The following is a 70,184-nucleotide window of genomic DNA, read 5'->3' as shown; positions in this document are numbered from 1 at the left end:
AAAGGTAGCCACGGGCTCTGCGCGGACATAACCGAGGGGGTGCGCTCGCCACTCACTCGATGCGAAGTGACATGCAGTTTGGGTGTTTGAACGTCGAGCCAGTAGGGCCCAGCGCTAGAACAATCTGCAATATTACACCCAGCCCAGGCCTGGATAGGAACATTAGATTTTGTCTTTGCTGTCCTTCCCCACCCCTTCCTGGCTACTCTGCTCCTTATCTAAAGAGGACCATCGCTAGCTAAACTCTCTCAGGTTAGTGGGACCTTGATTTCCCGAAAATCACATCTTTCCCGTGCCCCGAAAATGACGAATAAAGAAGTAAAATAAAAAAGAAAAAGGAGAGAGACAGAGACAGAGACAGAGACAGAGACAGAAAGAGAGAGAGACACAGAGAGAGAGACAGAGAGAACCCAAGGCATGTAGGTAGTGGACGATGCCACTTGCAGGCGAGGCCATCCCATCATCCCTTCCAAAGTGGCTGACTGGGCCAGAGGTGCTCTCCCAGGCTGTCCTGGGGACACTGTGGGGCCAGGAAGCCTCTCCCAGCATCGAAATGGCATGGAAGAGAGCCGAGTTCCAAGTTCCTCTTAAGAGGTTAAGCCTTAATCATTGTATCATTTCCCTGGGGAGGAGGGTAGTTCTCTCCCAGTGGCGATGATTATGCGCCTTGTATTCTATTGCGAGGCATCTAATAGGAAAACATATGGTGTCAATTTGGCGGCTCCGCGCCTAGCACACACCCAGGAGCGAGGCGCACAAAGCCCGGTCGGCCCGCCCGCGACCCCGCGGCCAAGTCGGGGCTGCTCCCGGTCGCGCCCAGGAGGCCCCAGCGGCGCTGGGAGAGCTGACACTGGGGCCGTGCGAAGGCATCTGCTATTAACATAAACTCCCCGCGCCACATCAAGGCCAAGAGCAGCCAGGAACAGAGGGAAGGAGGGAGGGAACGAGGGGTAAAGGCGCGAGTAGAGAAAGGGAGAAAGGCCTCGCTGGGCTGAAGCACAGGTGCTTCCCTGTCTCGGGTCCATGTTCTGCCTACGCCCCAGCCCGTCGCAACGGAACCTCAGGCACCAGGTCCTCTGCATGCCCTGGGCCTTCACTGAGGACTCGGGACCCTCCTCGCCCCTTAGCTACAACTCTCCCCTGGGGGCCTGGGCAAGCTTGAAACACTACCAAGGGAAACTCAGAGCTCAGAGGGAAGAAAGAAGAGGGTGGAACGGAGGGTCCTTGGAACAGAACTCAGACTAGAGCTGGAGGAACACTTGGTGGAGTAGTCCACGGGCCTGTTCGAGACAGGGGAGAACAGATCAAGGTGGGGCCAAAGGCAGCATAGGGAAACTTGGAGTCTTCAAACCGTTTCTCAGACTTTCCTCCAGTCCAATAGCTCCTCTGTCTTGAACCTAGAGCTTTGGGTCCCATCCTATTCTGAGTCCATTCTGAGAATGGCTTCTGTGCAGTTTGGCCTGACGGTTTAGGAACTCTCAGTTCCTCACAAGCCTACCTCTTCCGCGCCAGACACACGCTGGGCGTTTACAATGGGAAACCGAGTCCCCCCAAACTTTCCTCCCATTGCAGCAAAAGGACCAGAAAGGGAAGGGAGAGAATGGAGGGGGGGGGTGTGGAGAACCCTCCCTGAGTTTAGTATACTTTGGGAGCCAGTCCAGGTGGTACTCGGATCCCAAAACTCCTAGCCTGGCTCATTTGTCCGTCCCGCGATACAGAAAACTGCCCCTTTTCTCAGCCGAGCAAACCTTCCTCACCTGATCTCTTAGGAGAGGTAGTTTCTATCCCTAGCATTCAATTTTTCCTCCTGGTCCACCCAGGCCAGGGGAGTCAACTATCCTCCGGTGAAGAAGGTGATCCCCTTCGTTGATCTCCTTCAGCCTCCTGTGAGGTCTGAGGTGCCCTCCTTCCCTTCTCTTGGAAATCTGGGATTGCCCGAAGATGACCCAAGCACAGAAGGTTGGGGAAAGTCTGAGTGGGGCGTCCCAGAGATTCCTCCTCTCTTCCTGCAGCCCGACCGGCCCAGCCCAACTTAATCTGGCACTTACGACTGGATTGAAGCAATTTTCAAGTGGGCTTCGGGGCTACTTCGATGGCAGATAAGAGTATCAGGGAACCCTAGACGGCACTTTCTGACGACCCCAGCCTGTTCTCCCAGCCCAAACGAAACCAAACCCCACAAACGAACAACCCAACCACCATCATCGCCACCAGAACTAAATGCTAGTCTCCAGCCAGGAGCACCGAGGCGGCAGCGGGGGCTCCGCAATCCCCAGGCCGATCTGATCCGGCTCCTTCAGGCCTTCAACTTCCTTTACCACCTCCCGGGTCCTACGCTTCCTCCAATCCGGATCCCCTAAACTCCTGAGGCGGCTCCGCAAAGAAAGACCAGAAACACTTACTGTTCTGCATGGTGGCTTGAGGCAGCGGGATCCCACGTGGCTCGGATATAGGACTCTATTAGCAATAAAAACAAGCATCAATCAGGAGTTGCAGGGCTCTGGGCAGGCCAAACTTAGCGCTAATGGAACTACATCTTGCAGAGAGCAGAGCTCCAGCCTCTCCTCCACTTTCAGAGCTATGGCCACATGGCGACAAATGAAGATCCTCAATGTAAACTCATGCAAATTTCGTCCCCCCCCCTTTTTTTTCCTGTGCTTAAAAATAAAATTCTCCTAATGTCTCACAATTCCTCCGAGCATTTAAGCCTTTGGTCAGTTGGCATCCAGCATCTGGTTTGGGGTTTTTTTTTTTTCTCGCTTTAAGCCAATGGACCTTTCTGCTTGGGCATTTGCTCTCCCCCACCCCAAACACTTGTTACAGTGTGTTTAAAACCTCAAGACGAGGACCCCTTCCCTCCCCAAACTTGCCTGAGATCTGGGATGACTGTCCTCTCTTACAATGGGAGGACTTACACATCTGCACGTCCCTAGTTAAAGTCTTCCCCCTAGAGCAAAGAGGAAAGAAAAAACAAGTATATTTCAAAGTGTCATTGAGACAGGTTCTCAGAGGTCTACCTCACAAAGAGACCAACGAAAGCCCAAGGTTCCCGGCAAGCATGGGCAGAACGACCAGACAGCAATAAGACCCCAAACCCAAGTTTTCTCCTGTTCTTCCCCACCCCCACCCCGCCAAGGCGTGGGATTGAAGAAGAGACTCCTCCTGCCTGACTCTAAAAAGGAGTTGGAAACTCACAGATTACTTTTAAAATACCACAAGAGAAGAAAGATAAAGAGGAAAAGAGAGAGGAGGAAGAAATGGAGGAGAAATTAAATAAGGGCCAAGAAAAGAGAGGAGAGGGGGAAAAAAAGAAGACCCAGAGCAAGGAGAGGAAGGGGGGAAGAGGAGGCAAGGTGTAATGGGGGGGGGGGACTGAAGAAAAGAGATGAAGAAAAAAGAGGAGAAGGAAAAAAGAAGAGCGGGGGAATTGGGAGAGAGGAGGAATAAAAGGAGGATGAGACGGAGGAGAAAAGGGAGGGAACGAGGGAGGGGAAAGGGAGATAATACCTGTTTGCTTTTTGAAGGGGGTGTCTGGGCGAGGTTGCTAACCGGCTAGGCCAGGGCCTAGGCCTTGGGAACTGCCTAACTTCCCATCAGTCGGGAGCCACCAGCCCGAAGGAAACTCAGCTTGGCTTCAGGGTTTCTCTCTCTCCTTCCTTCCCAGCCTCTTGGGCCCCAACCTCCCTACCGGCAAACGGAACCCAACACTGCTGCTGCTGCCCCCTCTCCCACCCCCTCCTCTCCCCCCTCCCGTCTTCCCCCCCTTCTCTCTCACACACCACTCTCACTCTCCCACCCCCACCTCCCCACTCCTTCTGGGACTTTTAAAGTGGAGCTCCCAACTTTTTTTCCCCAAACTCCACTTATTGTGATTAACTTCTTTTTTGGTCTTTAGATCTTCCCCCTCCTCACTGTACTGTGACACACGCTGTCTACCTCGCCTCAGTGCTCTAAAAAGTAAGAACGGGAGGGGGTGAGAACCGGTCAACAAAGCCGACAGACGGGGAACAATGACTCCTATTCTCCTCCTCTCCCCAAACCCAAAGAGCCAAACCGAGCCTCCCTCACCGGCAACACAGCTTCCATCTGAACGGACCAACAACCCACAACTCACAAAGGGAACAGAAAGGACCTTCTCTCTTCATTAGCGGTGCCGCGACCCAACGCCAGTGCCCCCTCCACCCCCAGAGCTCCCCCTCCAGCTCTCCCACCCCCCACCTCTGGCTTTGCTTTAAAAAAAAAAAAAGGAGCCTTGCGAGAAAATAGAAAAGTAATTTCTCGTTATAAATATCTGGCGGTAATTGTGTTACTGGTGTGAGTTGTTAGGGGCTGTAAAAAGATACAACAGCTCGGTGGGGAGCTTAATTGGAAAGAGACAATTGTAATAAAGAACTCATTCAAGAGGATTGCTTAAAAGGAGAGAGAGGGGGAGAGGGAGAGAGAAGAGAAGAGAAGAGAAGAGAAGAGAAGAGAAGAGAAGAGAAGAGAAGAGAAGAGAAGAGAAGAGAAGAGAAGAGAAGAGAAGAGAAGAGAAGAGAAGAGAGGAGAGGAGAAAAAGGGAGAAGAGAATGAAATATTCCCTGCTTTCAGTTCTTCCCTCTTCCCTGTTTTTAAAACCTAAAAATACTAGTTCTGTATCTCTTATGTCCCTGATGAATATTAATTTTTGCCTATCTGCCTATGATAGGGAATTTTAAAAGACATGCTAGTGTATTCAGGGCCATCCAGGGAATTATTTATTAACTAGCTTCCAGCCTGTTAAAATCCATAAAACAACAACAATAATACACCTCAAACAAGGACTTTCTCCGCAGCGTGCGAGACTTGGACTGGTAAATATTTACTGCTCCGGAGGGGTACCTGATCACCAACAGAGGCAGGCTTCAATGGAGAGAACCCTTGCTGCATACTGTATATCTCTCTGGGCTTCCCTGCTTAGCTGTAGCACTGTCCCGGCCTTTAGCACACCGAACACGTCTGCATATGCACACACGGGACAGAGACCCCTATCTCGGTCTGCCCCACAGAATGGCTTTGAGTTTTTGACATAGGGTTCAGAAACTCAAGAGGGCTTTGCAGAGAGGAGGGAAGGTGTAAAGAAGGGGAGCGGAAAGGAGACATTGACACAGAGAATATAAATTCTCCCGGCTGAGGCTAAACTTCTGCTAACTCTCTCGAAGGCTACCCTGCAAGCACTACAAACAGAAATCTTTCTCCCTCCCCCACTTGCACCCAGTTGTTGCTTATTTAAAACAAAAATATGTGGAAGACCCTGCGGAGACAGTTAAGTAATTAAAAAACAAAACCAAACCAAAAACCTGAGTATTTGAAAGACAGGAAACCTCCAGATTTAAGCCCCCAATCTCTTTTTTCTTTTTCTTTACCCACCCCTCCTTTTTTTTTGGGGGGGGGGGCTATCTACTTAAGTAATCGCCAACATTGAGTAAAAAAACACACACACAAAAACGAGACTCATGTTATCCTGGCAGCCAGAAAAACTAAGATTCCCATCGGGGACCCGATCCAGAGAGATGCCTGGACAACACCGGCTGGTCCCGGAGCCTGCTCGCTTCTGCTTCCCTGTTACCCGGCTTTGTATGGAGGGCCCTAGAAAAATGCCGGGAAAGGGAGGAAGTGGCTGCTGGAGCCACCTTCAAGAATCTCGACCCTCTAACTGCTCAGCAACAAATGTACTCCCCTCACTCACAGGCCTAGCCTTGCAGTATGTACCCCCAACCCCCACTCTCTCTCCAAATCCCGGTAGAAACTCATCACCTTAGGGCAGTTCAGGGCACACACACACACCCCTCCCAAACCCAAAGGTAATTAGCTATTAAGTTTTACTCTCTGGGGCCAAATAAGAGAAAAATGAATCAATTTGCTTTCAGATATTTACAAAGGTCACTGGCTATAAAACGGAAACGAAACGAAACCAAAAACAACTACAATGTCAAAAACAACTGTTATTTTACTTTCGGGGGAAAGATGGCCAGGATCGGGACTGTGAAGCTATATTTTATTCTTGCCCCCCCCCCCCCAATCCACCGAACACATACACAAAACAAGTAAGAAAGCCAAAACACACACCCAAGTTCGAGTTAAACATCGCACATGGATTTGAGGAAGGAAGGGGGAAGAAATGGGGCTCACTTTTTTGGTAAACTTTTTAGAAATAATTCCAAACTTCTGGGGAGTTTATTTTTCTAGATCTCCAAACAGAAAGCCTTTATCACTTGAAATTCAAATCCATTTCCCAACAGTTACACTCGCTTTAAAAAAAAAAAAAAATCAGGGCCATGATGGCGCTTAGGATTGAGAAATTCTGCTCAGTGAAGGAGTCAAGAACTTTGAGAACTTTGCAAAGACACTTTTCCCGAGGGGAGCCGCAGATCCAAAAAACTCTGGAAATCTCTGGGAGCAATTAAGCAGGTGAGGATTTAACTAAACTAGGGGAATGGGGTGGGGGGGAGGGTGGGGAGAAAAGTAAGAGAGTTCAGGTTAATTAAACAGGCCCATGAAGGGAAGAAAAAAACAAGGATATAGTAAAGATTTTTTTTTTTCCTGTTTAAAATCTCAAGACACCTCTTCTCCCAGAAACTTGTTGAATTGAAAATATCGATTGCAGGTTGGTCAAAACCAGGCGCTAAAGCTAATTCCACACCCTTCTCAGGGCCCGCAGAGAGTGGAGAGACTCCCGACTTCTCCGGAGACCCATAGAGGAAGGAAGGGGCCGGCCTCTTACACTTGAAGGGAAATCTTCCAGCTCGAGGGGAGCTGAGAGTTGCAAAGTTGTCGGAGCGTTGGACAAGTTCGCCGCGATTGTTGGGCCCTTGATTGAAACTGACATGTCCTTCAGGTCGGTTCAGAGTTCCCTGAAGATAAACTACTGAGAATTGGCTCGCCAGGGATGTGACTTTCTCTCCCCCACCCCCTTTCTCTCTCTCTTGCATTCCTGCCAGCTTCCCTTTCTTTTTCCTTCCCCCAACTGCCTCCCTAGTAACTGGAGAGTGCCTTCCATTTTTTACGCGAGGATTCTCTCCTCCATCACAGAGGCCAGAGCTTCGCTTCTAGAAAGGCACAAAGCGAAGGCCGAAGCCGCGACTCCCGGAGCCGTTCCCATTCCCCTCTGCCTCTTTCTTCCCCTCGATCTGAGGCACAATTGAAGGCCCGGCGGAGCCAATGGAGCCCAGAGCTAGAGAAAGGCGAAGGTCTGGCTTCCCGATCCTAGGACTGGCTGAGAAAGGCGGGTGGGTAGAACACAGTCACATTCGCTGAGCGCTTCCACCGTGCTGAGGATTGCTGGACTTCTAACCTTTTTATTATTATTATTATTATGACGATGGTGATCAGGCTTCAATCGTCTCACGACCTTTTTCTCGGTTCACTGACTCTTTCTTGCCCTGGAACCCGCCGCCTGGAGCCCGGAGCCGGGAGCCCGAGTACGGATCCTAGAGCCCGAGCTTGAGGCTCCGAGCCTGGGACCAAATCTGCTGGTACTGCTTCTTTCCTTCCTGCTGCAGCTTCGAGCATCTCTTACTCCGAGCTAGATGCTGCACCTTTCAGCTCCAGAGGACATTCACTTTCCCTGGAAGCAGAAAGTTTGCACTCCTGGATGGAAACTTCTCCGGACAAACTCTGTTGCTTTGCAGTTGGGGGAGGGGAGGGAAAAGGGAGGAGGGGGAGGAAGGGGGGGGTTAGCAGAGACTGGTCTAAATATTAAAATGAAAAGGAAGAAGTGAGAAGAAGAAATGAGTAGACTCACCTTCCTGAGGCATCTTGTCTTGTCAAAAGCTCCTGTCAAGAGTTTTGTTTGTTTGTTTGTTTGTTTTGCTTTTGTTTGGTTTGGGGTTTGTTTGGTTTTTTGGCTTGTTTTTAAAGACCGCAACGGTTGGAAAAAGGATGGTGTTTTAAAGGAGATGCCGGGAAGAGTTTTCTCCAGTGAAGCTGCTGGTTTGGTTTGTGAGGAGAGAAATTCTCGAATCCCTGGGAAGGAGACAGAGATTGACAATACAATGGGCTGTCAGTGACTGGAGAGTGAGAGTGTGTGAGGGAAGTACCGGGAGACAGAGCACACCTAAGCTGATTGGTGATGGTTCAAGTGTATTAATGTGTGTGTGCCGGCTCCCTGTCTCGCCTCCACTGCTCTTCACTGGCCCATTAGCGAAGCCTGACCTCTGTCATCATCCGCCAGCAAAACACTTCCTCCTGCGCCTTAACCAGAGCGGGAAATGAGGCTGAGCCACGGCTCTCTTTTCAAACCCACTAATCACTCCGCAACATGCAAATGCACTGCTCTCTCCCACACAAAATATTGCTTTATGCAAAGCAGCTTCAGGGCCTCGCGGCTGCCGATTGGATGCTCCCTCTCTCTGCCTGGTTCAATTGGTCCATTTGTTTGAATATGAATACACTTGTTTGCGGCTCCTCCGATGAATTTTTACTCTTCGGCGGGGTTTCTCCACCCCCCCTCTCTCGTTCTATCATCTCGGCGTTCCAAGAGGGCTCCGGGCAGGTTCTAGACTCCGCAGTCGCCCTGCTCTCTGGCGGGGCTCCCTTGGGAAAGTTGAGTGGAGGCTGCTGGGCTGGCGAGGTCGAGTTCCCTCCCCCTCCTTCGCTCCTCCGCCCCCTTTCTTCTCTCCCCCCGGCCCCCCCGTCCGCCCCCTTTCCCCACCTCCCCTCCGCACTGGGAACTGGGCGCACAGCCTGACTGATGGAGCAAGTTCCTCTCCAGCTTGGCCCGGCCCCTTCTCACCAACTACAACCCAACGTGGCCCTTCCGCCCCGCCCCCCCTCCCCGCCCCCGGTCCTCTCTCAGGCCTGGGGAGGCCGAACCTGAAGACTGCAGATAGCGCGGATGCTTCCCAAGCCCACCTTTTTGGACCCAGAGGAAGATGAGGTGGGGGGAGGGGAGGCAAAAGGAGAACAGAAGAGAGAAAGGGAAGAAAGCTGGGCGCGCGGAGGTGGAGGGGGGGGGGCTGGGCGGAGAGGGAGGGAGAGCCTATTTGCTCGTAAACAGTTCGGGCCCTCTTAATGGAGGTCAGTGGGAAGCAGAAGGCAACGGATAGACTTCGGAGAGACGGGCGCCCCAGAAGACTAGTTGTGCCTTTACCCAACGCCACTCTCCATCCGGCTGCCCTCGCGTCTTCACCCCCCACCCCCAGCCTTTTCTTCTTGCTGGCTCCTTTCTGCAGCCCCGCCTTGGAGCGGAGGCCGGGCAAGGGCTGGAGAGGGCCGAGTAAACACGCCATTTACTTTGTGTATTGAGAAGCCCTGAAGAGTCCTCACCAAACACTCACCACCAGCCTCTCCCACGTGCCATTTGTTGACTAAGTGCGGCGGGTTTTGCAGCCACCCGAGAGGAGGGGAAGGGGGAAAAGGGCGGATAAGGGAAGAGGGGGGGAGTGGTGGTGTCTGGGGGGAGATGGCCAATGCTGGAGCGAGTGTGAGTGGAAGCGTGCGGGTGAATGTGTGCGTGTGAGCGCGTGGGGGTGGGGGAATGCATGGGTGTGTATGTCAGTCAGTCTTTTGGTGCTGGAGTGTGTATGTATGTGCCAGTGAACGTTAGTGTGTCAGTGTGTCAGAGTGCGCCCGAGTGTCAGGGATTATCTGTGTTGTGCCGTGTATATGTGTGTGTTGTGAAGTCTGTGTTGCGGGGCGTGTGTGCGTGTGCGCGCGCGCCTCCATATCAGCTCTTTCCCAAGACCCAGCAGAGGCGGCGCCCCTTCAGCTGTTGCCAGAAAACCGGGGAAGAAAGTAAGTAAATGACTTTTCTGTTCTGACCACACACCAGAAGTCCATTTGTTGAATGCCGGACGATTAGGACACACCTCAGTAAACTCCAAAGCCGCCCCTCGGCGCCAGCATTTAAGGTGACATGGGAGCGCCTGGCTCGGCCCGCGGTGCCCTGCGCCCTCTGCGCCAAAGGGCTGGGGGAGCTGGCTGCGGGCTGGTGCTGGGGGTGGGGTGGGGGCTCAGGGGAGGAGGGAAGGGGATGAAGCTTTGGATGAGCCCGGGCAGAGAGGTCCAGAAACTAGCGCCGAAGAGTGAGAGTCCCGATGCGCCGAGCATAACCCGAAGCCGTTGCCGGGTACACTTGACTTCTCGTCAAATGAAAAGTGGTAAAAGTCAAAGCTCATCAATAAAGTCTCCAGGCCCTGAATGGGACCGTGACATGCAGCGCCGCTGCCGCCGCCGCCGCCGCCGCCGCTGCGGAGCCGGGGACAATAAGGAGACAAACGAGGCGGCCGATGAGGGGCCTTGGAACCCGAGAGCATAGGACAGGACAGGGCAAGGGGTTCAGTCCGGCCAGGACTCGAGCCTTTCTGCGGACCCTGCCCTTCCTATCCTTTCACGGCCTTCCTGAGCCTGGGCCTGGGCCTGGGCCTGGGCCTGGGCCTGGTCTGGCCGCCCTCTTTACTTGCTAGCTCTCGGCCAGGCTTTTCACCTCTACCCCCAACCGTAGCTCTCCCGACCAGCCCGGAAGGGCACCACAAAGGTTCGGGTGGCCACTGTCCCGAGGTACTGAGGTATCATCGTAGGGCTGCGGACAGGTGGAGGGAGGCTTCAGGGCTCTGCGTGGCCTAGTCTAGCCTGGCCTGACCTCATCGGGCTCTGGTTTGTAGTCCCGTGAGGGGGAGGGTGTAGGGGACGTAGAAACTGGGGGTGGTCCCCATGCCTCTCAACCCTCGCGGCCCCCAGTAGCTGAGAGATTCGGAGGCCTTTACTTCTGAGCCTGAACCGGACATCAAATCCCAGAATGCTCTATATTTCGGCTTCCTTCCACCCCTGCCACGGCTAGAGGCCGAGGATCCCAAGCCAAAACCCTGCAGGACGGTTCACGCACCTGGAGGGACTGGGATACAAATCTGAGGTGCAGGGGTTGGAGATGGGGTGGGACGAGGCAGCGGGGCCGGGACCTTCATCTACCAGAGCCAAAGTCAATTTGCCCCTGGGGATGGCGGCTGGGGAAACTGAGTAGCCCCCGCCCCCCACCATGGCACTAGTGGTCTTGTCCCCAAGTCTGTCCTTGCTCCTAAGTCCTCTTGTCTTGAAGGAGAGAGTCCGAGCGCAATTTTGTAAAACCGCGAATTTCGGAGGATCCAAGACACGAGAAACTGGGAAGTTAATCCAGGCTGAGGAGCAGAGAGAGGCGATTTTTATGCCTTTCTCTTTTCCTCCTCTGTTCTTGCCAAAGTAGCTCCCTCTCTAGGCCACAGAATATGGGAGGTGAGAATGAAGGGCTGGAAGAAAGAAAAATCTCCCACTATTCTGTCCGATTTACCGGCGAATATCATTTTTACAACCTCTCAATTAGCCATTCGGTGGATTAGCACCTTCTTAAGCAGAAGCTCTGAAGGAAGCGCCCGCCTAATCTTGTTGCTATTTCCCCCCAGGGCACAGGGTTCTTTGTGTCCACTCCCTCCTTCACTTCTCACTCTCCCTTCCCCTCCAAAAATGTTTTAACACACACACAGTCAAAATCATAAGGGGAGGGAATCTCTCAATGCCCTGACGTCACTGGGGTGGGTAAAGGTTGGGGCAAAGAGGGGAGAGAAAGGAAAGACATTTAGAAAACAGGCACAAGCCCCCAACACCACAGACCAAAATGGAATGGGGTCTTCGCTTGTTCCCAGTTCTTCAGGACTTGGGTGCCGTAGGGCCTGGAAGGAAAGACTTTGGGAAGAACAAGGAAGAAGGGGGAAATTTTGCTTTTTTCTCCTCTCCACACCCCCACACTGTCCTCAGAGGGGATCCTTAGTAGGGCTGTTGCCTTCTCCGCAGAATTTCAGAGGCGCTTCCAAGTACCTACTACCGACAGACGCCTGGAGAAAGGAAGGGAGAAAGAGGCCGAGGTGGGAGACAGCGGCGGGCTGAAGTCTGCAAAGTTGAGCCAACTCTCAGGGCGCCATTTTAACTTCGGCAAGCACTCTGCCCGGGCACCACCGGGCTTCTTCCGCCTGCTGGGAGGAGGTGGCCGGCCTTCCAAAACTTACTTGCCCCCCTCCCTCCCCGGAATTACACAAGTCCTTACCCACGACCCTGCCCCCTTGGAAGATGCAGCTTCTTTGGCTTCTCCTCTCTTGTCTTGCCACCCTATCTTCTTGTCTGTGCCATGGGAGCCGCTGGGGCCCTGTGTTCAGTGGTCCTGGGGAATCCTTCTCCTCTGGGGACCAGAAGATTGGGCTCACCTTGGAGTCTTCCTGGGACTCTAATGAGTGTGTGTGGGGGGAGGGGGGGAGATGGGGTGGAGAGAGACTCTAAACAGCCTGTGTGCCCCCTTTCCCTGCTTCCACCACATTTCCCTCTGTCTAATGACGGATGAAGGATGAGAGAAGTGGGGAGTAGGCAGTGGGAGATGTCTTCTAGGAAAGTATTTAGTGCTACTTCAGCTTAGGAAGAAAACTGCCCAACTCCCAGAGGAAGGACTGGGAGTAGAAAACTCAGACTCAGATTTCCCTTTATTTGGGGAGTGATTCCCCGCCGTGTCATTGCCCTAAAATGTGGTATTTCTAAATGACAGACTGCCAAACTCAAGCTCTACAGCCACGAGAGGGAAGGGAGGCAACTGCTTTTTTTGTGGGGGAAGGGAAGACACCCGCTTAGAACTGACTTTTAGCATACCTGCCTACCTAATAGCTCAAGGTAATCTTGACTGCTACCCTCCTTGGCCTTGCCAAGAAAATGAGATTGGCAGGGAAGATCTCTCCAGAGTTCGGAGAGACGAATTCCTGGCAAGGCCAGAAGTAGCAGAATCCTTCTTGGCAAGAGGGATCCAGTGGCTCCAACGCCCAGCCCCTCAGCCCATAAGCTAGAAAAGCCCTATTAACCTTTCCCATCCGGATCTGGTACCACTGCCTTTGCTGCCAGTCAGCTACTTTCCCTAGCTCAGGAGAGCCCCAAAGCCGAGCCACACTCGTCTTCCTCCCAAGGAATCTGGGAGCAATGAAGAGGCGGCGGCACGTGAAACCCCTGCCCTCTGCGGCGGAGCCTTGGGAAGCGGGAGACCCCAGGGCTGATGGGGAAGCCGGAAGTCCCTAACCTTCCTTCTCCTCCTGCTAAATGGTGAGCGAGTCCGAGGGCTTGAGATTCGTCTCCTCCGATTAACATTTGGATGGCAAACTCCCCGGGATTTCTTTCTTTCTTAAATACTTGGGAAAAAAAGCTTAAAGTCCCCTTGTCCAGTCTGGTGGCTCAGTAAGGAAATACACTCGGCCTGACGTGCTGTGGTCCACAGCGTTTGCCTGGAGGAAATGCAGTGCCTGTTTGCATAGGTGAGAGTCGCCTCTGAAACCCATAGTGCTCCAGACCAACATTCTGCAAACTGATCGAAAAGTTCGCAATCGATTCGGCCTGGCCTAGATGCTTCTCCCCCATCCCCCACCCCCCTGCCTCTCCTTTTCTCCTCTCTCCCTATCCTGCAGCCCGGCGGGCGTAACTTCGAGGAAAGGCATTCAAAAGAGAACCAAACCGAGTCTGTCAAACGCCGCCCACCTTTATCCAGCAGTCTGGGGGCCCTTGAGCCCCGGCCCAGGCCAAAAGTCCTTCCTAAGTGTATATGGACTCAGGAACTGGCGAATCCAGGATCTGTTGGAGATTTAGGAGGCAGGGGGAGGAGGGTGTCAGAGAAGCAAGATCCCTAGAGAGGAGGGAGGGAGGGATACCCAGAGAGGGAAGCTAAGCACATCTTGACGGGCTTTTAAAATGACATTGATTGGGACAAGCTGTTCCCAACCCTGGTAAGAGTTAATCTGTCTGTTAATCAAGGAGCTGAGGAGACTCAATGCGAGTTTTATTAGCGACTGGAGAAGCGAGGAGGCAGAAAGGGATCAAAAGCCGGGAGCCCTGATATTTGTCAGAGCGGCCTCTCCAAAAATGTATTTTCAATTAGGGAGAAATCCGGTGCTTTTCATCACTCCCTGACACAGTCTTCCAGATGGTGACACAAACACTGAGCGCCTTGGGAAAACAAACGGCCCCCACCAGCCCGAGCCCTGGGAAGTCCCAAGACTTAGCCCAGGCCCCGGCGGCCAGGATAGCGCAGGAGAGAGAACAAGGGGGCGCAAAACAGATTGTAGAGGCCCTTGAAGAGTTCAGGATGCTTAAAGTATCTTCGGGGAAAGGGGAGGTTGAGGCTAACTCCCCGGAAGTAATAATAACAGCAACAAAACAACAATAATATCCACCAAGAAACTGCACACCAATCGAATAAGGAAAAACAAACCCTGCACCCACATTTTCTGCCGCCTTGGTCAATTTAACGAATTGCTTCGAAAAGTCATCAATCTCCTATGTCTTTCTCTAGGTCTCTTTTTCTCAGAGAGTCTGCGATCTAGGAGGGGTCTCTGGTCTCTTGGGGAGGGCAGCAATCCCTTCCGCTGGAGCCTGGAGAAAAGTTTGGGCTGCTTTCTGCCACTCTACTCCATTGACCTGGAGTAGGGTTGGGGTCCTTCATTCCTCCTGCCCTGTCCTTCCCTCAACCTACCTTTAAAAAACATAAGCCTCCAAAACGCTCGGGACTTAGAGAAACTGGAATTTTATACTTAATTGACACTCCAGAATATTGCAACATTTGGAAAGGAAAGAAACGGAGCAGGAGGAGAAAGAAGGCGACAAGGACCCTCCTTGCTCGGGTGCGCAGCCGGAGCTGGGCTCGACCGAGAGACAGGACTATCTGGTCAGGGATAATTATATCGCAGCTTTTTCTCGCCCTGACAGCCGAATAAACACAATCTTCAATAAACATCTCTAATTAGGGAGGAGGCCCGGGGATGGATGGGCTTTGATTTATTGCTGGAGGAGAAGGTCCATTTCCCAGGGAGGTGAACACAAGCTGCCCGCCTGCTTGCCTGGCTTAAGGAGAAAGTGGAGGAAGGAACCCCAGGACTCAGGTAAGCCGCTTCCGGGCTGCCTCCCTGAACTGTCGCTCTCCCTCACCCTTTCTCTCTTCCCCTTTCTTTCTCTCAGGACAAGAGGCTAGAAGCTTAGGACGCTGTTCAGGAGGGGGTGGGGCGGGAAAGAAGTAAATTTATCCTTCCCTTTTGCTTTCAAAGTCCCTGATTTTTCTAGGGTGGCCCTTAGCAGAGGTTCTGTGAGCGGGAAGCTGCATCCTCTGTGGCAGGATGGCAGAGGTCTCAGGAGAGGGGCCACCTGGAGAGGAATCAATGGAGGGGGGGGAGCGGGAATGAGGGAGAGGGGGAGGGGAGTTAGCTGAGGCCCGGCCCCATGAAAATGCCTGTTCAAACGCCTGGAGTCAGTCCCACGTTTTCAGGGCCCCACTCTCTTTATTTGCTCGTCATCCCATTTCTGCCATACACACCCCTTTAGCGCCTCCAGTCCAACACCCACCTCTTAAGTTTGGGCCGGTCTTCCCTGCAGTTTGGGGGAAACTTTCCGCACTTGGTTCGTGGGGTCCAGGGAAAGAGATTCACCCCGAAGACCCAACCCCACTCCACTCCACCCCTGTCTCGGGGTTCCCTATGCAGCGTTAAGGTCTCAGCTCCTGCCTGGGGCCCCTGCTCTGATCCAAGCCCCGAACTCTTCGGACGACGCCCCCAGAGCGTACTGGGAGGCTCTTAGAGGAGCGAATTGCTCAGCGCCCGCGGTAACACGAGCCCCCCGTTCTAGCTCAGTGAAAATCGCTAATTATTAGGTCTTCTCTTAGCAGAGCTCAAATCACACAGTCTGGGGATTTAACGTGCTACCCAACTATGCGGACCGCATTCTTCCATTTCTCGTTGAACTCTGAGAACTACATCCAATATTTAGACCTTTCTCTAGTTCAAGTATCAACACTTTCCAATTGGGAGAAACTTTCCTTCTCCCGCTCACCCCTTCTCTTGCCAGCCCAGCGGGTCTACGACTAAGTCCTCCATCTGCTCTGCCCTCCACCTCGCAGAGGTGCCTTTTTGGATTTTTTTTTTTGGTGGCCCGCTTTAGACCTGTAGATGAGGCATGAACACACACATGCACACCCCTCAGGGAACAATCTTGCAGCTCTAAGAGGGGCCCCTTCCCCCTCCCACAAACATTTTTCCTCTCCGTGAGGAGACACTTTGACAAGGAAGAGAATCACCCCTCCCCACCCCACCCCATCCTCCAGCACTGGGAAGCAACCTTTCTTTCCAGACTGTCTCCTACAGGTCACAGGCTAAGGAAGTTCGTTCTAGACGTGGGACCCCACGTTTGAGGAAACAGGCAGAGGCTTTTCCCTGACCTCTTAGGGAGTATCCTCTCCCCCGCCCCCCCAACCACCCCCTTACCCATTTTTAGCCAAAATTGTCCTTGATGATGAAACCAGTTGGAAGCGAGCAAATAACCCCCAGACCCCCAAACACACACTCCTCAAGGTGTTACCTGTTAGAGGGAGGGAGGCAGGAGAGCCGCGCCGCCGCCGTGCAGGTTCCCACACTTTTCAATCGCTGCTAAGAAAGGTAAGTGGCAGGTCTGACAGCGCGTTTCTACCTAAGAACCTGCCACACAGTTTAAATGTCAATGACAATAAAAAGGGTTGCTCCGCTGTGCTCTTAACTTTCCCTTAATATCAACCCCAGCACCGCCCTTATTGGCTGGATGGCCCTCGTGACGTCACGCCGGCCAGTAGTTAGCGCTCGCTCGTCTAATAAGAAATTTTGAGATCTCAGCCCACAGTGGAAACGCCTTCCCCCCTTCAGTCCCGAAGCCCTCCTCTTCGGCTTGGGGCTTAGGGCTCCTCTGTCCCCCTTTCCACACTTAGCCCCTAGTTTCCCTTCTTTTTCCAGGCTGTCTCCTGTCGGGCCAACCCCGTTTGCCCAGATCACTCTAACTTGGGTTTGGGGGCTTTGTTTTGTTTTTGCGGTTCTCTTAATTAAGACCGTGTAACCCTCAGGGAAACTTTATTCCCCAGCACGAGAAATTGTCTGTCAGCTTTGGCCCCTTATTGGACACCCGTGCTCTAGGACCTGATAGTTTTCTCTCACCTGTCCTGGGGCTTTAGTGTCTCCCAACCAACCCCAATCCCCGCCTTTCCAGATGAAAAGTTACTTTTTTTCCCCCAGGAGATCAAGAAGCCGAGACTCTTGGCAAGGGTGGGGGCCGCTGGTTTTCTGAGGGAGATTAGAGAGTGATGGAGGTGCTCATTTTAGGCCCAGTGGGGGAAGAAGCTCCCTATCTTTTAGCTCTCTGTCTTTCCTCTTGCTCTTATTCCTAGATCCTGGCTAGGGGGAAGAGAAAGGGACTCCTTGGCTCAGACTAGACCAAACCCAGCTGCCCTGCTGGTTTGGTATCAGGAAAAAAATTTTTTTTTTTGATCCACGTGCAGGTGCTGCCAGCTTCTTGCTGTCCTGGTGCTGAATTCAGTGAGATTTCGATTGTTTTATTTCGTTTTTAAGTTAGCTTGGCTCCGTGGTTTTGTGGCCCAGAGGTGAGACACAGGGCCAAACTTTACCCCTTTCTAACCAACTATCTTTTTATCGTTTTCTTTGCCCTTCATCAGGAAAGGGAGAGAACTAGCTTGGTTTAAGAGGTGGCTGGCTGTCCAGGGTCAGGACACAGACCCATATCCCCCCCCCCCCTTTCCCTGTCCCAAATCTTTTTTAAATCTCGTTTCCCGATCCTCTCACTCCCTGCCTCAATCTCCACTAGCACCGCCCCACCCCACCCCCCACTCCCAAACCTGGAAATGGCTAAACTTCATTTCCCATGGGCCTGGGAGAGTAGGAAGAAGAGGAGGCAAAGTGTGTGAAGTGGAGGAGAGGCATTGCCTCAGCTTCCAGCAAATATAAAGCTTTCTCCGACATCTTCTGCTTTGAAATCTTGGGCTTCTGGTGGGAGGGTGAAGGCAATTAGACTACAGAAAACCTAACCTGGCACATTTCTTTTCACTGGAGTTGGGGCACTGGAGGTGAGAATGAGGGCCAAAGGGTGATGTGCCGGAGTAACAGCGACCCCTTCCTTCCCCACAGAGAAAAGAGAAGAAGACACCTGGGCAGGTGCAGGGATCCTGGGGTCAGCTTCACAAGCCTAGAGAAGGCTGCTCTGGTCAGCCTGAACTGGCACCGAATGGCTGCTCCTAAGGGCATTTCTCTCCTTCCAGTCCAGCTCAGCTCTGTTCATATCTTGGGTGGTGGAGTGGAAGACAGATAGGACCACTGGAGTTTGCTTATTGCAGTCCTCCTCTATCCGCTCCTTTCATCCCTCAGCCTCCAAGTAACAGGTAGCAAAGGGCAGGGTTAGCTAAGGCTTTGGTAAGGTGAAAAGGCGTTGAAAAATCTCCTTTTAGCCTGGTCACTGATCGTGTAGTAAGCGTCGGCTCTTCTTCCTCCTTACTCTCTTCTGCCCTGTCCAGGTTAAAACAGGGACCAAGGGAAGGGCTTTTTCTTGATCTTTTCTCTGCCCTAGCTTTCTCCTGAGCATTCTCTGCATCAACCGAGCTCTGGACTTGGCTCCCTTAAGGAGTAGAAAAGTTCTCTTTATACTAGGATCTCTTGCAACCCACTCCTTCCAAAGCAGAAAACCCTTCTCCGCCTCCTCCCCACCCCCCACTCCGCGACTGAGCCTTGGGTTCAAATTTGTGCTGCGGCCTCCCAGAACTTGGGGGCCTCCTGGCCCTTCGGTGCCCTGAGCCAGGCTACTCTCAATCCCCCTTGCTCTTCTTCCCCCTCCCTCTCTGCTTCCTTCCTCCCTGGCAGGCAAGCAGGCCTGGCCAGCTGGGGGCCTGGAGCTGGGGTTGCCTGGTCCGGGTCAGGGGCGGTCCCCAAGGTGTTTTCTTCGCTTGTTTGGCGTCGTGGCCATTAAGAGAGCGCGGATCCCTGCAACCCAGCAGGGTGCTCGAGAGCCGCGTTGGAAACGCCACGGCCCCCGCCTGCTTATCTGGCTGTCAATAAAAGGGCCCCCGGCTCCCGCTGGCAGCTTGGGCTGCGCTCCGGGGAGCGCTCGGGCGTGAAGGCGCGGCCCGGCCCGGCCTGCTTAGCGGGGCGGCAGGCCAGCTCCCGGCCAACGTTGGAGCAGGCCTCTCTGTTTGCCTTTTTAGCTTAAAGAAGACACGGTGATGTACGGGGGAGGGAGCAGAGAGGAAGAGGGCTAGAGCAGCAGCACTAGGAGCGGGACAGAGGGGAGAGGATTGCGAGCTTCCTTTGCGACAGAGAGGGCCAGGGGGCAGCGCGGGGAGGGAGGGGGGGGGAGCTGGAGGGGAGGAGGGGCCGGTTTAACAGCAGCTGCCCCACCCCTCCCCAGCCCCCCACACGTGCCAACTGAATCCTCTCCGGGAGACTGCTTAAAAACCCAGGTGCTGCTGGCCCCAGGCTCTGTCGGCCTCCGGCTCAGAGGAAGAGCCCAGGGGGCATCTCGGCTCTGTTTAGCGCCCCTTTCTCCTGCCCGGGGAAAGGGTGCCCTGCTTCGAGCTCTCGGTTCCCAAGACCTGTAATTTTCGGTCCCAACCCCCAAGTTCCATTCCTTTTAGTAGGGAAAGCAGGGTACAGGGACTGGTGCTGAACAAGGCTACATCCCCATGAACTAGTGGCTCCTCTGCCCTGCCAAGAAACAAGCATTTCTCATCCTTGAGTCTCAGGCCAATGCCAAAGGTGGCTGAAGCCTGTCCCCCGCCCCCCTCCCAGAAAGAACAAACACCCGGGCAGCCTGCACTAGGCCTCACCCCAGCAACCCCTGCACCTTCCCAGCCCCGCCCTCCCTTTGCCATAGGAAAGACTCTGGCAACACCTGTGTCCCGAATGCTACACGGGGAAGCAATCCAGGACCCCTTTGCCCATCGCTGGCTAGGTCTGCATGCAGGTAGAACCCCGAAAATAGCTTTCAAATAGAGAAGTTTGAGATTGGAATGAACCGGTGATTCGAGGTGCACTCCACATTTGTTCCCTAAGGCTGCCCCCTAACCCCTGTGCTTGTAGGGGCTGAGTAATTCCCCAACATCCAACGTAATAAGGAGCTTCAATTCTCTATCCAAGCAGAACTGGAGCAGCGATAAGCCGCCCATCCGCGTAGTTTGTTTACCAGGCGTTGCTTGGCCGACTGGGCCTGGGTCCGCTAAGGGACCTTCCTCAACGCAGGCGAAGCCGGAGGGGTGGGGAGTGAGGGGTCGAGCTGAGAGTGGGGGTGAGCGGAGAGCAAGGGGTGGTGGTGCAGAGGAACGATTAGAGCGAGCCTGTGTGTTACCCCAGGAGTGTGATTTGACTGAAGGCAAGAGGTACTTGGTTCTTTCGGTGACTGAGATCTGTGGTTCTCGTCCAAGGTACGTTCTATTTTCACTACTTTATGCAAACCCATACGCTTTCCAGGGCTGTCCCAGAGCCTCTCGTCTTCTAGGGCATCTGGGCTCTCTGTGTCCGTCTTTGGACCCAGGGCGAAGTTAGAACCTCAGAACGCCTGTCCAAAACATCCAAGAGGATGTTTGTTTGTTGTCTTCTCTTCCCCTTTCCCCCCAACCCTAAATCCCTGGATTTCTACTTCACTTTATTCAGCCCAGATGAGAATGGGTTTCCAGTTTAAATATTCGAGTTGATTTTTTTTGGTAAAACCTTTCCTTTGGGGTTAGGTGGTTAAGGTGATTTATTGAGGCGAGTGAACAAAAAAAAAAGTAGAGGAGCTCCAGGGGAACAGTCTCTTGATTGGGGGGAAGAATTCTGGGGACATTCGGGCGTGATATCCAACAGCCTAAAGGACGGTCACAGCCATACATCGAATTCACTGAAGTGGGATTTTCATTCGCTCTCTTCCTTGCCTCTCCTTCAGCCCCGCACCCCCTTATTTCTACGCGAACTGGGTTCCAGTTCTAAACGCGAAGAATCTTTTGGTCAGTTCGAGCTTCGAAAACAGGAGATATTTAGCAAAGCTAATATTTGCCATCCCTGGCGGTGACTGGATAATGCTAACTATTATTACTGATGTTGCAACCCTCATCTTCCATCCAGAGCATATTCTCCACCCTCCCCTCACAGGTAACCTCTCCCACTCCCCCTTTGAACCCGACAGGTTCTTTCTCCCCTCACAAAAAAATTACTAATGCACAACCAGAAACATTTTGTGCTAGTTTCTTCTCTGCAGGTAAGTTCCCAATTCAGAAACTCCTGACCGCGGGTTCGGATAGTTCATTTGGCTCCGGCCTCCTACTGCCTTCAGGTTGCCAGGACTCCTTTCCCCGTCTGCCTCCCCCTTTCCACTCGTTGCTAACGAGCGGGCGGCCCTGGCACCTCGTTGGATGGTCCTCCTCCCTCCCCCGAGTCCCAGGCGGGCGCAGGCCGAGGCATTAGCTGGATTCCCTGGGGGTGATTGGAGGCAATCCGCCGAAAGTAGACAGGCACGTCCTGGATGTTAGAAATGCACTTTTCCTCAACGTGACAAGGCCGGGTTTCGATTGTATTCGAATGGGCAACCGGCGGAAACATCTCCTATTATTAAGCCTACCTTTAGCACAATAATAATAACAATAACAATACTAAATACGAGAGCCTTCATTTACACAAACATTCAGAAAACTGGGGCTGGCCCCTAGTCTTTAATGAAAATTGAAGGTTGCATAATTTAAACTGGATGAAGGAGTGGAGTGGGAGGGAAAGGAGGATTGGGAGAAGGGAGAAGGTGGGGGGGGGCGGGATGTGACAAGGCGTCCCCTTCTCTTCCCCGCAAAGGTTCCTGTGATAGGAGTTGACTTTTTTTTAAACTTTAAATCTTGAATAAGATGTGAGTTGTAACAAGAGGATTGGCACTTACTCCGTGACCCTTATAATTGGATTAAATATAGACTGAGACGTACAAAACCCCACCAAGATTGACACCTGCCAACTGGACTTCCTTATGATTGATTGTGATGCTTCGTGCTGGCAACGATAATGAAATAAATTGTACGGATAAAGCAGCGCATTTGTCATTTCGGTGCCATGAGTGAGGAAGTCAACGAGTTAGGCAAGCTGCTAGCTGACAGGCGCGCGAGGGAGGCGAGCTAAAGAAGGGCTGGAGACAGTGACAAGACAAATTATAACTTGTCACAACCTTTTGAAATTCCGAAGTTTTCAATTAACATATATATTGCTGTTACATATAAGATAAGGGGGCATCCACGTAAACACTCGCAGCTCCGGGGGCTTAGCCTGGGCCTCCCGGCTCTCCGTCCGACACCCTCCCCCACCCCCGCCCCTTCCGGCAGATTTTTCCCCGGGCTTTTTGCTTAGCCCCAGATCCCGGGCTTCGCGGATACTGAAACGCGCGCCTAAGAGATTCCAGGCTCTTGGGGGATTGCGGGTGCTCGTCAACAGCCACAGTGCTGACCGTCACCCCCACTCGTCTACGCCGCCGCTCCTCAGAACCTTGCTGTCTTCGATTCCCCTGGGTTCCTGCTCCTTTGGCTCTGGCTCTCTAGCTTCTCCGCCCCCAAGCCCTCAGGGAGAAAGTGGGGTTTACGGTGAAGGAGGGAGCCTCTAGGTCTTTTTTTTTAGGAAGGTCTCAATTCCTTGGTCCAGCACCTTTACTCTACCCACTTCTTCATTAATCCCAGAGATCCTTAGCCACCTTGACTCCCAAATTAACGGTGTCCAAGCTCTGGACTTCCTCCTTTGCGCTTCCAAATAGAACTTGGGCTGCCCCTTCTTGGCACCTCACACCTGGTGAGGAGAGTGGGAGGAAGAGAGACAGAGGGACAAAGACAGACTCACGAAGAGAAACAGGCAGACGGAGAGACCGAAACAGAGAGACCGCGACAGAGACAGAAAGATGGGGAGAGACAGAAGCAGAAAAAAGAGGCAGAGACAAAGACAGGGAGATGCCCAAAGTCTATTGCTACCTAAATCCACTCCAATTCTAAGCTATACTCCCCACTCTACCCCCTCCCCGCCGTCCCCTTCTCCTGTCGTTTTGAAGTTGAGGACCTTTGCTATTAAAAAAAAAAAAAAGGTATAGGCAGGTCCTAGGAACCTGCCTAAGACCAGGTGATGTCCAGGTGAGAGGCAGGGATCGTCTAGCAGTTTTAGCTATATAACGGCCTGGGTTTTTCATTCCCAACCCCGAATCTCACAACACCCTCATGCTCCCCATATTCCCTAGAGCAAGTCACTTCAGGAAATGACTCTGGTGATTTTATGGCTACAGAGAAACCCCACTTTGCGTTCTGTAAATTCACAGCGAGGCCTAAGGAAGCAGGGTCTGGAATTTAGAATTCTGTCTATAGAGTTAGTCAAGTTTGTGTAGTTGTATCTGTGGATGTGGTGGAGTAATGCTATGTGTGATTGTGAAGCTGTGTGAGGAAGGAGAGGACTACCTGGGTAAGTATGATTGCTTAGGGGTGTGTTTTAGGGCATGTCTATAAAACCCCTCCACTTTGCCTCAGGGTGAAGGTGTTACTTCTCTATTTACAAACCAGCTGGGGATGGGGGAGAGAGGGAAGGAGTCTAAATTTGACCCCCCCCCCCCCCACACACACCTTGGACCAATTCGAGCTTTGGTTTTGCCATATTAAACTGGCCAGATGTGAGAAAATGAGAGGTCCTGTTACTTTTTCCAAGCGGCGAAGGACTGGGAGAACCCAAGACCAAATTCTCAAAGGTTGGATGGAAGCTGGTGTACTTCCCGAGGTTCACCATCGAGATCCAGACCCTGGCTCCCCGAGAGGACAGTGCTTTCATCATGTAATACCCGTATCCTACTTGTCTCTATGCCCGCCTTCCTTCCCCTCTTGTACAGCTAAGTTCTTTCACTTTTCAGGGTTCCTCACTTGGTTCTCTTCTAAGACACTTGGGCAAGTGACGGTGGGTGCAAACCATCTGCGAGTCCCAACTCCAAGGGAGGTAGTACTTGGGAGAGTCAATTTCCTGGAATTAGTCTGTCAGAAACCGAAGAGGCCAAGGACTCTCCCTATTTCTATTTCATTTGTTTTTTGCCCTAAAGTTAAAAGGAAGGTTCCAGTTGGTCCTGTAAAGGATAGCTTCACTGGGTGTCTTCTTGGCCATTTGGAATGAAAAGGAACAACTTCATTCTCTTCAAAAGATGGAGGGTAAGAGGAAGGAAGGGAGACAGACAGAGACAGAGAGAGACAGAGTTACAGAGAATTTTACCTGGAGCATCTCCTTTCCCACCCCACCCCCACTCTTCCGAACTGGACTAAACCCTTCCTTGGGACCTCATTCCTCTGAATTAAATGTTGCCATCGAATTGAATCCTTATAAAGTAGAAGGGAAGGAGAATTGAGGGGCGGGAAGAGAAGCAAAAACCGAGTTACATCGAATTAGTTAGAGGCTGCCACATTCCCCAGCGACCGCATCCATTAACATTATAATCTCAAACGCCATTTTTTATGTAACACCATTGTTAGTAAATCAACTCCTCAGGTCCACAGAGACGCTGACCCCTGGCAATTCAGTGAAAGTGTAATTATCTCCCCGAATCTTGGGCAGATTTAAGAGATTACATTTCAACTAAATCTATATCAATGCTAATTTTTCCCCCCCAGACTCCAGGTGCTAGGCACCGGGAAATGGCATTGGGCCCCAGCAGAATGGTTTACAAAGAGGAGAGGGCTTGCTGTGTACAGAGCCAAAAGAAATGAAGCCCCACATAAAATTACACCTATTTTTTTTTTTTTTGCTCCAAAACCTGGTTCTCGTCGAGCAAAGTTAAACAAAACCGCTATGCTAAATTAACGTTACATAAAGGGTAGTTTAATTCTCGGTTACAGTCAACTGGTGTATATTTGATGGCTAATTGTCTATCAAAATTAAAGAGAAAGGGACAAATGATTCGTTATAAGAAGGTGTTAAAAGCCTTTACAAAGGGGCATTTCACAAATATAATATCCGCAGATAAGGGCTTGCGGGGAGGGAAGTGGGTTCTGTTGTTCAGGCCCCGCTCCTCCCGGGGCTCAGAGTAGTGGGGTTCAAACTGTTATTTGCTTGAAAAGCGCTCATTCTCTCTCTCTCTCTCTCTCTCTCTCTCTCTCTCTCTCTCTCTCTCTCTCTCTCTCTCTCTCTCTCTCTCTCTCTCCCCCAGTATAATAAAAACTCCAAAGGCAATATTAATTTAAAGGTCGGGATTATTTCTAATCAGCGAAATGGACATGGGCTTCAAAGGGCGAATGATGTCAGAAGCTTCAGGCGCTTCACCTCTCTCTTTGGCTTCTCTCTCTTCCTCCCTTCTTTTTCTTTGCCCCTTCCCTGGGCAGCGAAAGAGGGAGAGCGAGCTACGAGGGTCATTCGGAGCAAAGCAGGTCCCAGCCAGTTTGCAGCCCACTTTTTGCCAGGAGAGAGGGAGAGAAAGTGAGAAAGTGGGGGGGGGGGTGCGGGCGCTTATCTGGGTGGGGAGAGGAGTGGGGAAGGTTGCTTCTACCGCGTGAGCACTGGGCCCCGCCGCCACTCTCAGTTTCCAGCATAGAGGGAGCTTCCCCTGCCTTCTTGGCTGCAGAGAGGGGAATACCCAGGGTTTGCTCGCCGCATGCACAGACAGGCTGAAGCGGTCAGGTCTAGGGAATGTTATGTTGTAAGCAAGCACACGTATCTGGCTTTTGCTTCTTCCAGGCTTCTGAGATGGGGCGGGGGGCTCCATATCCTCTTCCCCCAACCCCGATCTCCCATTCCCAGGCCTGGGGGAAAAAGTGGATCAGGATATTTCATTTTCTTTAGATGTTGGAGAGAGGAATCTATCTGTTAAGAAAGTTAATAATCGAAGTGGCTGAGAGACGAGGCGCCTGCGTGTATGTGTGTACTTATGTGTATGACCATGCCAGTGTGTATTTGCATGTATGCCTATATGTCGACATTTGCATAAGAGTGTTTGCACGTGTCTGTGCAAGGGTGCATTTAGCTGCGCCTGAAGAAGCCTAGACCAATTATGCGGATCCTCACTTCCAGGAGTAAGAAAGGAAGGGAGGGTGTTTAGGTGAGGGGTGGTGGGCGGGATGGAGGGGGTGCAGCTCGGGCCGAGGCAAAGGGAGACAAGCGGAGTATGCAAAAGAGCCCGACTAAATCAGGCAGCAAGAACAACAAACCGTCTGGAAAATGGACCCACGGAGCCGCAAGAATGTACTTTTTTTTTTTTTTATCTCTGACAACTTGTGTCCTAAAGAAACTGTCTTGAAGATAATTGAAATGATTACAATTCATTGCTGCATTACTTTGAATATGAACAGTCAAACAACGGCATCCCCAGCCTATCTACACCAAATTCTAATTTGCATGATCCTCCAGAAATTTGGTGCGAACACAGAATTCTCAACTTCATCTTGCATTATTCATTGGGGCGTGGGGGGAGAAGAGGAGAAGGAAGGGGAGACCTTTCCTCCTTTCCCGAGAAATTCTTTCTCAAACTTTAAGGTGCGGATGGATAGTGAAAACAGCTTATGTATATAGCCTCTTGGGGTGCTCCTTCTCTGTGTGGGAGCGGGGATGGAGGAGACATATGCATTGCTTTCAGTGTTTGGGGAAGCCATCCAGAATGATATGAGAGTGATCCATCCTGTGCCAGGCCCAGACTACTGGGTTACTGAAAAAGCTGAGCCCTGGCACCCTAAGAGTAACAGTCCCTTGGATATTGTCCCTTTCGCCATCCTCCCCACACCCTAGTTCCAGGAAAAACAATAAGGATTCTTTCTTGGTGCTTTATTCCTTCCTTCTCTTCTATTCTTTCCCCTTCTTCTCCCTCTCCTCAATTCCTTTTCTCCTTTCTTCCCTTCCCTCCCTCCTTTCCTTTTCTCCACGCCTTCCATTTTCCTATTTCCCTGCCTGTCTTTCCTCTCCTCTCTTTTCTCCAAGGCTTCTCAGCGCAGTTGGTGGTAGGTGAGATGGGGGTGGGTTGCCCTTCGGAACGTCAAGGCCAGCTTTATGGTCATCCGAGTGATTTCTCTGGCCGCTTGTTTTGAGGCATTTGATTTTACCTGTTCTATGGCTACGATGGATGGGATGGGAGAAGATGAGAGACTGCCCAAAGTAGGCACCTTGATTTCTCCTCTTCCTTTTATCTCAACCTCCCCCCACCTCACCCGCCTGCCCAACCCCCATACACTTCCTGCCACCCTCCTACTCCCCTGCCCAGCTCTGGCTAGGCAGCATAGGGGAGCTCGCCCCATCCAGTGAGTGGGGGGTCAGGGTTCTGAGAGTGGTCTCCCTCCTCCCGGGGCTCTTAGTCCTCAGGGATCGACCCCACTCTTCACTTCCCCGCAACTACTGTTTCTAAAAAAAAGACCATCTGGTAATTGTCTTTCTTTAGATCTTCCCTTAATTATGCTTTTAATTAAAGATGGTTCAAGGCATCGGACCACATGAAGGGCAGTAATTACAAATTACATTACAAACCCGACAGATGTAGCTGGATCTGCTGGGAAAAAAGGTACCGGAATAACATTTGACTAAACTTTGGGATAAATTAATCGGGCGGCGTGGAGAACAGAAGCCCATTTCTGATGAGGCTGGCCCCAGCAAGGATTTAAGTTTTCTGTCACGATTGTTTTCATATTTCTCTGACGTCTATTGATTTAGAGGCAGCTGCGAGCCTGGGCCGCTAGAGAGACGCGCAGTCACACTGTATCAGCTTGATGGCATAACTCGAGTGCGCGAGGCCGGGGGAGTGAGGTGACAGGGGCTCACGTGACCCGCCCAGCCCGCCCGGCCCAGGCTCTGGTTTTAATTTTTAATAATTGCACTCCGCTACTATTAGCATCCTTTTATTCGAGTTCTGAGGCGACTTGTTTATCTCCTAGCACTAGAGTGCTCGGTCTGGCCAAGAGAGAGCGAGGGGCCCGGGCCCCGGCAGACTAAGCGGACCGAGCTGTCCTTGGCCCAGCTCAGAACCAGTCTCTGCGGGTGCCGTGCTGGTCCTCCCGTCCTCCCTCCCAGCAGGCACATGGCAGCTTCCGCCTTCCATTCACCTAGCTCCGGGATAGTGACCTCTGGCTGCCCCACTGCGGGGGCAGGGCAGGAGTTGGTCCAGTGCCCAGGGGGCTGAGGAGCAGGACTGAGGGGCCCCCCGCCTGAGAGAGCATGGCTATGGTGGTGTCCCAGGCTCAGAGCGTCCCAAGCCGGCTTTCTTGGCAGTTTCCTGTGCGGTTCGGTTCAGGGAATAGCGGAGAGTTGCCTCACCGCCCCCCACCTACTCTAGCCCAGCCCACTTGGAGTCCTCCCTGTACCTCAACACGAGGTAGTTCAACGGGAAGAAGACTGGGGTGGGAGCCGAACCCCCGAACGCAAGGAAGTAGAGGGGGCAGGGAGGGGTACGGCTGAAGCCGGCTTCAGGCCTAACCCGAGCCTCTGGGGGCCTCCGCTTTGCCTCCTGCTCGGAGAAACCTCTGCACCACTCAGTTTGTACAAACAGAAGGAGAGCTAGCTGGGTCATTTCCTTCGCTAATCACCTCCTTAGGCCTCCTACAGCCCGGATCCCCTTCAGCCTTAGCCTGGCAACTTGACTCTCTTTCGGCTGAAGACTTCACTTTGGGGGTGGGGTGTCGGGAGTAGGACGCACACGTGATTTAACACCTCGACTTGGTGATGGGGTGGGGAACGCCTGGAGAGGTGGGAACACAATGGACTTCTATTGAAGCGCCGCTATTTTCTTCCACTAGTTCTTGCCATGGGACGTTTGAAATGACAACCTGTCACGCAACTTTCTTTTATCCGAAAGAGCTCTCTTAAAGTTGCCCTCTCCGGGTTGGATATTCAAGACCGACCCCTCAGTACACACTCCCATCCGCTATGAACCTCGCACAGGTCCACAACGCACGGCACAAGAAAACACCCCCGTTCTAAGAATGGGGGGCCCTCAATTTTTCCTTTGCACTTGTCCTTTTCCTGTTTCGCTTCTCCGTTGCATTACAGTTACTGGGAGGAATGTAAATATTTTGACTAGACCTCTGCAGGGGCCTTTTAATCACTAGGGACAATTGTCTGAGTAATACTGTAGCTCATACTTTCAAAAACTTCTGTATTGCAGTCTGTTTTGCAACAGGGATCTCAGACAGCTAATAATGACCTCTCAGCTCCTCGTCTTTATGGAAGATAGAGAGGCTTTCCCTTCACAATTTTTCAAGTCTTAGGTACTTGATCTGTCTTTCATTGCTTTCTGATTGTTAAAGAATTGGGGGGGGGGGGTAGGAAGAGAGATCAGAAAATCAAGATAACAAAGGAGAACTGTGGGAGAAGTGGAAACGCCTAACTTCAATTTTAACTAGGTCAGCCATGGCAGCTCTTCATCGGAATCAAATGGAGAATTCTTTCTTTCTTCATTGACTAGGACAGAAACAAATGGAAGACGTATTCCAAAGGAAAAGGAGATGCACCATAGTTCTAAGTGTGGGAGTATTTTTAGTTCCCTGTCCCCCTTTAATGCTTCGCTATCCATTATAAACAGATTTAGAGCCTTTGCATTAAGGATATGCTGTGCCAAAAATATGGTGAGGTATAAGGATAAATCTAGGGAACCTGAACTCTGAGGGAAAACCAAACAAAAGAGGAGTTTTTCCTAGGCTCCTGTAGTCATCTAAGGTCTCTCATTTGAGCTTTGGTTCCAGGTAGACTATAGTATTTATTGCAAACACATATACCAGCAGACTGGAAACACTGGTGCACTTGCATAGTCACACTCAGAAACATTTTCAAACCATGGTCACAGTAAAGTGTTACCGTAGTTTCAAACACTGAGGTGAGGCCAAGGTTAATTATTCTCCATGTTTGAAAAGAAAATCCTCAGGGCTCATTTGGGTTATTGCCATCACCAGGGTCTGAGTCTTCTAAGTGGGGGCCCTTCCAGCTTTCATATTTCTCTTTCTTATCACAGATGCAATCAGCACTTGGGTGGATTTCTGCATTTCTTTGTCATGTATGATGTATTTCTGGCCACCAAGACCAAATTATTCTGACTTGTTCATTGAACGCTCTAACATCATTTTATGAAATAAAATAAAAGACTTAATAGAGTATTTTCCAATGCTTACAGATCCCTTCATATCTGAACATCCAAATCACTGTGAGAGTGTGCAACAATGTTGATTAAGACCACAAAGCATTTGCTGTCTGCACACGAATATTTTATAATTATATCTATATTTTTCATTTAACTGTAAGGGTCCTTGTAGTCTTCTTTCCCTCTCCCCATTTGGTGCCTATACTATCATAGGTGGATGCTTGATGAATTTCAATAAATCTAAATGGCTAAGGATTGGACCTGGGATTTCACTGGTATAGGAAACTCCCAGGTGAGAAAACCCTTCCTCCCCCCCCTTACCAAGTCAAACCTACTATCAAGGTCTTCCTCCACCTTTCCAGCAACATCTAGTCTTAGAGACTATACATATATATGACTTATTTATAAGACTTATACATAATATTTACTTATTTATATATTCACATTTGTTGTTGTTGTTGTTGTTGTTGTTGTTGTTGTTGTTGTTGTTGTTGTTGTTGTTGTTCTTCTTCTTCTTCTTCTTCTTCTTCTTCTTCTTCTTCTTCTTCTTCTTCTTCTTCTTCTTCTTCTTCTTCTTCTTCTTCTTCTTCTTCTTCTTCTTCTTCGTGTTGAAGAAGCTCTTAACCTGGAGTCTGCCAATTTGTTTTCATGGGGGAAAAACTTATTTTGGTAATTGTATTTTAATATAATTGTCTTTCCTTGTATATTATTTATTAATTTAAAAACATTTGTTTGATGAAGGCTCCATAAGTTACACTAGGCTAGGAGAGGAGGTCTGTGACACATAAGCTCACATATACCACAAAAGGTAAAGGATTTCTACCTTGCCCAGGGTCACACAGTCAATATATGTCAGAGAGGGTTGAACTCAGGACTTCCTGGATAATTTTTTATCCATTATTCCCTATGCCTCCAAGTGACTTCTTAGGAATAACAAAAGAACAATGACTTTCTTCTGTCTTGCTCTTTCCTTGCAAATTATTCCAATTTGTTTTTTTTTTTTTTGGTGGGGAGGGTTTGGGCAGAATTCATATCTCATTTCTCCTTCATCCTCTGAGCAAAGTGGATGTCAAATATTTCCAGATCCATTTTGCAGCCAAAGAACTGGAAGCATGGCAATATAAAGGACTAAGGAGTTGCCCAGAAATGCCCTGAAATTTATTCTTTGATCTAAGACTAGATCCAGGCTTTAAAGAGCATAAGGGATGATCAGATTATATTTTTAGATCTAGAAGGGACTTTAAAAGTCATCTAATCTCATCTTTTCATTTTACAGATGAAGAAATTGAGGTTCAGAGAGGGGAGAAGACTTATTTAGTATCATACAGGTTTAATTCATTCACTGCTCCAGTGCCCTGTCTGAGGTTACTTTAGATAGGTGGGTTGAGAGTTCAGAATTCTGGGAGCTCAGGATAGGTGGCCAGAAGTGTTTGATCAAGTTAAAATGGACCTTTTTTTCGGTTCTCCCCTGATTTCTGGACAATAAAGAGCTTGTTTTTTATTTCACCGCTTCTTGCCTATATTACTTTTATGTTTGACAGCTGAACCAGGGCTCTAGCTGCAGTATTAAGCCTCTCTGGGCATCTTGTGCCTTCCCTGGAGGAGCCCTGAATCCTGTATTCAGTGCAGGGATTACAGAGAGACAAATGTCATTCCCCCTCCTTTAGTTCATTTGGGACCAATGCAGTATTGATAATACTCTTTACACTGATAGAGTTTCAGATCACAGGAGAAGCATCCAAATGAGAATGGCCAATGTGAATTGGAAATTGAACATCTAAGACTTATAGGGTAGATAATTATATGGAAGATGTTCAATCTTTTTTTTTTTTTTCAATACCAGCATCAAGCAAACAGGTTCAAAATTCAGTTTCTGTTCCTTGGCTTTCCCAATCAGTTTTTATTTATTTGTTTTTGTTCATTATAATGCAGCTGGCTTCTCTTGAGAGGCAGAGAGGCAGCCTTGGAATAGGGAAGTACAGTGTTCATATTCCACCTCCAGACACACATTAGCTATGTGGCCCTAGGCAAGTCACTTGATTATAATAACTATCATTTTTATACCACTTCAAGGTTTGCAAAGCAGTTTATGAATATATGAATATAATTTCCTTTGACTCACAACAATCTTGAGAGTTAAATGCTATTAATATATTTTTATAAAATTAATTGTATTTTATATATTATTTATTTGTCATTATTAATTATAACAGATTATATGGTATAATTAATAAAAATAAAATTAATAAATGCTATTAAGTGTCTGAGGTCTTCCTGAATCCAGGTCCAATGCTTTCTCTACTTCTCCATGGAGCTGCCCCCAAGCATTTCAATGTATTAGTTGCAGAGCAATCCCTGGTCTGAATTTTTGCAGATAATTTCCTTACCAGAAGTTGCCTACATCAACATGGCAGGTCTGGTCCAAAATGTGGTTAGAAAGACCTGGGTTCAAATCTCACCTTTGATACTACTGATTGTGTTACCAGAGGCAAGTCTACAACTCTTCTGAGCCTCAATTTCCTGAAATCTCTTTTTAAAAAAGATAGTAAAGTATGCCTCATAGAGTTGAGGTGAAATACTAATGAGCTTTATTGTTTGCAAACTCAGATCATACCATCTGTTTGGTTTCTATGTCTACCACCTCCCACCCCCACCCCAACACACACACTCAGGCACTATCATATGATGAAAGGTCCTCCAGCCTCACCATCATAAGAGCCATTGAACCCTTGGAGCTTCCAATCATTTCCTTTCACTCCCAAGCTGAACTTTCTTTTATAAGTGTGAGTTCCTTGAGAGCAAGGACTGTCTCGCTTTTTCTCTTTTCTCACCCGAGCTTAGCACATTAGTAAGCACTCAATAACTTATTTTTCATTCATTCCAAAGAAATAGTCAGTGTTTTGTGTTGGTGTGCTCAATTCCTCAAATCTCCTGGATCCCCCCTGAGCTTGCTAACTCCTCCATGCTTGATGTCTTCAGTCACCAGAATGTGCATTTGCATTGGGTAATCAGGATTCGGGCTCCTGGGGGACATCCATCCTGATTAAAGGAGGATTCCCATTCTGGTTTGGTGGATGCTTCCAGATGGCTGGAGTTACAATCCCATTGATAGGTCAGGGAAAAACCTGAGGGCAAAATCAGTGTCAGTTGTTTGGTGAGGAACAGTAAGGTTATGTGAGTGGTGAAGACCCTAGGTCCCAACTGGAAACCCACTGCACTCTCGTCTCTCATTTAGGAAAGTGTTCACAAGGGCAGTTTGTACTCTGACATCTTTCAGTCTGCTGTCAGTGCAATATAGGGCTCCCATCTCTTTCCTGAATTTACTTACATTGGGATCTAAATAATTCGCTCGTATCGTAATGAAATTTCTTGCATTTATACATCTGAGAGCGAAATTAGGAAGGCTTCTAACAATGAGCTGTCCGACAGTCAGTTCCTTGGTAGTGAGCTCCTTGTCACTGATAGTGTTCAAGAAGCATAGAATTAGAGCTGGAAGGGATCTTAGAGATCATACAAGAGTTTACTTTATAATCCTATTTTTGTGGCTATATTTTTGTTTTCACATCACTTTGTTTTCCAAATATAACACTCCTGTCCCCTACTGAGCAAGCCATCCTTTGTAATGAAGATTAAAAAAAAAGAAAGATGGCCAAAAAAGTGCTTTGGAAAAACTAATAAACCTGTCAATCACATCTAAGGGTATCAGCAATATTGCACACTCTTTATTAAAAAAAATATATACCCTTACCCTCTGTCTTGGAATCAATACTATGTATTAGTTCCAAGGCAGAAGAGTGGTAAAGGTTAGGCAATGGGGGTTAAGTGACTTGCCCAGGGTCACACAGCTAGGAAGTGTCTGAGGTCAAATTTGAACCCAGGACCTCCTGTCTCTAGGCCTGGCTCTCAATACACTGCCTAGCTACACTCTCAATACAATACCTAGCTGCCCCTTCCATATTCTTTAAAGAGTGATTAGCATGTACATTTTCAATATTAGGAAATTGAGCTCCAGAGAGATTAAGGAACTCCATCCAAAGACCCCTGGGCAGTAAGCAGCAGAGTTGGGCTTGGAAGCAGTTCTAGGGATTCAAATCCAGCGTTCTTTTTGATGTAACCTGCTGCTTCCAACTTCTGGCTTTTTTGCATACCTATATACGGAACCCATAATTGTCACTGGCACCAGTGGTGTAATTGTTAGTGTTGGGCTCCGAAGCTAGCTGAGAGACAATGGACAAATTACTTAACTTTTCTGAACCTCCATTTTCTCTGGAACAAAATTGGGATAATAATAGGTGCATTTTTCCCCTCACAGGATTATAAGGAAAGTAAACTTTATAAACGTTCAGATGCTATGGAGAGGTGAGATATTGTTAGCTTAATTATCATATTGGCACAGAGGAAATCTGTATAGATACAGATTTGCAAAAGTCCCAGCCAACAAGGTAAATTAAAGAGCTGAGAGAGGAACTCTGCATGTATTGGAGAGAAAAAAAAGACTAGCGGCAAGGAGATCACTGAAATCGTTCAGGTTGGAAGTAATGAGGGCCTAAACAAGGGATGTCTCACTAGAATTTGGCAAATGATTGGATCTGGGTGGTGAAGGAGAGGGAAGAGCCAAAGATGATTGGGGATGGCTTCTAAATTGGGTTTCATAGAGGAGGTAGTGGTAATACTGTAAACAGAGAAGTCATGTGAAAGGGCAAATTTTGGTTTTTCATTATTTTTTAAGTTGAGTGCAGCTTTGCACATACTAAATTTGAGGTGTCCAGTGGAGATAGAAGCCATGCACAATTAGCCCAAGCTAAGATTAATTTTATTATTTTAACTGCCTGGGTCTGGGGATAATTCAAATTCTAATGTCCCATAGCACTCTCTGATTTAGGGTTAAAAATTCTTTATCACTCCTATTTAAATCGTTAGAGGGATTATAGGAGAATAGCATCACAGGGTTATTGATCCAGAGCTGGAAGGGATCTCAGAGGTCATCTAGTCAATGTTATTTAATCTCCCTGAGTCTCAGTTTTCTCACTTGTAAAATGAAGAAGCTGAATTCAATGGCTTCTAGGTAGAAATAATCTTAGTTTAGGCGTACACTTCTTGGTTTTTGTTTGTTCATCACTATGAGCATTCAGGTCATCCTTTTCAGGGAGAAGTTTTCGAGCCACTATAGCTTAACAAGTAGAAGAGATAAGTTACTAAAGTGATGAATCTTAGAAGCTGATAGCAGGGAGAGCAGTGGGGAGCAACAGAAACTACTGTCAAATCTGGAATGAAGTAGAGGGTTGATGCTCTACAGAGAGCTGATGCTGTGAGAGAGAACATTGTTAGATCCCCAGAAGATTTTGTTATCTGCATCATCAGAATTCTGAGTTGCATCTTACACCCATACACATCTGTCTCACAAATTTCCTTCCTTCCTTCCTTCCTTCCTTCCTTCCTTCCTTCCTTCCTTCCTTCCTTCCTTCCTTCCTTCCTTCCTTCCTTCCTTCCTTCCTTCCTTCCTTCCTTCCTTCCTTCCTTCCTTCCTTCCTTCCTTCCTCCCTTCCTTCCTTCCTTCCTTCCTTCCTCCCTCCCTCCCTCCCTTCCTCCCTTCCTTCCTTCCTTCCTTCCTTCCTTCCTTCCTTCCTTCCTTCCTTCCTTCCTTCCTTCCTTCCTTCCTTCCTTCCTTCCTTCCTTCCTTCCTTCCTAAATTTATTATTTAGGTACTTCTTGCCCTCTGTACTTTTTTATACATCAACCTCATAGGATTTCTACATGTGCCCATTCTTCTCACTGCTGGTGGAAGATTTGTGGGAAAATGTATTTCAGGTTGATGGGACAATGTCATATTGCCACTTTCTTGACATGCTAGTTTCTTCAATGCTTTTGCTTTCAACTGATTATATCCTCTGGCTAACTATTCAAAGTTGACACAAGTTATGATTTTTAGTGGATGCATATCTGTTGAGTTCCTTGAACTTGAGACTTCTTTTCTGGTGATCTACATACAAAAAGAGGCACACAAGAGAAAGAGACATATGACTCCTGACCTCAATCAGGGAGAGACAGCAGCAATAGTAAATGGAGGTTGAATTATTACGACAGAGTAGGTCTTCAAGGTTTATTTAGTTGGTCTGGTTAGATGGAAGAGGGAATCCCTAATTGTTTTGACATGTGCATCTGCCAATAAAGTTGCTCATTAATTCAGAGGTAGGAATAAGGGTTTCTCTTTAATTCTGATGGAATTTTAAAAAACCCTTATCTTCTGTTTTAGAATCAATAATGTATATTGGTTCCAAGGAAAAGAGTGGTTAGGGCTAGGCAATGGGGATTGTGACTTACCCAGGGTCATACAGCTAGGAAGTGTCTGAGGTTAAATTTGAACCCAGGATCTTCTGTCTCTGGCCTGGCTCAATATATTGAACCACCTACTGGTCCCCTCTGTGGAATTTTTAAAAAGGATTTACTGTAAGGCCCTGAATTCTCTATCCTTAGGTTATATGTGTTATGTCCCCGAGACAATACAAAGTTGAAGCTACTCTATCATTACCAAGAATTATATACTCCCCAAATTCTAGAGACTCAGAGTGCCTTGATTTTATATTTCTGGAAGCAATTAAAAAAAACACATATCTTCCATCTTAGAATTAATATTGTATATAAGTGTTAGGCAATGGAGGTTAAGGGTACAACAGCTAGGAAATGTCTGAGGTCAAATTTGAACTCAGCCCCTCTCTAGGCCTGACTCTCAACCCACTGAGCCACTTAGCTGCCCTTTTTTTTGGAAATATTCTTAAATACACTTTTCTTTTCCTTTTCTGTAGAATGAAGTACTATGCAGAGGAAAAGAAATGCCATCTCCTCTGGAGTCTTTTAAACACTAATAATTCGCATGACTAATAATGCCCATTTTTGTTTTAAAGAACAGTTTATGGACTAGCCTATAAAGCCTCATTTCTTAAACTATGGTTGTAGATTGGTCTTTCTAGACCCAAGTCCAGGGAAGAGAACGCCACAAATTTATTCAGAGTCTTCTGGGTTATAAAAATAATGTGCAATTTATTTTAGAGGGTAGTAAAATCACCAAAGAAAAACATCAAACTGGTCTCTCTGTACATGTGGCAGGAACTTTTTAAACATTTTTTCCCTGTGTGCACCTTTGGTTTGGGAGAATCTGACAGCATACAGAGGAACTTTTGGTTGTAACGCAGCAGTAACCACACATCCACAAACATCCACACACATATAAAATACTAAATATATAGATCTACATACAGATGTATACACACTATAAATTTATATATAGTACACATTTGAATACATACGAGAGCTATGTCTCTATCTATCTCTGTATCTAATCTGCATCATAATGAACAAAAACAAACAAATAAAAACAGATTGGGAAAGCCAGGAACGGAAACTGAATTTTGAACCTGTTTGCAATGATGTTGACAGACAGACAGTTAACACGCTTGACATCTCGCAGATGTCTGGGGATCTCTGAGACCCTTTAAGAGAGTCTACAAGATCAAAATCATTATCATTAACAATATTAAATACTTAAGTGCCCTTTTCCAACTATATTGAGGTTAGATTTTCTTCAAATAGTTCAACCAAAATAACATATTGTGATAAATTGAATGCAATTGCAGATTCAAGAATCCAGTTGCTTCTATTAAGTCAGATGTTAAAAGAGATTTGCATAAAATGCTATTTATGTTAATATGTAATTAGATTATTAATTTATAAATTAATTTTAATAAATTATTTTCAATAATAAATCAATAAAATGTAATGATAAACACACTTTAATAATTAATTCATAAATTAATTTAATAATTAATTTATAAATGATTATAAATTATTAATTAAAATAAATTAATACTGCTTTAAAATTATTTTTTATTTATATAATATATATATAATAATTAAAAATTAGTTTTCATTTCTAATATAATCAATAGAAATAGACATGGCCTACATAAACAGAAGCGCTTTGAGGTCCTCAATACTTTCTAAGATTTCAAGGAGACCCTCAGTAATTTTTAGAAATGCAAAGGGATCCTGAGATCAAAAAGTTTGAGAACTTTTAATTTAGAAGAACTTCCAACTTGGGTAGTTCCACTCTTTCTACTGGTGACTGCTCATCCAGAACACCATTTCAGGAAAGCTTCAGCAACACTTCATTACTTCTTTGGCCATTGCTTGCACATGCATTTCACTATCATCCTCACCCACATCAGAGATCTTGACCTGGAGAAACATTTTACTATGAAACATGATTAAATTAATTCTGCCATTGTTCCTGGACAGGATGTGCTAACCTAATCCCTTTTGGTCCTCTTTGAGATATAGAAAGAAGGAACTTGAACTCTTATTCAAATAGACAACATATTAAAAAAAATTTATTCCCATCTTAAATTCAATATTAAATATTAGTTCCAAGGCAAGAGAGTGGTAAGGACTAAGCAATTAAGGTTAAGTGATTTGCCCAGGGTCACACAGTTAGAAAGTGTTTGAGGCCAAATTTGAACTGAGGACCTCTTGTTTCCAGACCTGACTATTCACTGAGCCACCTAACTGCCCCCAAGATGAAGCACTCACTATGTCTGTGACTTTCTGAACTAAAGTGCCCCTCTCTGACTGCCACTCCCCTATATGTGTTGATTTTCTCTTTATAAACTCTTTGAAGGCAGGTACTATCTTGATTTTGGATTTGTTAAGTGATTTACCCAGGGTCACACAGCTAGTTAGAGTCTGAGACCAGATTTGAACACAAGAAAGTGAATCTTCCTGACCCCAGGTTTGGTATTCCCTCCACTGAGCCTCCTAGCTTCCCTGTAGCATTTATTATAAAAGGATTAAATAGATGAATTCTCATGTTTTCAACCGTTTTTCTTGCACTAGAGTTTCTCTCTAGATTCTAGATTCAGTTAATAAACATCCTTTCGTTAGATCAGCACTTCTTTTTCTATAAGCCAAACATTTTGGGTTTTAATTAAAAGGCAGAGCAAAATGAATAAAAAGCATTTGCAAGATGGATTAATTTACTGTTAGCTAACCAACATGAATTTACTCTTTCATCCTGGGAAATTTTATTTTGGATCCCTTCCTTAGATAGTATTATGGTAGTAGCTTTCTCATGAAAGGACAGAAGGTACACTGTGAGGAAGGGAACCTCAAGGGGCCAAGTAGAATCCTGGAAGATCTGCTGTTGCTATTGTGAACATCAAATAAAATGTGTGCAGTTTGGGAACCTTAAAGTATGTTGTAAAAGTCATTTGCTATTATTATTAAAGGCTTACATAAGGAAAAGCGTGAAATTAGCAGCACTCCAAGGAGAACAGTTATGGTATGTGTAACCTAAGAAAGCTTTATTCCTAACACTAGAACTGACATTGTATGCCATTAGACTTTTAAAGTTATGATTTATCGGATCAGTAAACAGTGAGCTGGGGACTAGCAGAATCAGAAAGCATTGTCTCTGAGTGTGAATAGTTATTCTACCCAATATCCTTATGACTATTGCTAAATCCTGAACAACTTAAAAAGAGATAATGTTGAATCACAGAGTGAGAAGAGTCATCAATGAAAATACAATCGTATTTGAGCCTGAATCAGATCTCTCTAGGCTTCCAAATATCTCTTCCTTGACTTAACATGAAATAAAGAGAACACCACTTAACATATATTTAATCACTTTCTTTTATGGGGGTCAAAAAATGAAAATTTTTTTCATCAGCACAGTACTTAGCCCTGATCAGACCTCATGTGTTTGCATCCCATTTTAGGAAGGACAAGGAAAATGGAAAGCATTCAGAAGAAGGCAGCCAAGATGAGTCTTGAGTTCATAGTAAGAGATGATTGAAGAAACCAGGGATGTTCAGCCTGAAAAAGGAAGACTAAGGGAAGGGCATAACACTTGTCTTCAAGTATTGGAAGGGCTGTTGTATGAAAAAATAGTTCGATTGACTCTGTTCAAACCCCTGGAAGAGGGCAGAATCAAGTCCCTAAAAGAGGACAGAATCAAGAACAATGAATGAATCAGGAGCAGAATCCAGAAATTGTGAAATTCAGGCTTGCTGTCATGCAAACTTCCTGGTAATTATAGGTTCACCCTTCTTTGGAGGGCTTCAGGCAAAGACTGGATGACCTCTGCTTGGGTATATTTTAGAGATAACTGTCTTTTGGATTTAATTGGTTGCTGAGGTCCCTTCCAACTCTGAAAACCCATAGTTTTGTGACCAACCTTGCCATGGCAGTGTTTCCCCATTTTATGACTAAGTGATGCTCTCAGAGGAGGTTGAGCCATCACTGATAGGCAGCACTGATACTGTCTTCAAGGAATAGCTCCATATTTTCCTGATGGAGTGCACTACATTGCTGGCCTAATTGAACCCACTGAATGATTCAGTAAGAGATGTACATGCATCCTGGAGTCTGGCAGGATCAATCAAAAGCAATTTAGTTTTCTCAACATTAAGCTTCAAAAAAAAATTAAAAGTCAACCAGGCTTGAACCTCTGATGGACAGGTAATAAACCATGATAACACTGAAGTAGAAACCACAGGACCAGATACACTGATCTGGGCCCCATGCATAGAAGTGCAAAAATCAAATCCTAATCTTTGAACCCAGACCTGCTGAGGGTTAAGGTTATGGATTCTGCACAAGAGAAGTGAAAAGAAGGGGAAGGGGGCAGACATCCTGGTATAGCTGAGTGTCTAAAGGCATAAGGCTGAGCTTCCCAACAGGACAGATAGAATAGAAATCTTGGAAAGAGATTCAAACCAGCACAGAATGCAATTACCTGAGTTGGAAATGGTCTGCAATTTACCTTCTCCAAGGGTACAAATTCTTTGGTTACTAAAAAGGCATCTGCCTTTGAGGAGGGTTGGGTAGCTAATGAATATTTCTCACCATGCAGTGGCTTTGCCAATACCAGTGATGTGACTTGGATTATAATTTCCATGGCCTTCCTTTCCCTCATTCTATTAGACTTTTTATTAATGGTTTCTAATCCACTAAGTTAATGTTGGGTAGAATAACTCTTCAAAGCACCGATTTCTTTCTAATGAAGCCTGAAGGCGCTTGAAAGAAAAATAATGAAATAATGAAGAGATGCAAGCAATTCCAATTGGCTATGGTCCTTACTAAAAATAGGATTTGGTGTAGGGGAAGATTGATATAATCAAATCCTAGTAATTATTTGCATAGGGAAACATACCTGAATTCACCAGGGCTTCCAGATATTTCCAAATGCTTTTTGCGAAACCATCGTTATTGGTTTTTAATGATCATGTAGTTCAACCACAGAGAAGGCAAGTGACCTCCAAAATTTATATTTTTCAAAATAGTAAACACAAATTAGTTAACTATTTGGTGTAGTGGAAAGAATAATGGATTTGGAGTTGGGAGGCCTGATTTCTACCAATTATTTCCCAAGATTGGAAAAGAGCAGTAAAATGGAAACTTAGACAGCAGGTACCATGTGTTTAGGGACACATGGTGTCAGAGTGAAAGAAAGGGCAACCTTCCCCTCCCCTACTTGGGAGCTCCTTGAGAGCAGAAATGATATTTTTTCACTTTCTTTGTTATCCTAGAATTTAGCACAATGCATGGCACATAGAAGTTTTTTTTTTTTTAAACCTTTATCTTGTGTCTTAGAATTGCTAGCAAGTATCTATTCCAAGACAGAGAGTAGGAAGGGCTGGGGTTAAGTGACTTGCCTAGGGTCTGTATTAAGGAAGAGAAAAGACTGCATTTTGATTGACCTGGGTCAAGATTCCAAGCAAGGAGGTTGGAGGAGGTTTGTCCCAACTGAACAACAGTTTTTTCCTGCTGGAGCAGAAGTAAGTGTGACTAGAAGTTACAATTTCAACTATAAAAGATACCACTGGTCCTTGGAAGACATCTGTGGGGAGGGACTATTTCAGCTAGACTATAGGTCAGCTGGTCTGGAGAGTATAAGGAAGATTCATCTACTTGACTGGGAGGAATTATCTTTCCTTTTGGACTTTGACCATCTTGGGGTGGCCATCTTGGAGTGGCCATTTTGAAAATTTTTTTTTTGTAATTTTGTGTAATTTGTAACATCTTATATATTGTATGTTTTTGTACAGTGTAATACCACCTATACTATTATTAAATTCTACATTACCGGTTGATGTAAATATATCCTCAGACATGTTAGGCACATTTTATTGTTCACGTGGGAGTACATGTTTTACATCCCTTATGTTATATTTATTGGTTTCCCAAATATATGTCACCTGATATTGGAGTTCCATTGGATGAAATCAGTCATGGAAGTCAAGCTGATCTATGTTTTTGCTCATGTTCCCCCAAGTGTGATCTGTTGTTTTGTCCTGTATAAGTCCTGAACACCTGTGTTTGCTTTGGGGAAATGGCTAAAGGTAATAATCACATGGTTCACTAAGGATTCTGAGTTAAAGGTCATGGAAATCCATATGAGATACCAACTTGACAATATGGAACATTATATAAACAACTGAAATATAAACCAGGGGTTTGGAAACAATGCTGACAATAATAATAACAACAATGATGACAATAATAATAACAATAATAATAATATCAACAATAATAAACCATTACGCAGACTAGAACAAGAAGAGGCAACAGGAAAGGTCAATCTATGTGCCCTTAGATATCTACAAATAGTAACAAAGAATGAATACACAAAGAACCCATAAGAGATTTTCCCCAGAGGACCTAAAGAGAAGAACCCCAAATTTTAGCGATGAACCTAAAAAGATTATTAAGGAGATGCGATGGGCCATAGAACTCTAAGACTCAGATTTCACTGATTTTGCCCTCCTTATGAAGGAAGTACTCACAAAGGGAGAGAGAGGAATAAGTTTATAGAGGAGACTAGATCAGACCCTCTTTTGCAATTGTGGCCAGAAAATTGTAAACTTGACACAGCTGATGATGGGGTATATAAAGAGCTTATTGAAGCCAGGGATTCCATATTGGAGGCAATGGGATGATATACAAAATGACCTTATGCATGGTCCAAGTTTGAGGCCACTAAACAAAAAGTATCAGAAGCACCTGCAGTTTTCCTTGAGAGGAAAACCAAAGCAGCTGAAACCCTCCTGGGAATGGATGCACTCAATGAAGGCACCATTGCCCACATCAAGCATAATTTTGTCAAGAATGCTGTGCCCAAGGTTAGGCATTTCTTTAAATCCAATTACCCAGATTGGGAAGAGTTAGATTTGGAGGAATTAAGGAGAAAAGCCACACATTTGACCAATGACCCTGAGAAGAAAAATGATGAAAGAGACTCCATCATAGAGGTTTTAAAAAGAATGTTGAAGGAAGCTGAATTAAAGGCAAAGGAAAGAGAGATTAAGGAAGTAAAGGCAGTAACTTCTTTGAGATCTGTACAGCCAAGAAATAACAATAATCACTATAGGCCTAGTGAAAGAAGATCAGGTGCTAGGAAATGTTTCCTTTGTGACAGGATTGGAAATTTGTACAATGATTGCAGATTCAGAAACCAATTCAGAAGGCAGATGAATAGGAATGGAGGATACAATAGGCAGTACAATACTAACAACTGGAATGATAATAGATGGAGTAACAACACTACTACCAGAATAGAGGTTTCAATCAATGCCAAAATTCCTGCTGCCAGGGCCAACAAGCACCAGATCTTGCAACAATGCAATAATGGGTAAATTCTGTGGCTAGACCAAAGTATAGCCAGGTAGCAAAAGGTGACCAGAGTAAGGGGGCTTGTAGCTTATGAAGGTTTACCCTAAGTCCATATGAAAATGAATCAGGAAATAATGAGTATGTAATAAATGAAAATGAGTTGAGGATAAATAAAAGTAAGTGTAATAAAAATAAGGTAGATGGTGATACAAATGAATTAATTAATTTGAAAGATAATATAATTAGTGTAAATAATTGTTCAGAGAAAGAACATTATAATATAAATTTAATAGAAAATCATAATAAATGTAAAATAGGAGAAATTACTGAAGAATATAAATTGAATAATAATAATGAAATAGTAAATGAGAACAATGATACTAAGATGGAGAATATAAGGACCAATGAGAGTAATATAAAAGCTGATGATACAAAATCCTGGGAAAGTCATGTAATTCAAGCAGATGTAACCTTGGATGGACAGAAAATGACTGAACTTTGTACTGATGTTACTGTGCTTGCACCAGTTCTTGAAACCTTCCAACCTCCAAACAGCATTGAACCCTATATTTGAACCCCTATATATATTTAGGGGATCAGATATACAATTGTTTGGTGGATACTGGAGTCAGTAAATCAATTTTGCAAAGTCTTCCTAAAGATTGTAAAGCTGTGGTACTATGGAAGTGATTGGAGCTACTGAAAAACCAGAGAGAGTAGCAAAATTACAATCTAAAATGATAATTTTAGGTCCTTTATCTGTGGAGCATGCATTTCTTTGTATGCCAGTCTGGCCCATGAACCTTCTTGGTAGGGATTTACTGTGTAAATTATGAGCAATGATTCAATGTACTGAAACTGGGGATATATCATTACAACTCCCAGAAGAATCTCTGAAAGCTTTTTCATTGCTCTTCTTAGATTCAGTTAGTATAGAGAATGAGTTGGATTCCATCTGTCCTATTCCTGAGGATATCCCAGAAGATTCATGGTCAAAGTTTTCCACAGATGTAGGTCTATTGAAATCAGCTACTCCAGTAAGAGTGAGAACCAAGGAAGGACCAATTCCTTGTGTTCCTCAATATCCCTCGAGTAAAGAAGCAATAGAAGGTATCAGACCTATCATTGAGTCCCGAATTCAAGAAAGGATCATAATACTGTACTTCTCAAAGTATAATACACCTATACTTCCTATAAAAAAGCCAAAACTAGATCAAAATGGCAAAATCATCTACAGATTCATTCAAGATCTGAGAGCTGTAAACAATCACATAATAAAGACACATCCTATAGTACCAAGTCCAACTACTATAATCTCTTCCATCCCAAGTCAAGCAAGATCTTTCACTGTGGTAGATTTATGCTCAGCATTTTTTTTTTAATACCGATTCACGAGGATTGCTTTTACATGGGAGAAAACTCATAGATGTGGACTCATCTTCCACAGGGATTCAGCAGTAGGCCAAGCCAATTCTCACAGATTTTGAACAGAGACCTTAAAACAATAACATTCAAGGAGAGTAAAATAGTACATTTTGTTGATGATATCCTCCTAGCATCACCATCTGCTAAAGTGTGTTTAAGGGATAGCAAGATTCTTTTGATTGAATTATACGAACGTAGGCATAAAATCTCTAAGGCAAAACTACAGTGGGTATTATCTTCATGTTGAATATCTTGGTCACACAGGTATGAAGTGTCTGAGGCCAGATTTGATATTTTAAAATTTTTTACTTATTTTTAAATTTTAAAATTTTAATTACAAATTTCCACATAAATTGTCTCTCTCCCTTCTTCCCTTCCCTCCTCCTCACTGTAATAACCATGTTATGCATGTATTATCACAAAAAACATATTTCTATATTATTCATTTTTGTAAGCAAATAATCTTATAGAACCAAATCCTCCAAACACATACACAAATAAACAAGTAATAAATCATATGTTTTCATCTGCATTTTAACTCCAACAATTATTTCTCTGGAGGTGGATAGCATTCTTTTTCACAATTCTTCAGAATTGTCCTGTACCATTGTATTGTTGGTAGTATCAAAGAATATCACATTTGATCATTCCACAATATTGTAGTTACTGGGTATAATGTTCTTCTAGTTCTGCTTATTTCACTCTACATCAGTTCACATAAGTCTTTTCAACTGTTTCCAAAATCATCTTGTTCATCATTCCTTATAGCACTATAGTATTTCATCAGCATCATATACCACAATTTGTTGAGTCATTCCCTAATTGGGGGGAAATCCCTTTAGCTTCCAATTCTTTGACAGCACAAAAAGAGCAGCTATAAATATTTTTTTGTATAAAAAGGCCTTTTCCCATTTTTTTTATCTCTTTGGGATACAGACCCAGTAGTGGTATGGCTGGATCAAAAGGTATGCATTCTTTTATAGCCCTGGGAGCATAGTTCCAAATTGTCCTCCAGAATGGTTGGATAAGTTCACAGCTCTAGCAGCAATGCATTAGTGTCCCAACTTTGCCACATCCCCTCTAACATTTATCATTATCCTTTACTTTTGCATTGGCCAATCTTATAGATGTGAGGTGGTACCTCAGAGCTGTTTTAATTTGCATTTTTAATGAAGAGGCATTTAGAATATTTTTTCATATGAATATTGATATCTTTGATTTCTTCCTCTGAAAACTGCCAATTCAAATCCTTTGGGAAAAAAAAAAACCAATTGAGGAATGATTTGGGTTCCTATAGATTTACATAGGTCTTTATATATTTGAGAAATGACACTTTTATCAGAGAAATTTGCTATCTCTTCTTTGGTCATAAATTCTTCCCTCTCCATAGACCTGACAGGTAGACAATCCTATGTTCCCCCAATTTACTTATAATAGCACTTTTTATATTTAAATCATATACCCATTTTGACCTTATCTTAATATAGGGTGTGAGATATTGATCTAAACCTAATTTTTGTGAAGCCAGATTTGAATGTCCCATCTCCATTCCTGGTTCTTTATCTTCTGAGTCACTGAGTTGCTCCCACATGTAGGTTCTTAACAAATATTTATTTACTGATAAATGGCTCATAGCAATCCTTTTCCCTCAAAAGTCTCCAGAGAAGAGAGATTGTCTCCTGCAAATTTTTCTAGGTACATTCATTTCTGGTTCAGGGGCCAACCAAAGTTTTAAAATTACTGTACAGAGTGCCAACAGGAAATAGAGGATACTTGGGTATATTCCAAAGACAGGGTGAAAAGGAAGGACCTCTCCCTCTGTTATGCATATCTTCAAGTAAGTTCACCAGGCCCTTGCATGTTCAAATGAGTCCAAGTAGAAATATAGAACTAAATCTAAGGATTAAGCCCTCATTGACTAGTCCCTTATTACATATAACAGCAGGTAGTCAACTAGATAGATATTCCATCCAGGTGTAACTCCATTCCCCTGCTCAAGGTTCTTGACAACTGAGTGACATATTAGGTCCCTAGAAACCTTGTGGTTTTTGCTCACCTGGTAAAATTAGAAATTCCCAATGTTGAAGATATTTCTCTTTCTGTTTTCTAAAGTGGGAAATCACCTTACATCAAGCCTCAGTTAGTTTTCTGTCAAGCAGTATTTCCTTACATAGTAGAAGTGTGGAAGGTTATTGATTTTTAAGTAGGCTAAAAATGGGGTGAATATTTAAGGGACCTTCCTTTCATAATCTAGCAGAGCCACTGATACTTGACACCTGCTGGGACCAAACTTATTACTTCTAGAATATAGGTTTCATCTATAGTAATGGAAAACTCTTTTACAACATATCTAGGAGTGACTAAGTCACTCCCACATTTCCTCTTTTTTTTAAAAAATCATTTCTTCCTGCACAACAATATTTCATTAATTCATATACTATGCTTTGTCCAGTCATTCCACAACTGGTGGGAACCCATTTCATTTTAAGTTCTTTGCTACTTTGAAAGGTACTGTTATTGGGAGCAGCAACTGTCTCTCCAGCCCCCCTTCTCAAGAGATCATTTTTTCTTATATAGGGGGTTTTCTCCTATGTCACCTCCCCTAAGTTCTTCCATCTACCAATCACAGTCGACTTTTTCCAAAGGACAGCCCATTCTGAATTCACAGCTGAGTCGACTAATCCCTTTAGTAAGTTTTTCACCTTTTTGTCCTGGCAAGTTTACAAGTTGCCTGACCTTTAATAGGTACCTAGCACCCCATTGTATTAATTCTAAAAAATAGGCATGGCTTAAAGAACTTTTTGCCTCATTATAAGTATGGGTTTAAGTACTTTCATTGTTTAGCAAGGAGTTTTCTCCCCTAAAGCAGTCCTAAGTATGGGTGGAGTAGAGGTCCTCCCATTTCTGATCCAAGTAGAGTTCTTACTGTCCAAATGGGTAATGTTCCCAGTAGGGAATTGTTCCAATGGAGAATTCCCCAATGGGGAAATTTTTAACATTCACAAGTCTGAGAAATTTCAAGATTCACAGTATGGAGCAGGTAGTAAAGTCTATGAAGGCTGGAAAGGTACGAAGAGATAGGTTGTCAATGGACGTGGAGGCAGGAAGACTAGGGTTCAAATATGACCTTGGACACATTAGCTGTACCCAGCTGTTACTTCCATGTGCCACAGTTTCCTCATCTGTTAAAAAAGGCAGCTAGACTCAAAGGACTTTAAAGTCCTTTCCAGCTCCCAATCTATGATTCTCTAAACCCATTTTCCCTCCCATCAGGATGTGGTCCATCCTAGTTAGGTTTTTTTCTGATTACCTGAACACATTGGTTCTACCTTAAGTGGGCTATATGCTCCTCCTAAATCAAATACAATCCTACATCTCTGATCTATCTTAGTGCTCTGGAAGTAAGGGGAAAATTGGATTCAGATCATTGGTTGCTCTATCAAGTAATGCCATAGTCTCCAGGACAGAGCCTAAATCAACCTCTGGAATCTCACATTTGGGAGGCAAATTCAGCAACATTCACCAAATAAAGCCTCATGTTAAAAGACATTCCCTGTGATTTATCATGAATTGATCTTTCTCCCTCTTCTAAACTTCTATAGCACTTTGTACATCTGGGGGTGTTCTGGAGTCTGTTTCTGCAGCCTTCAGAGTGCTGATGGTTAAATTTTCAGCATGAACATTTACACTTCTGAAATTTGCAGACAAGACAATTCAGGGTTTGATTTATTGCCTGGCTGATTTTCTAGACTTAAGAAAGTGATGGAGAAAGTGTTAATAATACATATTGAACTTCAAAGTTTATTATACATACATTCCTCCTGCCCAGAGAGCCTGGTTGTTAAATATTTCTGTCTTTGCAATGTTCATTTTTATCCAGATGGTGACATGTATAACCAAGAAATAAACATGGGTTCTTAACTTTTGTTCCATGATTTTTAAAAGTAATTTTATGAACTTCTTTTTTTATAATATCATGTATTTTATTTCATTTTTGAGAAACTTTTTTATTTTGAAATAGAGTCTCAAATATTCATAGCTGCACTCTTTGTGGTGGCCAAAAATTGGAAAACGAGGGGATGCCCATCAATTGGGGAATGGCTGAACAAATTGTGGTATATGTTGGTGATGGAATACTATTGTGCTAAAAGGAATAATAAAGTAGAGGAATTCCATGGAGACTGGAACAACCTCCAGGAAGTGATGCAGAGCGAAAGGAGCAGAACCAGGAAAACATCGTACACAGAGACTGATACATTGTGGTACAATCGAAGGTGATGGACTTCTCCATTAGTGGCAATGCAATTTCCATGAACAATCTGCAGGGATCTAAAAAACACTATCCACAAGCAGAGGATAAACTGTGGGAGTAAAAATACCGATGAAAAGCAACTGCTTGACTACAGGGGTGGAGGGGACATGACAGAGGAGAGACTCTAAATGAACACTCTAGTGCAAATACCAACAACATGGAAATGGGTTCGAATCAAGAACACATGTGATAACCAGTGGAATCGTGCGTCGGCTATGGGAGAGGGAAAGGTGGTGGGAGGAGGGGCAGGGAGGAAAAGAAAATGATCTTTGTTTCCAGTGAATAATGTTTGGAAATGACCAAATAAAATAATGTTTAAAATTAAAAAAAAAAAAAGAAATAGAGTCTCCCTGTCTTGCCCGGGCTAGACATGCAGCAGAGCCATTTATGGGCTCAATTCCACTACTGATCAGCATAGAAGTTTTGAGCCACTTAGGTTCTAACCAGAGCCATTTAACCTTGACTAGGCAGCCTGGTGGCCCCTTGCTTACAGGGCCTCTCCATATTGATATTTGATTCCATATAGACGCCTCATGGGCTTTGACCTTCCAGCAACTCAAAACCCCTGAGCACAAGTGAGCCACCAGCCTCTACTTCCCCAGGAGCAGGGATTCTAGCTTTGCTTGACCATACCCAACTAAAACCAAGGACTACATAGACTTTGCCAGACTTTCAAAGGGTCTGTGAATCCCGAAAACATTAAGAACTATTTAATAGATCTAGTCAATGAGCATGTGTGTATGAGACAGACAGTACAGATGGACAGAGCTGAACAGGTTGAAGAGAGCAGGCTGGGCTGCCTTTGGCTAATTTGGCTAACTGATTTTAAACCTCCCATGAAAACAAGTCCCAAACTTTCTTATAATCCACCAGTATTTTTGAATGCTGGTGAGACACGAAAAACGATAGTCTCTGAAGAACTAAAAATGAATTTCAGAGAGAGGGCAACAGAGAGGTCTATGGTGGATCTTAACAGGCTGTACCAACCAACATAAGCTATTCGGGTTGAATGTTCTTACCCCCTACTGTGTATCCCAGAAATAATTATGGGTAAGTTGTTTTCATTTGCCTTTGATGCTAAATTTTCTGCAAGCCTGAAGAATAGTTCTACTCCTTTTATGGAAATGCAAACCTTCCTGGATTATCCCTTTAAAATGATTTTGATCCTGAATCTGGGAGCTGTCAAGTTCCCAAAGTCAAAACTATCATTATACGTTTACTCTCAGACAAAGGATTCTTAAATCTTCCCTCCTGACCCAAAGATGATGCCAACTTGGTTGGAGATTGGAAGTTTCATTTATTTGTCCTTGGCAATTATCTCTATCACTGCCCATAATCTGTCCAGCATCCTGTGATTAAAGCCTCTTGGTACTTTTTAAAGCTTGAGAAAAGTTAACCAACTACAAAATATCACCCTTGGATTATAGAGGGATGGTGCTGGTGAGGCCATAGCTTTGGACATTTTCAGCGAGGAAACATGTCTGCTGACCTTCATTAATAATGCTAACATTAAGTTGTGTTGTTTAAAAAAAAAGGCAGCCTTCAAAAAAAAAAGTGCTGATATATTTAAAGTATTTCCCTACTGCCTGGAATGATCAGATGCCCAAAAATAATAGAAATTCAGAATAAGAAGGGTTCTTGGATATTATCTAGTCCATAAATTTCTGAATAAGAGTTCTCTCTAAACATCTCTAGCAAGCGGTCATTAATCCTTTGCTTAATGTATCTAGGGCTAGGGAAGTAAAAATGAATAAATACTCCTAGTATTTAAAATATATAGGATTGTAATAATAATTAAAAGAGAAGGAAAAGGAAAAGGATTCTTTCAGTCAAGTGAGCAGAGCAAAGAGAGCCAGAGACTCACACCTGCAGCACTTTCCAAAAAAGCACAAGTTTCCCCCCCTAAAAGAGCCCTGCAGTGTGGGTCTCAGCCAAATTTATCTCCCAAGCCTCTATAGGTAAAACGAGGATATAACTTAAAAGGATGCTGGGAAGGTAGTTCAGGTGTGGCACATTTTCGATCTGCACACTAGCAAGTGGTCAATTAATCCTTTGCTTGAAATCTCTAGGGCCAGGGAAGCACTCCCTTCCAAGGCATTTGGAAAGCATTTCTTTATATTGGGCCAAAACATCCCTTTTTATATCTTCTGTCCATTGTTCCTAGTTATGAGCCTTGGAAAAAGCAAAATATGTCTAATCCCTCTTCCATGGCATACTTAATCAATATACTTAAATATGGTCATTATTCTCACCCTGGTCTCGAACTCTTCTTTTTCATCCATATTGGATGTATGTTGCCAAGGAAACAATGAAAAATGTGTCTATGTGGTTATAGAAATGATTGATCAAATTTTTCCTATTACAGAACAATTCTGTTTTTTGGCAACATGTAGAGAAAAAACATTGAATTTAAATCCAGAAGAATCTGAACTTAAATTACAGATCTGTCTTTGTTGTGTATTTGACTTGAACAAGACATTTCAGTGCTCTGGGAACTTAGTTTCTTCTTTTGTAATAATGAGGAGGTTGGCAGGATGATTCTGTCCTCTCTTATTTCAACAAACATTTAATAAATTCCTAGGATGTAGCAGATATTGTTCTGAGGTCCCTCCTGGCTCTGACACTTTATATTTCATGGTCTCAGATGCTTTCTGATTGTATTCTAAGTTCTCTTTCTATGTTCTATGTTCTAAGGTTCCTTCTATCTCTTGAGTTCTCTGACTTTTAAAACTCTGGTGCTGAGCTAAGTACTGTTAGTAAATATGGGGTAAATATAAACAGAATCTTATTGTTGGAAAGGATCTTTGAAAATACCATCAAGGAGGTCAAAAGTCCTGTTAAGCAGAGAAGACTAGTATGCAAGAAACAATTAGAGAGCAATAAGTGGCAGGACATAATTAAGTATCCAACTGTGTGGTACAGACAAGTGCCCTTGGAGCTCATAGAAGGGAAAAATGACTCAGTGCTGCTTCTCTCTCTGTGGGACCATTTGATTTCCAGCGTAAATAATTCAACATGAGACTACATCTTCTGAAACCCCATGACCAGGCACATTCTATGTTCAGTGACATCTATTTCTACTGCTGATTCTATACTGTGTCTACAGGATGTCCAAATAAGCCACCGAAAAGTGGAAAAATCAATTGATAACTGATAATAATAGTAAACATTTCTGTATTACTTCAATTTTGCAAAATACCATTTGTGTTATATTACATCATTATATTGACAGATTGTTGATGGTAAATTGGTTTCCATGTTTGGAAAGGAAAAATGCTCACTTTCCTAGTCTTAAAAAATAATCTTAATTCATTGATGACTTTCTGTTTCTCATACCTAGAATATATTCCTTCCTTGTTTCTACTTTTCAGAATTCTTCTCATCCTTCAAGATTCAACTCCAAGGCCATTTCCTCCTTGAGACCTCTTGTGATTGTGATTGCCCTGTGATTCCTCTTCAAATTTTCTGAGAGCTCTTTGGATTTCTCCCTTGTCATCATCAACCAAACTTGTGTTCCAAATGTGGAATATGAACTTAAATAGAATGCAAACAGCTTGAAGGTAGGGATAATTTTGTTTTTGTTTTTAGATTCCTAATATGTAGTAGATATTTAATAAATATTTATTCATTTGACTTTGTCTTTATTTTCCTAGTCACATTATTTTTTACTTGTACTTTATCTTTTCAATTTTCTTAGAATCTATTAGGAACTTCAATTAAATCTTAAGATCAACCAACAAGCACCTATTAAAAGTGCTCACTATATTTTAGGCATGATGCTAGATGCTTGGGACACAAAAACAAAAATTTAATTGTCTCTGCTTTCAAGGAGCTTAGATCCTGCCAGAAGAGACAGCATATACTTGCGTAAGTATATACAACATATATGCAAATGAACACAAGGCCATTTGATGAGGTAGAGCACTGTTGTTGGGGCATCAAGACAAGTTTCATGTAGTGAAAGGTGTTAGTGTTGAGTTTTGGAGGAAACTCAGAGGCAGGAGAGATTTCTTTCTAGGCATGGGGGGACCCAAAGGCATGTTGGTAGGAAATTGAGGGTCATGTATGAAGGACTACAAGAAGACCAGTCCAGCAGCATCATTGAATACAGAAGGGGAGTAAGTAATTTAGAAGAGTGTAACATCCATTTTAGGGCCACTTCTCCCATTCCTACTCACCCATTGGACCTGGTAGCTGAAGACTACTTCTCTTAGGATTCTAGGGGAAAACACAAGGGGCTGGGTTTCTAATGCCATCACTCCTAGGCCCCCAATAGTTTGGTAACAGCTTATCATTAATTGAATGACCTTAATTGGCTTTTAGAAAAGGTTATTTATTGGGCTCAGTGGATAGAGAGCCAGGCCTGGAGATAGGATGTCTTGGGTTCAAACCTGGCCTCAGACACTTCTTAGTTATGTGACTCTGGGCAAGTCACTTAAATCCAATTGCCTAGACCTTACTATTCTGCTTTGGAACCAATACTTAGTATCAATTCTAAGACAGAAAGTATAGCTTATTTAAAAAAATAGAAAAGAAAAGGGTATTTACTAAAGTCCTGAACCCTCTTCTCCATCTATACCACAAACATGGTGATCTTATGAGCTCCCATAGACATAATTACCAACTCCATGCTACTAATGATATCCAGTATCATATCTCTTACTGCCTTTTTGTTTTTTTAATAACATTGTTATTTATTTTTATTATTATTCTAATTTGTTTTTAGTTCTGGGTTCTCTCCCTCCAGTCCTGCCCCCATCCTTTGAGAGAGCAAGCAATATGCTAAAATTGTACATGTGAAATAATGCATATTAGTTACAAAAAGCAAGAAAAATTAAGAAAGTAAAAAATTACTTTGTTCAATCTGCATTCAAAGGTGGTTGTTTTCTCTCATGAGAGGGATAGTACTTTTTATCATGAGTCCTTTGGAATTGTCTTAGACTGTTGTATTGATTAGAATAGCCAGCTATTTTACAGTGTATCATTGTTACACTTTTGCTGTTATTTGTACAGTGTTCTCCTGGTTCTGCTCACTTCACTTGCATCAGTTCACAGAAATCTTCCCAGGCTTTTTGGAAATGATTCTGCTTGTCATTTCTTATTGCACAATAGTACTCCATTGCAATCATAAAACACAACTTGCTCATCCATTCTCTAATTGATAGTTTCTCCTCAATTTCCAATTCTTTGCTACCACAATACTTCATGCTTTAAGTGTTTTTTTGGACGTACAGATTCTTGTTCTTTTTCTTTGATCTCTTTGGAGTATAGACCTAATAGTAATGTTGCTGGTTTAAGGGGTAGGGAAAATTTTATAGCCCTTTGGGGATAGTTCTAAATTCCACCTACCTTTTAGACATCTCAAACTAGATGTTTGGTTGAAATTTTAAGCTCAAAATGTCCCAAACAAAACTCATTACCTTTCCTCATAAGTCTTCCCTTATTCCTAACTTCTCTATTACTGTTGAGAGCAATATAATTCTTCTAGTCACTCAGGCTCAAAACCTAGGTGTCATTCTTAGATTCTCTCTAGCTCTCATTTCCCCTTTCCCCACCATATGCAAACTTGCCAAAGCCTGACAATTTCACTTTTCCAACATCTCTCTAATACATCCCCTTCTCTCCTCTGACACTGCTAGCACTCTGGTTCAGACATTCATCATTGCTCACCTGGACTATTGCCTTTTGGGAGAAAGTTTGTCTACCTCAAGCCTCTTTCCATACCAACCCATCCTCCATTCAGTTGCCAAAGTGATTTTTAGAAAGTTCAGATTCTATCATGTCATCCCAGTCCCTACTCAGTAAATTCCAGTGGCTTCCTATTGCTTCCAGGATCAAATAAAAAATGCTGTTTGAAATAAAAAAAAAAAGCCTTTCATAACTTAGGACACCATCCCTCGACTTTTCCAAACTTCTTACTCCTTGCCATGTAATCTTTGATCCAGTGATATTACCCTCCTGGCAGTTCCCTAAACCCATCTCTGGGTTCCAGGTGTTATCTCTAGCCATTCCCCATACTGAAACTCTCCTTCCTCATCTCCACTTTCTTTTCTTCAAGTCCCAATAAAATATCACCTTATAAGGGAAGCCTTCTTGACCCCCTCCCTTAATTCTATTTTATTTTTTGGTTATAGTTGAGTTATGTATCTGGTCATCTCAGTTCTCTTTTAGTTATTTCATATTTAACTTGAATATAGCTTGTTTGTTTGCTTGTTGTCTCACACATTTAATTGTAAGCTTCTTGAGGGTAGGGAATATTTTTGCCTCTTTTCATATCTCACAACTTGGGGCCCATTCTCTTCTCGAACACACAAACTTATCTTAAATTTAGAATATAATGATAAAGAGACAATGTATAGAGAATATGTATGGACTCCCGGCCTTAGGAGTCTTTCATTTTTCTTCATAGCATCCTCATGGAGTTCTTTGAGGGATGTAGCATTAGTGATGAAGTAATCAATGTACTATTCAGTTGGGTTTGCTATACCTGGGGCTCAGTGTCTCAGTTGAACAGATCAATCTGTTTCTGTGCCAGGCCACTCAAATGCTGCCCTATAATGCTGCAGATCTTGAAACACTCACAAGGATGCTGCTTAGCCATGCCGATCTCATTTAAAAATTCATTGAATTTGTTTCAGTTAATATATATTTTTTCCTCTCTCCTTTCTCCCCAGTTAAAAAAAAGAAAGAGAAAACTGAGAACAAAGGTTCATAGTCAATCGAAGCAAATTCCCACATTGTCCATGCCTGAAAAGATATGTCTCATTCTTCTCTTAAGTCTATCATCTCTGGGTGTGTAACATTCTTTATCAATGATCCTCTGGACCCGTGGCTAGTCCTTCTCCAAACACATCTGTCTCAAGGTTTCTGCTCAGTAACTTCCTGAGTCTCTAAAAGCCCGACCGACAGTACATATTTTATCCCCAAATCAATGAGAGACATTGTTGTTTATTGACTAGGGGAGTGATGTGTTAAGAACTGCATGCTTTAAGACATTCTCTTTGGCAACTGTGGTGGAGACATTGTAATGGGGAGAGACTTGAGGCAGGGAGACCACTAAACAGGCTATTGTGATAGTCCAGGCAAGAGGTGATGAGGACATGACCTAGAGTGATGACTGTATGACCAAAGAGGCAAGATTAGGGCTTGAATGTTCAGTAGCATCTGACTGGCAGAGGTCCCATGGCAAGACCTTGCCCAAGATGTGTAATCTGCTCAGTGACCTTTGTTATGTTGGGAATTTGGTGAGGAAAGAACAAGAGGGAACATATAAAGAATTCAGATTTATTGCTTGGGAAGGGGAGGAAGGAAGAGGGGTGTTAGTAGAAAAGTATACTAGTTATCTTAAAATCTAATGTCTATATACTATCTAAAATTAAACTAAGCCATAAATTCCCCAATAGCCAAGTCTCACATCAGGAGTCCAATCAAATGGGCCAGGATCTTCAGTTGGTTAGTCGATCTTCAATCTTCTTGGCTCAAAGCTGCCAGCAGCCAGATTCAAAAGATTTCTTTTCTTCTGATGGTCTCAGGAGAAAGCCAGAAACCTGTCTTCCAAGCCTCCAAGTCAGGTCCTTCCAGGAGATAAGATGAAGACTATTGGGGCATAGAATCATTCCCAGATCTTCAGCCTCAGGCTCCCATGTCACCTTAGTCACATGCTCCTGTCAATCACTCACTTTGACATTTGCACTTCTCAGTTTTTTTTTTGCAAACCGTTCATCCTTTATCACACCTTCTAATCTAAACAAAGTATTTTAAATTGTGCCCATTGATCTTGACCTAAACTCTAGGCAGAATTAAAAGCGTGGGATGGGGGACAAAAGAGAAAGGGACAACCATAGTAGATTACAAACTACTATACTATATACTAAATATTGTCACTATACTCTATACTATAACATTGTTATACCATAGTATAAACAATATCTGTTGGACTTTTTACTCCTCATTAATGATGATAGCTATTACAACAGCTCCTATTTAGAGTTTACGATGCATTTTCCTTCTCACAACCCTATGAAGTCTGTACCCAAACTATTTGGCACCTTCATTTTACAGATGAGGAAACTGAGACACAGAGAAGTCAAATGACTTGACCTAGTAGAACCTGAATCCAGGTTTTCTGACACCAAGTCCAGTGATATTTACATGATTCAAATATTGGCTTCTTTCCTGAGAAACTCAGGTTAGGTGGTGAAAAACATTTTTTTTCTTTGTAAAGCAAACACTTCAAAATACTCCAAGGTAAGCAGTTTAACTGGGCAGCAGTGCTTAATGAGGTCAGTAAGACCTCTTTCAGAGAACAGGTGGCTTATGAAGGGCACTATAGAGTCATAGGATTTAGAAATAGGAAACCATCTAGTCTAAATCTCTTTTTGCAGAGGGGGAAACTGAGGTCCAGAGAAATGTATAAGACTTGTCCAAGGTCACAGGGGAGTTAACTGGCAGAACTGTAATTTGAATCTGAAGCCTTTCCAGTGGTGAAATATTTTTATTGAGTTCCTCATTTAGAATATTACTATTAATCATTGATTTCATTTTGTTTCACAGCTGATTTTTCTCTCTTAGCCAAGGAGTTTCTGCAAATCCACCCACCCCCTGAGGTAATGCCGAAGGTTTCAATATTTCCAAGATGCTGCCAGAATCCAAGGAGGTAACTGTAATTGCCTGCATCAAATCAAGATCTTCCCTAACACTGCAAAAGCTGAAAAACAGGAAAAATCAGTGAGTGTAGAAAATGACACCAGCCTGGAAGAGGAGGGAAACATGGACTGAGTGAAAAAGAAGGTGGAGGCAGGTACTCGTATGGGGGCAGCTCGGTTATGTAAGCACTATTACCTATTGCAAGTGTTTGAATTGAATATTGTACATTCAATCCACATGGCCCTTCTCACCCCTGGGCCTTCTGGCTTCAAACCTTATTTTTGAGAACAATGTTAAGGGGGGAAACAGAGGGCAGGTGACAGCTGGTATCATGCACAGAGAAATATGACCCTCGTTGTTACGACAGTCAGGGAGGCAGGGCTGTGGAGCTGCAGGGGCAGGAGGACAGAAGCTTTTGCTAGCAGCATTGACAAGGCAGAGTCCCCTCCAAGGCCACCTCTAGGAAACAGATGAAAGCAGGGAGAGCAAGAACCTTTGAGATGGTGTTCAGTCTGCCTTATTGTGCTGTAGTTATATTCCTATGAATATAATGGAAGATGGAGGAGTATGGCTGATAAAATTTCTTGGCATTCTTTCTTTCCTTCTTTCTTTCCTTCTTTCTTTCCTTCTTTCTTTCTTTCTTTCTTTCTTTCTTTCTTTCTTTCTTTCTTTCTTTCTTTCTTTCTTTCTTTCTTTCTTTCTTTCTTTCTTTCTTTCTTTCTTTCTTTCTTTCTTTCTTTCTTTCTTTCTTTCTTTCTTTCTTTCTTTCTTTCTTTCTTTCTTTCTTTCTTTCTTTCTTTCTTTCTTTCTTTCTTTCTTTCTTCCTTTCTTTCTTCCTTCCTTTCTTCCTTCCTTCCTTCCTTCCTTCCTTCCTTCCTTCCTTCCTTCCTTCCTTTCTTTTCTTTCTTTCTTTCTTTCTTTCTTTCTTTCTTTCTTTCTTTCTTTCTTTCTTTCTTTCTTTCTTTCTTTCTTTCTTTCTTTCTTTCTTTCTTTCTTTCTTTCTTTCTTTCTTTCTTTCTTTCTTTCTTTCTTTCTTTCTTTCTTTCTTTCTTTCTTTCTTTCTTTCTTTCTTTCTTTCTTTCTTTCTCTCTCTCTCTCTTTATTTTTCTTTCACTCCCCATCCCTCTATCTTTCTCCTTCCCTCCATTACCTTTCATCTTAGAATCAATATTGTGAATTGATTCCAAAGCAAAGAACAGTAAGGGCTAGGCAATGGAGGTTAAGTGACTTCAGAAGTCATATTTGAACTCTGGTCCTCTCATCTCTAGACCTGGCTCTCAATCTACCGAGCCACTTAGCTTGCTTCCTAGTACATTTCTGGTAAGGTTTTCTTGGGTTTTATGTATTCTTGCTGTGGCTGACCCTTATTAGCTATGTGGATATGGGTAAATCACAGCCTCTCTGATCAGTTTTCTTGTATGTAAAATAGGCATATTAATACTTATAATACCTTTCACTGATGGTTTTGCGAGGCTCAAGTGAGAACCAATCAATCAATTTTGATAACGTATGCAAAGTATTTTGAAAAGTTTTTGTTGTTGTCCAGTTGTGTCTGGCTCTTTGGGACCCCATTTGGGGTTTTCTTGGCAGATACTGGAATGGTTTGCCATTCTAACCAGCTCATTTTACAGACAATGAAACTGAGACAAACAGGGTAAAGTGATTTGCCTAGGGTCACAGAGCTAGTAAGCATTTGAATCCAGATTTGACCTCAGGTCTTCCTGACTCTAGGTCTGGCACTCTACCCACAGTACCATCTAGCTGCCCCTTAGAAACTTTAGAGTATTCTATAAATGCCACTAGTTGTTACTAAAAATTTGAGAACATATGGCAAAGTCTTGTATTACAGGGTGTGCTCTCAGCCCTTTGGGTGTTGGACACAAACCACAGTGAGTGGCTGGGCATAGTGTCAGGTAATAAGGTCAGAAATAGTTTCATCCTTCAGAAAAATCTAAGTTTTTCCTGATTTTATTGGATCTGCCTGTGTTGGAGGTTTTAAGACCTTGACACAGACAGGTCAGAAGATGATGATTTTAGAAAAGAATTAATGAATGGATTCTTATAATCTCAGTTTACCACTATGTCCTTTGGGAGCAATCTATTATAATAATGGCTTACATTTGTAGAGTATTTCATTTTATATCTCTTGTATAATTTTATCCTCATGAAAAGTTCTGTAAGATAGCCAGGTATGAGAGACTTCCTGTGTAAAGTGAGGAAATAGGCTTAGAGATGTTAAATAACAATCTTAACAATCTAAGGAAAGGTAGCAGGGGAAAAGCAAGTAGCATGAGGAGCTGGAATCAGCACTGGATTTGGGTTTGGAGGACTTGAATTCAGATTCTGATTGTGTGGATACAAAGTAATAATTTTTGGCTTCTCTGTGCCTTCATTTCTTCATTTGTAAACCGAAGACACTGACAAGATTTATAAGGTTCCTTCCAACTGAAAAGATGACATTTCCCCCCTAATTTGTCCAAGGTAACATATACCTTGAGCTGTGTTTCAAAACCAAATGGTGAAACAAAAAAGAATGTAGAAAATGAAGTGAAATTGTGGAAACAACTATACCAATAATTTTAGAGTTTATGGGGAAGTCTTGTGTCCCCCATATATATATATATATATATATATATAAATATATATATAATATAGCATATTGGCCATGCTATAAGCTGCCTGAGGTCTTGGCAAAGAGTATAATGAATGCCTGAATGTAATTCTGGGTAACAAGTTAAGCAATAATCTCATCCTTGAGATGATCGAAGTTTTTTCCTATTTTCTTTGATTTGTCTGCATTGGACGTTTAGGACTTTGATACATATAAACCTGTAGGATCTATTGGATCAAATCCTGACTTTTAAACTAAGAGGCTTTGGGATTCTGTCATTTGCCATCCCCTATTCTGGTCTGGGGTGGCCCCCTAGGATTCTGATGAAGCCAGTACCAAACTAATGCTTTAGAAGTATATTAAATCAGTGCAGCCAAGTAGCTCAGTGGATAGAAACCAGGACTAGAGACGGGAGGCCCTGTTTTCAAGTCTGGCTTCAGACACTTAGTAGTAGTTTGACTCTGGGCAAGTCACTTAACCCCATTTGCCCAGCCCTTACTATTCTTCTGCCTTGTAACCAATACACACTATTGATTCTAAGGAAGAAGGTAAGGGATTTAAAATTTTATTATATTTATATTTATATATAATATAAATTATATTTAATCATGAGGTCAATTATCTACTTGCAATCCTATCATCAGATTCTCATTCAATAACCACTGCCAGATCCTTGAGGACAAAATGTTCTCTGTCTACTTGGGTATGGGTTTGGCGATGAAAAGCCAAGGATTACTTAGGAAATACGTACTCTCCCTTTTGGCCTCAACTCATGAAATGTAGATGTTACCAGTCAGGGCCAACTATAACTTTTCTCCTCTCATTGGGCAGTTCCTACACCTTAGTCACTGACCTTAACCATACTCCTAAAGAGAGCTCTTTTTTAGCACATGTGTGGGGGAGGGTAGGAAGATGTGAATTATATCACAGATTTCACAACTTAATCTTATCCCAGTCAATAAAAAGACAACTGGGATTCATTTTTATTTTTTATTTCATTTTTTACTATGAATTATTATTTTTAAAATTTTATTATTTTTTATTACATGATTCTTGTTGTCTCTCTCCTCTCATCCTTCTCCCCTCCCAGAGTTGATAAGCAATTCCACTGGATCATACATACATACATACATACATATATAATTTGATTCATTTTTAGCCTAGGACAAAGAAATGAAAAGTCTCAGGTTCAGTTTATTTTTGACTTTTGGGAAGTTTTAAAAAATCATTAGTAACCAGATCCACAAGATTCTTTTTCATGTTTAGCTTGGAGTTCCCATTTTGGAGAAAGCTTAGCACTTTGGAAAATTCTGGATGCCATTCTTCTCTGCCATAGTGCACTCGTGGCATGCTTTCACAAATATGGCAGCACAGTTGCCTTAGATCAATAGCAGTTAGATCTAACGAATTTATCTAGGCAGTAGAAGAAACTCAAACTATTCAACCAGAAATTAGAAAGACAACTTTACAGAGCCATACATGATAATTTTGTGCCTCTTCTCCCAAATGGAAAAGTCAGAAAACACCACCTCAATCAAGCTGCTTAAAAATGGAGAGGACTAAAGCACCTGGGGGTCTGGCAGTGGTCCCATAGGTCACTACTCCCTTCAAACCAATTCTTCAGTCTCTAGTTTCTTGCCACACCTATCACTTCATCATGTAATTTCTCTGAACTTAGGTTCCTGCCATTGTTGCTGTTGCTACCAGCCATTCATGTCAAATTCTGGCAAGACAGAGGTCTAACTCACAGCTATACCCAGTTCAGAGCTTTTTGCAAATCTTAGTCCCTACCAGAGTGAAAAGAAAAACACCATCCCAGGCTATATTTTCCCCAAACACACAAATTTAGGTTCTGAGCAGTTTTACTGTCCACAGGTAAATCTGGTTACAAGAGAATATATTAATATTTTATTCTGAATTGGGGATTAACAAAAACTCCAAAATAACCTACCATATTTCTCTTCATCTTCACTCAAATTCCAAGCTGAAAATCTGGCTAAAAACGATGTAGAGCTTCTAGTCACATTTAGAATATGAGGGCCCTATTGAACCTATTGAGGGTGTTACCAGATCCCTCAATTGGAAGAATTCCCATATCAGATTACACCAACGGATATGATTACCAGTTATTGTTGTGCATTGTAATTTGTTATACTAGGGGCTGATTCATTTCCTGACCTAAGCCTTTTTCTTTCCCTTCAGTGTGCATTTCTCTGAAAGATACTACAAATGGACAATAAATTTGGTCCAGGGAAGAGGAGAGGAGAATAGATGAGTTGCCTTTGGGAAATTATCTGGGTCTTTTAGTGATCTTAAATTCAACTTGGAAACGAAGATCTTCTCAACTAAGCTCAATGTGGGGATAAATATGTGTGAGACAAGGAATACTGTGGTCTCTGAAGAAATGTCGTTGAGGACTCTTCAGAGAACAATAGAGGCTCATGGCAGGTCCAAACAGGCTGCAACACATGGCAAATGAGCAAGTATAAGGAAAAGGAATGTGAAGAATATGAACAAAAATGTATTATGAAAAAGATGAATCTATTACTTACCACTTCTGAGAGTAACTAATGTGTACCTGTGTACCTCATTGGTGTCATCATAGATGAATGCCACGAGAACTTGAAGGCTCCTGGCATAATGAGTCGATGACCTCCTTGTGATGAACTTAGTGGAGAATGAAAGTTAGGGGATGGGCAGATGTAGATAGGTTTTGATCTGCACTGTAAAAAGGAATGCCCTCAGTGATGAGATCACAAATCTATTGGAATGAATTTTCAATCCATCTCTTATTGCATGAAAATCTATGTTAAAGGATGTTGCAAACTCACTTTGAGGAGGTAATAATAACTAAGCCCATCATCATCATGCAAGAGCCTATGTTCTCCACTTAGGTATTTCCAGTAAAAAATGTTGGAGCTTGAATTGAGGAAAGAACAGGGATCCTGATGCTTAGGAATTCAAGGTTGTAACCTGCCAAGCAATTTTTCTTTGCATTAGGGAGATCCATTTCTTAGGGAAATAAAATAGGCAATAATAATAATAATAATAGACAGCATTTATATGGTATTTTAAGGTTTTCATAGTACTTTACAGATAGTATCTCATTTAATCCTCATAACTTGGGAGGTATATATTATTATTATCTCCATTTTGAAGAAGAAACTGAGACAAACAGAGGTTATATAATGTGCTTAGGGTCACAGTTATGAAGTGTCTAAGGTAGTATTTGAATTCAGATCTTCTTGACTCTGTGTCCAGAGCTTTAACCATTTTGCCATCTATCTTCCTAGGGTACAGGCTAAACAAGAAGGTCATGGTAACTACCAGGTACAATCAAGGTTAAATTGAGAAAACCTGATTAGTGCCCCATCTCCACCTCTGTGGGCATGACAGAATGCAAGGTTAAGGTCAGGGTCTTCCATGCCACTCTTTTGGCTTAAGCTATGGGCATTCATATAAGGAAAGATTTGTACCAAGTTAAAAAAAAGAAACAGTTTTGGAGCAGATATCTCAGAAGCAGCAGTCTCAGAAGAATGTACATTTTAAGTGATACAAAAGGCAATTGAATGATTGCACATTACTATTTTGACCATTAGGTGGCATTGATAACCACTATCGTGATCCTGTACCAAAGGTAGCTCTGGTGTTATGAATCCTACACTCATCCTGCTGAACATTGTACTTCTACGTTGAGGTGCAGAAATATCCAGGAGGTTCCTCTCTTTCGTTTTCAGAAAGTAGGTAATGTTTCCTTTGGATTTTCATAGTGGTGTGCTGGTAAATATTGAACAACCAACTCTCTTTAAAAAAGTACAAATTATACACATTTGAGTTTAATCTGAATTACTATTTTCTCCATCTCTTTCTTAATTATAGACAATCAACTAAACAATTAATCAAGTCCTTTCTTGTAGTCTTGTTAATTTTCAATGTATCAATGCTTCCAATGAATATTTATTTAATAACTGACCCACCTGAGCTGGTTTCAGCTGACTCTAGCACTATCCTGGATTTGTATTTACTTCTATATCTGGGGGGATATCTATAACCCATGACTCATTTTCTAGGTACTTTGAAGTATTGTGGGTGTGCATAATCTGATAAACCCCATCTTTTATCTGGCCTTGGTATATTCCATGGTACCCTAACCATATAACTTTGGCATTATAATGACCTCTGTGGAAAAAAAAGAGGGGGCAGAGCTAAGATGGTGGCTTAGTAGCAGTGAAAGCTGAAACTGCTTTGACAATCCTTCCAAATCAATCTTTAAGAAGTGCCTCAAGACAACAGGAGTCAAAAACCAATAGCAAGACAGAATGAGGGGGCTTTCCTATTGAACACAACTTGAAAGGTAGGAAGAAAGGGTCAATTTTCACAGGATAAGGGGAAATCAAAAACAAAACTGCACACAGAGAAGTGCTAGTCAATTACCCCCAGTATCTTTTCACCAAATTAAGCTTAAAGAACTTAAGACTCTGCTCCACAGCAAGGGATACTCACTTGTAAGAAAATAGAAGCTCCTTTGGTTGGTATGTCTTCTTTTAGAAGATCTAATATCTTTTCCTGAGCTTGTAAATTGCACATAGAGGCACCATCAAGGACATGTAAAATGAGAAAAGATAATGAGAATTCCATAAAGATGTATTGGTACCCATGAAAGAGAAAAAGAAACACAAGAGTCCCAAAGTATATGGTATAAATTCTGTATATAAGATTTATAGAAAAGCATGGAGAATGTGAAGACAGAGGGATTGCCATATTGTATTAATAGAAGTATCCACTATGATGAGATTAAAGAGACCTCAATGTATCAAAGAATTGTATATATATGAGGTAACTAAGAAGATGTGGGATCATATGATTAATAAAGAAAGTCAGGAGCCAGAAATCCTGGTTTTCAATATCGTATCTCTTTCCCCACCCTAATTCCATGGATTGTTTGGGTCTTATCACCAATCTTTGATGTATTTTCACAAAATGGCTAATGCAATTCCATTTCATATATTAAAACTATCACATGTGACTAAGATCAATGAAAATGTGATTCTGGTGAGAATTTGTTTCCCCTTGCTAAAAGAGCTAGAGAGATTAGCTCCCATATAGGAACTTCTTAGCACTTTGCTTAGAGAGGGGCTACTGGACTGAAGGGCTACTGAGATCTCCACTGCTTACTGTCTATAGGACCATGGACAGATCACCTTATCTCTCAAAACTTATTTCTTCAGTTGTAAAATGGGGAAAACAACTTAGTTTATCTACATTACAGGATTGTTGAAATTCAGAAGTGATCCTGGATTTAGAGGGCTTTGTAATCACAGAGTTTGAAGCTACTTCAGAAGTTATCTAGACCAACTCAAACTTGGTATAAATGTGAATCAAGTCCCTTGTTTGAGATTTTTAGTAATGGAGAACTTACCAGCTACTAAGCCAGTTGACTACTTTTAAATAGTTCCTAATTATTAGGAAGATTAAAAAAGTAAACAAAAATCTTTCTTCCTTTTATTTCCATCTTCTGGGGCCAGCTAGAATAAGGTCAGTCCCTCTTATCCATGACAACCCTTAAAATACCTGAAGTCAGTTATTATATCCCTCCTAAATCTCCAGGTTAACTATGTCCAGTACCATCAACCAGTCCTTAGTGTCATGATTTTGAGTTTCATTCTCATCTTGATTACTCTCCTTTGGGAATACTCCAGCTTATCAATGTCCTTTCCATAATGTGATACCCAGAAATTGAGGCAAAACTCCAGAGAACATTTGACCAGGGAAGAGTACAACAGGACTCTCATGTCTGACATTTTGGGCAATAAACTTCTACTAATTTAAACTATGATCAAATTAGCTCTTTTGACAGCCTCAGTATACACAATAGTGGACAGGTTTAGGTTCTCCAACATTTCTGTGTTGGGTGAGAGAGGAAATGAAGAATAACCATGTGATTTAGTGACATGTATTGTATTAGAAGAAATGAGGTATTGTAGTAATATTTCCCTAGTCTCTGCCTCTATACAGATTAGGTTAGTTTTCCTTAAATTAAATCTATCCTTAAAAATTAATTGAGATTAATGACTTAGGTTATTGACATCACTTCCTGACTGATTACAAAACAGACAGGAAGAATTCTAAGGGCTGTCTAATGTTTAGCTGGTTGACCATAATTCAGGGGTAGGGGAACTGAATCAACTTAGGATGTCCTCAATACAGATGTTTTGTGATAGAGATTTCAAACTCAAGAACTGGAGTTACGATCTGGGAAATTTCTGGAGCCTCGGCCACAGAGGGTGAGGGGCCCCAGGAGATGTTCTGGAATCTTGGGAGAGGAAGAGTTTTCTGTCAGAGAGAGGCAGTTAGATCTCTCAATCCTGAGACAACCTAAGGAGAGGTCTGGTCAAGACTTTGCTCCTGAGGAAAAACTTACATCTTTCTCCTGATGATTGGACACCATTCCCCCCATCGATTCCCAACTGAAGTGACCAGTTGAGAAGACACCAAGCAGCTGACAAGATCACCTCACAGCTCCTGGTGTCCTGGGTCTCAACTGTGCCCAGTGGGGCCAAGACTAGCCTGAATCTCTCAGGGCGGAAGGCTGCTAAGGCCTGGGTTCCCCATCTTGAGGAGGGAGGTAAGGGTAGCTAGAATAGGGACACCTTTCCATCTTTCCTCACAAAAACCCTTCCCATAGCCATTTCCCTGTTATTCCCAAATTGATCAGTTAGAATAAAGTTTGTCATCTTTCCCCAACTGACTCCAGTGTGAGTGGAAATTAGTTCTAGCTTGAGGGGGGAGGATAACTCTCTCTCTCTCTCTCTTTCTCTCTCTCTCTCTCTCTCTCTCTCAAGACTTTAGTAGTAGATCAAGTCAAGAGGCATTTTGGGGTTGAGCAGCCATAGCTGAGGGGAGACTGAAGGGGGCAACTACTCACTACCCCTTTTCTCTCCCTTGGCCAAGTTAAAAAGCAGTTGTCTCCCTTGAACCCTGCTTTGGGAGGAGAGGTTCTACTCTTTCTCCCTCTCTCTCTTTACCATAGACTAACTCTCTATTACATTTTGTTGAATATTTTTCCTCTGTTATGTCTAAGTAAATCTTTTGTCAACTACTGAAAGGTGTACTAAAGTCTCATTTCATTCTAATATTGAATCTAAATTACCAAGGCCCTGGCTTGAGTTAGGTGCTTCTCAGAACACTGGGGAGTATGATAAGGAAGAGAAGAAAGTCCAAAAGGTACTTGGGAAAAGGAGTATCAATAGTTGTCTGCCAAACAGATCACACAAGTTTTTCTCATTATAATCTGGGCTCACTTTTTTTGTCTACACCTTGCTAAATGAATTCAGGATATTCAATAGAAACAAATTACTTGGGAAGCCTTTCCATTTTACTTTCACTCTTAGAACCTCTAGTTTCCTTTTAGGCATATCTCAAGGGCCTTCTTAGATCCAGATAGCAATTTTTGGTACTTAGCCACCTCTGGTGTAATTACTTTGTATTTATTCTGTGTATATTTTTATTTACTTACCTGAGCACATGTTGGCTTCCTACATTCCAATAGAATGTACACTTCTTGAGGCAGAGATTTTTTTTTGTCTTTATATCCTCAGTGTTTAGCAGAGTACCTGGGCACAAAGTAGGAGTTAAGTAAGTATTTGTAAAATTAAACTGAAATAAACCAAAGAATCAAAGGGGAGAAATTTAATCATTTCTCCTGATCATCATTGTGTTAGCTAAACAATGGGTTGATTTCCTAAATTGTGTCAGCTGGTTTGGTAGATCTAGCCTTAGACCCAAAGTCAAGTGAAGGGTCATAATTTAGAGATGCGTTTAGGCTTTGGGCACAGGACTAGGAATCCTACATGAACTTTGAGAGAATTCTTAATGAGGGGAGCTTAAAAGAATTGTGGATTTCTTATGGATTTCCTCATATTTTTGATTCCATAGTAAAGAATTTGGCGAGGACTATCCTGTATTCAATATCACCTTTTCCACATGAAATGTGACTATACTAATGTGAGATATAACATGTTAATCCTAGTGTCAGAAGACATAATTTGGGTTCTGGCTTATAGTTTACTAATTTAGTAATTGTGATTTTTCTCATCTGAGAGAAGAGAGAGATAAAAGAAGAATAAATAGAGTTTGGGGAAGGAGGCAGGAGAAAGGAAACTCTAAGATAACAGTTAACTATAGTTAATACTTCTGCAATATAAAGATGTTGGGCTGGATGGCTTCTAAGGTCTAAGGCCATGTTGGTGAACCTATGGCACTTGTGCCAGAGCATGCTAGAGGGGTCTTCTCCCTTCAGCCTCTCCACATGAACCTGAGGATATTTCTTGCATCACCCTACCCCTCTGCCCATCAGCCCAGTGGGAGTGCTTCCTCCATCCCTTGTCTAGGGTAAGGGGAGTGCTAACATATGATGTGAGGGTTGCAGTTTTGGTACTTTGTTTCTAAAAAGTTTGCTATCACTGGTCTTTTCCAATTCTGAAGATATGAACCAATGAAACTGCCCCAAAGACCTTGTAAAGTCAGCCTCCATGCTAACCCTATAGGTAGGGATAGAGAATCTTAGAGAAACTTGTCTGGGAAATGAATTTTTTGAAATAACCGGAACAATCAAAGAGATACAGAAACATATAGAATATGACTATTCTAGAGAGTCTCATAATTCTTTACCCTTGTGCTTATTAGGTAATGGTGCTTAATTAAGCTAGTTGGTGCAGTATTTTGGACGATAACTGTTTTAAAATGCACATTACCTAGCTGACATTTATTTCTTCTATCTCCAACATTGACTGAATATGATAGCATCATAGCATGTGGAAGCTATGCTTGATAATTATATATTTGTGAATATTTACATTGTTTAGGAAATATTTGGACTTACTTCATGGGAGAGTCTCCAAGGACTGCTAAAAATGGAAGTTTGGCTAAAATTTAGCCAAAGAACTTGGAGAAATAACAAAACAAATCAGAGAAAACAAGCAGTCCCTGTTAATATCAAGTACTGGATACAGATTCAGAGATGACTTCAACTAATAGCTTAGCTAATTACTGTATGAGCTTGGGATAGTCTTTTCACATCTTTGGGCTTTGGTTTTTCTCTTCTATGATATGATGAGGTGGTACTAGATGACCTTTAAAGTTCCTCCCTTTCTGCTTCAATCTATGATATAAAATTTTGTAAAGAAAAGTGGGAGAAGGGGTATTGATAATCAATCAACAAATATTTACTAAGCATCCAGTTTACAACATCATAGAAGAGACTTCTGGCTAAGATGGTCACAGTGTAAAAGGAACTTTACAACTCTCCCCGCTACCTATTACAATAAAGTGTCTCAAAAGAACAAAAATCAAAATCAGATGAGTGAAGGGGTTCTGCCACAGAGGGCAGCCTTGAATGTAGGCAGGGTTTGGTATTTCCACACTTTAAGGGGGTAAAATTATACCTACCAAAGCATGAGCTGATCAACCCTCCCCCACACCAGATACTGTGCCAGAGTGTGAGATTTAAAATGGTTGAGGTCTTAAACTGTAGTGGTTAAAATAGTGGAAGATATAAATTGTGATAGATATAAGAGAGGGTGAGTAAAATTGACCGCAGAAATATGTTTCACTACAGTGTCTTGTGTTTAAAATCAAATATAAGGTGGTTGCCAGGGAAATATCCCC

The 70,184-nt window shown here is 43.7% G+C and overlaps 1 protein-coding gene and 1 long non-coding RNA gene across 2 annotated transcripts in view; one reads left to right on the top strand and one right to left on the bottom strand.

Moving 5' to 3' along the window:
- Positions 1-8,584, bottom strand: part of PAX6 (paired box 6) — a gene marked incomplete in the record, with an annotated part of 28,494 nt that extends 19,910 nt beyond the window's left edge. The window contains 3 exon segments of the mRNA XM_056801976.1: positions 2,403-2,457; positions 2,871-2,947; positions 7,763-8,584. Of these exon segments, the coding sequence (XP_056657954.1) occupies positions 2,403-2,412 (10 nt within the window).
- Positions 8,585-9,486: 902 nt separating this feature from the next.
- Positions 9,487-65,560, top strand: LOC103092936 (uncharacterized). Its single transcript, XR_008912760.1, has 5 exons — positions 9,487-9,753; positions 52,633-52,821; positions 52,969-53,128; positions 57,815-58,061; positions 62,721-65,560. It is a non-coding gene; the product is annotated as an uncharacterized LOC103092936 (long non-coding RNA).
- The last annotated feature ends 4,624 nt before the right edge of the window (positions 65,561-70,184 follow it).

This window comes from Monodelphis domestica, chromosome 6 (assembly GCF_027887165.1).
Source record: "Monodelphis domestica isolate mMonDom1 chromosome 6, mMonDom1.pri, whole genome shotgun sequence".
Taxonomy (NCBI): Eukaryota; Metazoa; Chordata; class Mammalia; order Didelphimorphia; family Didelphidae; genus Monodelphis; species Monodelphis domestica.
The sequence above is the reverse complement of the archived record's forward strand: the minus strand, read 5'-3'. Positions and strand labels throughout refer to the sequence as shown.